We start from the raw sequence: 72,089 nt of genomic DNA, 5'->3' as shown, positions 1-72,089 counted from the left end.
GAGGTTCCAGGAGAAGCACCTGCTCCTGTACCATGGGCATGTGGCTCTGCCGGGGAGGACCCGCTTGGGGCCTCTGGTATTTTGCAGGGATTTTAAGGTTTCTGTAGAGGGAGAGAGACAAAAGACTTGGAGCTGCATAAATATTACAAAGTAAAGCTTTTCATGAGCTTGAGAAAATAAGTGAGTCTCATGCCAGAATATCCTGGGGAAGGCCCAAAGCCTGGGGAATGAGATGAGTGAGGAACCAGTGTGAGAACAGAGGGTGATAATCATAGGAAAACTCAGCTTGGGAAGTACATCAGGTTGTCCCTTGAACAACTGCCTGTGGAAAGCAGTGTCACAGTGGAGTTTGTGTTGCTCAGGACTTTTTCCAGCCAGGTCTTGAGAACCTCCAAGGATGCTGTACACCCCTATGGGTAACCTGCTCCAGTCTGGGAAAAAAGATATCCCTTTATATCTGAAGTGAGCTGTTTTTTTGTTTTCAGACTGTGCTCATTATGTCTTCTGACACCGTGTGCTACTGAAAAAAAATGCTGTACTTGTCAGTGATCTGCCCAAAGGAGGGAGGGTGCTCTCAGGTTCTCCTAAGGCCGGGTTGGATGGGCCCCTGGACAGCCTGATCTTGTGGATGGCAGCCCTGCCCATGGGAGGGGGGTTGGAACAGAATGGGTTTTTAAATCACTGACCCAAACCACTCCATGATTCTACGGACCCAAATCACTCCACGATTCTATTTCAATGTTGTTGCAGACAATATACAACTAAGAGGAGGATGTACCTAACGTCTCTTGACCTTGAATATCTGCAGAGATACCTAGATCTGGTTCAAAGTGATCAAATTTAAGAATATCATAGACATCATCATTAATCTATTTGCAGCCATAGGAGAAAGAAACAGCATTGTGTCAGGGATAATAAAACATCCACCATTACAGTGTGCATTAACCATCCATCCACTAGTTGCAGGGCCTTTAGACAGGACAGGATAACTGTCAATCCCATTTATTCTTTGGAATCTTACTAATAGGATGTTGCCTCACTGATATGACTGGATTCATTTCTGCTATTGCAACAAAGTCACAAAGTACTCCAAATTTATTTAACCTTTTTAAACCTTCAACAGCAATCTAGTGTTTATTTATACATTATTCTCTCATGCTTGGCCTCTCTCTCACATGCTTGCACTCCACCCAAATCCTATGAGGCTATCTTTAGACTTGCAGTTTCTGGAAATCACCAGTTACTGTTGTTTTAATTTTCAAGTCTCAAAAAAGAAAACCACTGAATGCTGAACTTCACCTTATCATTAACAATCCAAAATCTGTAGATGTCAGTGTAGTTTGTAGGCTTTTGTACTTTCATAACAGCTTGAAATATTTAATGTATAAATTTTTCCACTGTGTATCCTGCTAAGCATTAACATAAAATAAATGGATACTACCAAAGCTGGATGAATGTGGGTAAGATTGGAAGACATCACTTATGAGGATAACATGTGAACTCATTTGGACATGGGACACTAGGTCCACACTAGCTACTATATTTAGGAGGGTAGAAGTGCAAGGAGAGAGGCAGAGGTGTAATGCCTGTTGTGACATGGCCTGTCTCCGTTCAGCAATCATACCTAAACTGTTGGGTAGCAAAATTGTTATCAAAGGCTCAGAGCAAAGGAGACATTGAGCTCTGAAAGCAGCCAAAGACTGAGTTAATATTTTCATGTTTACTTAGTTTAAGACAATGTGAATTAGTCTTTCCTTTTTCCTATTCTTTGGTATGGATATTGTATTTGTGTCACGACACAGGTTCTTTAGTCCACACAACTGAGTGTGTATTATTGCATATGATGTGATTTTTCAGGGTGACCTATAATTATATGCTCTGAAATTTTAGTCCACAGTGCTGAAAATTCATCTTTCAAAGACCACAGAGCATCTCCTCATAAGCTTCTCTGGTGTCCTTTCTTAACTGTGGATGTCTTACACTCAGGCTGCTTACAAGGCCCCATGTAGCTTACAAAGAATACCAGCAGCTCACCCGTGGAAACAGATATTTTCTTCATGCGTTTCAACGTGACGTGCCCCTTTGTGACCCTGTAGTTTTAATCATTTTGATGAGAGCTCTGTTTTCCTTCACCATTTATTTTATTTCCCCTTGGGAAATCTATTCATTTCCAACATCTGTCACCTATCAACTCCTTGGGAACAAAGGCTTATGTCATTACAGTTTCCATGCATCAATCTGCAAGTCAACCTGTGCACGTCTCCTCCCATTTTCTTTCAAAAAAGCCATCTGTCCTTCACCTCAGACCACAGGACAAACCTTTCATATGCACCTAATGCACCTTGTGCACTTCTTCCCCAGAAATGTGCTCTCAGATCAGTTTTGCAGAGGAGACCATGGCCCCAACAAATCTCCAGGCAAAGTGAATGTGAAGCATCCTCTGTTTGCTCGTTTAAGTTCACTGCTGATGGCAGACCTGAAGGAAATTGACTGAATAACAAGTCTTGACTTTATATATGAAAAATAAAACTATCTAACTCCATCAGCCACTACAGTTTTGTTTGCAAGTGGAAAACACTTCAAACCTTAATTAAGACACATTTTTCAGTATTTGTGCTTGCTAATGAATAAGATCCATGTATTGAACTCATCTTCATTGCACTGGATGAGCTCATCATCAGAAACTTCATTTCACAAACTCTTGGATTTCCTTCATGCCTTCTTGTTCCTATCATGGGAAGTATAACTGCCTCTTGGATATAATTTAGATATTTTAAATAATTTAGATATAATGATGATAAATGCTATTTAAAAGAGGAAGGCAGCTAGAGTATACAAAATGGGAAAAGAACTAATCCCCCACCAATTATGATAATTTAAAGATTCGTAGAACTTTTTGAAATCCTGTATGTTCTTTCTCCTTTCTTAGCCAAACTTTAAATAGTGAGCATGCTGTCTTTTCAGACAGTAATTTTTTCTCTTCACTTTCTTTTCAATCTTGTTGAGCAAATCCAGTACTTTCTTGGTGCCATCCTGTAGGTGACTAAGTAATGATAACTACTCACACAGAGGTGTAACATTGGAGGTGTTAAGGCCAGGTTGGATTGAGTCCAGGGCTGCCCGACCCAGTGGGTGGCAGCTCTACCCAGGGCAGGGGGGTTGGAACAAGACCCAAGACACTGCTCAGCTCTTCTTTGTAGTAACATGCAAATTTATCACTGGTGCACAACACTCTTCTCATCATATGCTCCTTTTCAGACAAAAAATGCCTGCTTCTCTCTCGAGCTGTCCTGATGTGCATATATGTAAACAGATTTTGCAAGGGGATGATTATTTACTATTTCTTCCACCGGGCTCATGTTCCCAGGAATGTCCTAAGTCCTCATTGGCAAGGTGAGGCTTGACAGCTTAATGACTATATTAAATAGTCATTGAGGTGGGAACTGAAAAATCTTTCTATTGCTTAGATGATGTTGCAGTCTGAATGATGCTGACCCTGTCAAAAGCTAATTGTAGTTCTCAGAAATATGCAAAGGAAATAGAGCTAAAAGAAAAAAAAGGATGGTATGTAAAAGCCACTGGAATAGCAGTATGCATTTCCCTCTATTATGGTAGCGTGAATACAAAAAATGAAAGTTTGACATGCTTCCACCAGTATCTCAATGTTTCATATTTTTATCTGCTTTTGTTTACGAGTGCTCAAAGATGTCTCCACAATGACGTTTTTCCATTTCATTTTGGAGTTTCCTACTTTTCCTATCATTTTTCTCCTGGTATTATTCTTCCTGTTTTTTCTCAAGGCATTTTGTTATCTACTCACTGCTTCATATTATTTCCTCTCTGTTCAACCTTATGCTTAACTTAGCTGTTTTTTCCTTCCTTTATCTTACTTTTTCTGTCAATTTCCTATTAATTCCTATGTCTTCCTTACTTCCCTCCATATTTTAGCCCGGTGTCTTCTCAAAAACTTCAAATATTTGAGAACATGATGTGAGCATGGTTCATCAAAAACATCTAGAAATAAAAAGTTTCACCCTCTCATCAGTGCCCTCATCTAATTATGACAAAAACACCTGTCTACAAATTACTGCATTTTATTTGCCTGAAATAGAAATTGACTCTGGATAGAAATGCTTGTGTTGACCATAGTTTCTCTCTTTGTCTCTGTCATGGTTCTAAACATAGAACCATGACAGTCTCTCAGCACAGCATCCTTGGCTACTTCCTCCCTCCGTGGGCTCTCTCTCTCTCAGGAGATCATGGGACTGTGCACTGAGCCAGGGAAGAGACAACAAAAGCAAAGATTGATTTTCACCCAGATCAGTTCCCTGACTGGATGCAGCACAGCCACGAAAATTTGCACATCAGCACAAGGAAAGCAGTGGGGCATAAAGAAGGAGAGCCACCCACCAGGGGAGGGGTGGTTGCAGGGGTGGCCGATGTCATTTGAAACTGATGATGACACCAAGGCATTACCCAAGCTGACTTCCTTGTGCCTTGTCACCATCAGAGGTACATGAGAAAACAGAGCTCAGGCCCAGGACCTTCACTTTTCACCTGAGAGCTATGAGCATTCATCACACAATTTCTATTGTTTGTCCAAATCAAGGCTTTCTTCTGTCTGGAGTTAGAGACATGAACTTCTCTATGCTACCAGCAGACCACATGTAGTCTGATCACTTGTAGTGACTTACATCAATCTCTCCATGTTTTCTGCATTTCATCTTTGCTATCTCTCTGAATTACCTTCTGCCTATTTTCTGTATTCTATATTTACTGATTGTGAACACCAGAAATGCAGAGAGATTAGAATGAAACAAATGGAAGAACACCGTGCAAATAAAGCAATTCAGAGTGTTAATAACTGCTCTAGCAAGCTGTCTTGACTTGGACAGGTATACTCTTGGCTGGGTAAGGAAATGGCTGGAGGGCTGGGCCCAGAGAGTGGTGGTGAATGGAGTTAAATCCAGCTGGAGATCGGAGTGGTGTTTGCCAGGGGACAGTGCTGGGGCCAGTCTTCTTCAGTATCTTTATTGATGACCTGGATGAGGGCATTGAGTGCACCCTCAGTAAGTTTGCAGATGACACCAAGTTGGCTGGAAGTGTCGATCTGCCTGGGGGTAGCGACGCCCTACAGGAGGGTCTGGACAGGCTGGAGAGCTGGGCTGAAGCCAGTGGGATGAGGTTCAACAAGGCCAAATGCACACTTTGGCCACAACAACCCCAGGCAACGTTACAGGCTTGGGGCAGACTGTCCAGAAGTCTGTGTAGAGGAAATGGACTTGGGGGTATTGACTGATGCTCAGCTGAACATGAGCCAGCAGTGTGCGCAGGTGGCCAAGAAGGCCAATGGCATCCTGGCCTGCATCAGGAACGGTGTTGCCAGCAGGAGCAGGGCAGTGATTGTCCCCCTGTACTCAGCTCTGGTGAGGCCGCACCTCGAGTGCTGTGTCCAGTTTTGGGCCCCGCACTGCATGAAGGACATTGAGGCCCTGGAGTGGGTTCAAAGAAGGACAACACAGCTGGTGAGGGGTCTGGAGCACAGGGCTTATGAGGAGTGGCTGAAGGAGCTGGGGTTGTTCAGTCTGGAGAAGAGGACGCTCAGGGGAGACCTTATTGCTCTCTAACTTGTCTCTAATTGTAACTACCTGAAGGGAGGTTTAGTGAGGGACATGGTTTATTAAGAACCATTGGTTAATGAGAACCATTGGTGATGGATGGATGGTTGGAATGGGTGATCTTGTGGGTCTTTTCCCTTGCTGATTCTGTGATTCCATTCTTGTATTCTGTATATTTATTGCATTGCACTAGAATTCAAAATAAACTCTTCACTTTTCTACAGTTTGAATTCACACTGCAGAATTTCACTGTCCTTTATTCCTGCTTCTTTTCTTTCTACTTCACTGGGAATACAAAAAGAGAAACCTTTGTTAAATCCCAAAGATTTTAAGAAAAATTATATACAAGCATACAGTTTGCAAATAGAAGAGAGTGTGCAAGATATTTTTATAGTGTACAGCTGATCACATTGCACCTGGACACCCTGATACAGTAACTGAGAAAACATATCTTGCCCATTTTGCAGATCAAGCAATAATGTACTGTTTATCTTAACTGTATCTAATAGGATTCAGCACTTGTAAACAACAGCTGTTTGTATATCTTCCTGTAAAATCCTAGGGATTTTTGAGGGAATACAAAGCTTTAACAAGATCCTTAAAATAGCCTGGTCAAAAGGATATTAAGATCCTTAAAAATTAATGAGAAACTGTAGATGTCCCTTCTATTCTGTTTGTACATCCTTACACCTTGTAACTGCATGGACATAATTGAAACAGGAAAGCAGAATGGGGAAGCAGATGTAAAATAAACTCATATGAGCTCAAACTGTAACTCTTAATCATGGCAGATGCTTCCTGTGAAATTCAAATTTAGCAAGATTTTTAACTTTATTGACTTCATTCCTAGTCTTTTTTTTTTTTTTTAAACAGTGTTTTATTGGAAATCAAGGGTCTGACCCGATCTTGTTCTGCCATCAACCAGATTCCCACTGAGATCATTTGGGTTTGGAATCCTTGTTCAGCTTAATTGCAGAAACATGGACAACTACAAGCAATTAGGCTTTACTTGGTAGACCTACTGAGAGTGTCTGTAAGAGTACAACTCATCCCAGTGTGACAGTATCCTAGGGCTTTGAAATGTTGTGTTATTACATTGGCAGCCTAATCTCTAAGATATTTTTGCAGCTGCCACATTGGCTGTACAGCAGCCAATGTACAAATACTATCTGAACTCTTGTGCATCCCAGTAAGTCTAGCAACATGGTATGGCACTCAATGGAGTTTTAGGCAACCAAGACATGAGCAGAATTCTTAGTTTCCTTCAAAAAGGAAAGCAGCAATAGTTATGCCTATATATCCTTAGCAGTCAGCAGATATCCAACAGACAACAGGCCAAAGCAAGACAAGTCTGAAAAAAGGATCACCCTTAATCTACTGCTTTGTAAATGCAAATTGTCAGAGACAGAAGAACTCTTTATTTTATGAATAAAGGATACATAATTTTCGACCCATTGTCTGTGGAGTGTGCACTGAATTGTGAGTGCACATGTGCCTTAAGGGTTCTTCAAATAACAACAAATATGTTTTATATATATGTGTGTGTGTGCAAAATTTCTAAGAGTTCTGTTTCTCTTCAAGGAAAAAAAAAACAAAACACAACATCATAAGAGTCTGCGCAGTGAAAACAACTGAAATAAAGGGACTGGCTGAGTTCCCATTAACGGAAGGGTCATGAGCTGGAAAGGATTTCAAGTGCCATTCAATGTGCAAGGATTTGCAGCAATGCAGCCTTGCTGATCTGTAGCTAGGATTACAACCAGAACACTCCAATATCTGGTGTTTTAGCTCCATCCCAGCAGAACTCGGTGTGTAGAGTAGGGCCAGTGAGTGAAAGTGGAATTATTTTGCTTTCTTGTATTTTGTGTCTTAAACGCAAATCCTCCAAAAGGATGAGTTTATACTGAAGAAGCTGTCGCCTTTATAGGCAGCTCAGTACTGAGCAAGTTCAAAGAGAGGGCTGTGAAATGGTTGTACCAGATTAAGAATCAACAACTTTATTAAAAATACTCAAACACATCCCTACCACTAAGGACACGTTATTTCTCCTTTTGGTATCTGTAGAACTTCAGAAGCCGGTTGCTCTGGATGCACCACATCCCATGAAGTAGACGAAGTTGCTCGATGTTGTTTCAATCAGTGGTTTAAAGGCAGAGTTCAAGTGTGTACTGTTTTAAGTCAGAACTTCTGTAGTAATTTAATCTACGTGGTATGTCTTCATACCATCAATTTAACTGAAAAAGAATTGGCATGTTTTCAGACATGACACTCCAAAATAACTGGTTCTCAGGTGTTATCCAGCACTTTTAAAAATTCATTCATTCCCTTTCCCCAAAGCTTTGATCTGAGCATGCATTCATACAATTGGATGAATGTTTAAAGAATGCGTTTGATAGATCTGCCAAGCATCCTCTTTACAGAAACATTTCTTCAGAATTCTTGGGAGGAACAAGCATGAAGCTTTTTAAATGTTGTTGTGGTAATTAGCCAATATTTAGCAGCTCAGAAGTAGTTTACCATAATAAAATAAGTTTTTCAAAGGACAGCAGAAAGTCTATGTAAAGTATTGCAGCATGGCCTCCTTTAGCTAGCACCTGCATGAAACATCTGTGGCTTCAGAATATAGTATATTGTTTCGTACAAAAGAGAACCATCCAGAACCATAGCACTCTAAAAGACAAAAATTATAATAATAGTTTTGTATGCTTTCCTGCATTTCTGAAAAGAAAATGAGTGTTAACTGAACAGACAAATTCTAAAGACTTTCTGAGTCACCAACCAAGGACAGACTGACTTGTGTAGGCCAAAATTTCTCTTTTCCACTTTGGACCTTCTGTTGGTCCGCTTTACAATGACCCAAAGAATTCCTCTTCCCCTTTTGACTGATGGAGTTGTGGAGAGTTCTAACACTCAGCACACTGATTGAAATTGGATTTACTTTACTTTTTATTTATTAGGGTTACTGCCCTCGTGCTTCTCATTTGTATAACTGGAAGCAAATAATGCATATGTCAAGAAATATTAATCAAAAAAGATATCACCACAGTAATTTTAACCAAGATATTAACCAAAACAACTATGCAGAAAGTTTGGACAACACTGCTTTCAAAATAAATGAGGACAACAAATATTTCTGTGGCAGGAAGCTAGAACTAAACAGCTATATGTGATAAACAAGGAACTTTTGTTTTCCAGCATTCTGAGTGGTAAACATTCAGAGGAAATTGTCAGGAATGGTGGTCTAATCAGATGAAATGATGTGCCCTACTATTTGAGAGCTCAGGTTCCTCACAGTATAGATAGGAACTCTTACTGATTGCTTTTACCTTCTACTGAATTTTCTAGATCTTCCTTGTTCCTGAACCTGATGGCACATAGGCAGCCTGTGTCCTTGTGCTAAGTCAAGGACATAAGTGTCTCCCAGCATTGGTTTCTTCATAGGACAGAGGCCACAGCATTTGATCCCACATCTTCCTATGTGGATGAGAACCAAGAATCAGGTGTTCTTGAAGGCAAATGACCATATAGGACAAGGATATCCTGGAAGGGCCTGCAAGCAGGAATAGAAGGTAGGCTTTGCAGCCTAGGACACAGCTAGATTGCACTGCATTGTGCAGGGGTGTGTAGCAGTTCTGTGCAGTGCTGGCCTCACTATTTTCCAGCTTCACTTTCTCCCATTGCAGGGAACATAGCTGAACACTCAAATGAGTTCTGGGTGAGACTCCAGTGTGAAATCAATGTGAGCTGCCAATTTCTCAGGAGGTCACTGTAGACTTTCCTTTATCTGAACAGAAGAGCTTCCTAGCTGCTCAGCATCTGAAATAAACATGACTGTTACTGCATTAAAAATAGCAGATGCCAGTTTCAGATATGTTGTATGTAAAGTAAAATCCAGGAAGATGCACTGATTAGTGTACAATGAGAACCAGATTTCCTTTCAGAGATTATATCATTGCATAGTCTGGACTCTTAAGGTCATCTCCATCTGGGAAGTGGTATAATTCAATTAGAAAATTCACTTTGGCCTAAGACCTCATTTATCTCTTGGAATTAGTGCAATAAATCACAGATTTGTGAGCAACAGTACAAGACAGTTTTTCTGTCCTCCACCTTTCTCACTGATCAGCCTGACAAGGGTGCATCTGTCTCCAAGATCTGGCACTGATCTTTGTTCTCCTAGAGATCTGGCTGCAAGAGTGGGAGTAAGAGCCAAGTAGATGATGTAGAAATAACACCAAGTAGGAAACAACTAATTTCCATGCAATTGGAAATGCATGTGCAGAGAGCAACCGTGTGTAATGTGAAAATGTGTTTGTGAATATTTCAGTCACCCTTCTTAATCTCAGTTTCTTACTGGCAGTGGGCCTCTGCTGAGCAGTAGTGTCATGGAAGCTGAGCTTAGTATTCAAGATCAGTTGAAAAAGTACAGTTATGCAAGTTTTCTGCCAGTTTTAATAAGAGCTTAGCAGTTAAGCATTGAATTCTCTACACACATTACATTTTGGCAGTGAAGCAATTGTTTTGTAGAGAAATTCAGGAAAGTGGAATTATCCAGCAAAGCACCTCTATAGCAAGCACATTTTCCCCTTCAGGGTCTCCACAAGAAGCAACTCAGTTGGATTTTGGTTTGGGGGTATCCTTATGGCCACATTCTCTTGTTATGGCTAAGATTACCTGCTTTGAGGGTGGCATTCAACATCCATCTAGGCATATATAAAATACCAGCTCACAGATAGAGTCCTGAATAGAGTCAGGTGAGTGAAAATAGCATAGAAAGGAAATAAGACTGAAATTAGCAAGAAGCAAGTCAGAAGATATATTGTAAGTATTGGTAAACTCATAAGGACCATGAAGAGATCTGTAGTTAGACTGCTCTCTCTTATATATTGTATATTATTTGTGGATTTCTTCACAATAAGATCTTATATGTGCAGAAATATGTAGATATATTTAAGGAGTGACTGAACAAATTCACAGAGGAGAAAAGCATCACAGGTTATGTTTGAATAATTCTTTGTCTCTGGATATCCACAGATTTTTGGGCCCCAGGGGAAAACGTTATATATGCATCCTTTCTTGATTTACCTTTTCAGTAGTCATTCAATATGGGCCACCAGTGGACACAAAATAATGCCATAGATGGACCTCTGTGCCAATATGATGCATATTACATATCTCTGTTCTTAAACTGCAGTTACATTGGTCTGCTGGAATTATCCTACCCTTCACAGATGAGCATATCATAAGTGCACTCACTGTTGAAGAGTGCATCTTAATAAATCGGTGCTAATTTGGAAGAAATTGGAAGAATTTTTTATGCTGTCACTGGGAACAACGCTCTCAAGTGTTTTAAAACTGTCACCCAAGTGAGAATCTTCCCATTAGCACTGACTGCCATATATGAGACATTTTTTTTAATAAATGAGGCTGTTTACTCAGAAGGAAACATGTCTAGACTAAGAAAAGCCTTGTGAATCTTTGCAATAAATGTAATGGCTGGGCATACTTATGTTCAAATTGCACTTCTTGCTTTGTCAATTTGTGTACTGCTTGGAAATCAATATGCCACTCTGTCTAGATAAAAGCTAAGTGCAGATAATGGATTAATCAGATTATTGAGCTGTAATGACAATGTCCCAAGAGAGCACAGACGCATAAAGATGCATGTAAGATTTTGGACTGCCCAGCAACAACTGAAAATACTTTTATCTTTAATATGCAGTCTGTGATATTTTTTAACGCATTAATTCAGAATATGGTTTAAAGTGGTGTTTGCAGTGAGTGAACACTCTTGGTTTGGTCTAGTTTTGTTTTTTTTGAACACTGAGGAAGATAAATAACATCCCTCTATATCATTCAGTGTATGAAAATCCCAGCCTTCCCGAATTAGCACTTTGTTTTCACAGTTATATGACAATATGCATTCTTTTCCTTATTTTAAGTAATTCAGATATTGTATTCTGCAAATGAGCAAGTGTGTTCTGCAGGTGAAACCACAGACATCATTTAAAAGCATGTTCCAATACTGTTGTCTTGTTTATCATTTTTAATTTATGATCAGTGGACTCTTCTGTGAGATTCACAAACAGAAAAGCAAGCCAATAGGCAGCAGGCTTAGATTCTCTCTAAATGAGCTGCAAGTCCGCTTGGAAAGATGGGAGGTCTGCAAATCAGAAAATCTAGTAGGATCAAATTGTACTATCTCAGATATAACTTAGTAAATGCTTTATTTGCTCCAAAAGCAGAGTCAGTTTTGTACAAGGCACCAAGGAAGTGACTTACTCGCTATTTCAATACTACTGCAACTACAGAGTAGCAGGAAGTGTTGCACTGTGCTTTTGTTAAACATTGCTCAATATAGAAAGCTGCATATGGAAATTGATTCCTTCCTCATGTTTTAGCTGTTAATACATAAAACAGTGCAAACATTAATGACCTAACGTCTGGACAAGGAAATTTCATGCTCTCTCACTTCTTTCTTTCAGTTTGGAACTCATGGGTTTTCTTGTCATACTGCCTTGAAATATCACAACAAGTAGAAGAAAGAAAAATAAATTCAGGCAGCCAGTATAACATATAGCATCTTCTGTTTACAGCCTCTGACATACCCGATATGTGCACAGCCAAAATCTAAGCCTTGATAAATGTGAAAGCACATTGAATAATAATTAATTTTTTTTAAAAAAAATTATGAATAATTCATAAGGAGAGGAATTCCCATATTGGTCAGATGAATTATGCACAATGAATAATTCATCCAACTCCATTAAATAATTCTACATCATTGAATCCCCTATTCCTGGCTGCCCAGACGTCTCCTTTAAAATCATGGTCATTGTGGAATAATGTGTGGTATTAGCTTTGCATATTTAAACCATATTTTTAAACTTCTACGTTTAATGACTAAGGACAGAATAGGCCAGTATGGGACCAGGAACTGCATGTATGTTGGCCAGGCTATTTCCACTGAAGTGAAATAATATTAATTCCCCAGGATGTGGAGAATTGTCTGATGTTCTTCATTTTCAAGCATAGGTGCTCATTTCTATTACCAGAACTATTAGATCATACTACAGATGTATCTGATCAATCAGTTCAGTTCTAGTCAAGTAAAAGACAAACATCTTTGTTTCTACAGGAAACTATCTGTTTTTTTCTGCCTGCATACAATTACACTGGAAGTAGTGCCAGAGTAATGCTTTTCTTTTTGTTTTGGTGGTGATGATGGTGGTGTGGGGAGAGCAGCTTAATGAGCACCTTGCTAGGAAAATGAATTTAGTGCAAACAGCCTCAGCCGCACTTGCAGTATGTGGCAACTGATAGGATTTGACGTGTATACTGTCAGATGAACAACTGACCCCAAGGATTATGAGATTTCATTTAAAAATATATCAGACCAAAGCAAGTAGGTTAGTAAGCAGTTCCTGTTTGCAAGCACAGGAGTCTTTTCAACCTTACTCAGCAATCCGTGTCAGACACTGGATGTCTGTGGTCATAATATCAAATTCCTGTTTATTTTCAGTGACTCAGCTGTTTCACTTTTTTTTTCTACTCTAAGAAAACAAATCATTTCACAGGACTCATTTTCTTTAGATATTGTATTTGTCATGAGATACAGAGCACAAGTCAATTCTTGTGTTCCTCGCTCCTCAGGTCATGATAACCCCTGATTCTTTTCTATCTCTTTCACTCTTTAGAATATACCTGAAATTGGGCTTAATTCTCAAATGTAAAAAAGTGCAAAAGCCATTTCTTTTTTGTATAATGCAAGAACTGCATGTGAGAAGTAAGCATTTAGTTCAACGTCTTCTAAAGGGAGTCTAAACAGTACATGGGAACATATGTATTTTTTGTAGGATTGGCTAACACAGCACATTTTAGTAAGATATGTATAACTGCAAAGCCACTGGGATTATATATTCTCTTCCTCTGTCACTTGCAGCCCTGTTCAAGCACTTTCTTAGTGTCTTTTGCAATGTGAAGTCTTTTTTTTCTCTCTCTCTCTTTTTTTTTTTTTTTCCAATAAATGGAGTCATGGCCTAGTTTTATAAGAGGACATGTCCCTGGGGAATTTATACACCAGACGGAGATGAGGCTATTGTTTGCTGGGCGTTGGCAATACCAAACAAGTAGATGATACAGCTTTGAGCCACAGGGCTCTGCTGTTTCTGTGTCATCCAGAGTAGATCTCCACTGCAGAGGAGAAAAACACTTTTCAGAGAGGCTTAAGAAATTGCAGCTTACATTCTTACTTGAATACTAAGTCAAGGAACTTAGGTTTGTTGAAAAAGTTATGTGAAGGGGTTTTGTCTCCTGTTATGCTGTGTACTGCAGCCTAATACTGCACTGAAACACAAGGCAAACATTTTGCTAATTAGGACAGTGCCATAGGTTGTTCTTTGCCACTGGCACTCAGTGTTTTTAGATCATCAGAATCGTCCTCAGTAAGGTTTTGGTTCAGGACAACAAGCTGACTCCCTGTAATTCCTAGACAGTTTTCCTTGTCAGTTTCCTAGGCTAACAACCTTTCCCAGAGAAGTGAGTGACCCAACTGTGGGCATCGTACTTGGGAAGGCAGGAGAGGTTAATAAGCACATGGGCTCTCCTATGAGATTTGGCTCCTGTGCCAAGTAAAGATCTCTGCCACATTTGATTTACTTGCACAGGTGCAACTACTAAGCTGAGCTCTTACTTGATTTCTATAATTGTGATCTTCAGATTTTGACTATATCAAAATAGTGACTATGGTGTCACTGTGGTGAATGATGACTATCAATGATATATTATGGCTTTTAAATCTACTCCAGAGATTTGCAGTACAGCCAGTTAGACCCAATCACTGTACTACCTTGATGTCTACACATCTCCTGACCTAAAATTGGGTCAAATTTGACTTTTCCATCTTTCATCTGAAGCTGACACAAATGATGTGAGACCTTCTTTCTTTCTTTCTTTCTCCACCTGAACCAATAACAGCATATGCTGATCTCAAGAGCTTCAGCACACAGCTTTCTGGGCAGCTAGCACAGGAAAATGGAACTTGCCTTTGGAAAAAAATAAATAGAAGCATTGTCGTGTGCTTGTACTTTTGGAATGAAAAGTAAAACTCATTTTTGCTGCATGGGAAGAGAGAACAAATGCAGTAAACAGCAGCATAAACCAATGAAGCCAATTCTGATGATTTTTTATGAGTGGCCTGCATGTACAAATGAATCATTCTTACTAAAACTGGCAGGTTAGTTACTGGTTTTTCAAATTTTGCTGTTCAGCTCTTCAGGCACAATTGTGGCAAATGTTTTTTTAACAACCTGCTTTTGTCAGAACACAGCAAAGAGGTGCAGGTTTTAGAAACAGGGAATGACATGACAATAGGCCTTTTTGGTCATTATCTCTTTGACCAACAAGGGTCCTCTAAATACAAATAAGCTTTAACATTTTAAAAACAGAAAAGGAATACCTCACCCTTTAGGGGTTATTTAAGCAGCTGGGAAAATTTCTTGTCACAATCATTTCCAGTCTCATTTCTTTCCCCTCTGTGTTTCCCTTACGTTCTTTAACCCCACTTCCAGTAATGGAAAAATAAAACTGAGAAGAAGAGGTGCCTGTGGAACAACCAGGAAAGCAAAACACCATGTGGGTGGAAGATGGAGGGAATCCATGACAGTGGATTCATCTGTGCAGTCTGTAGCCTGCTCTTTTCAGACTGCTCAGCAAGAGGCCACATTGCCCAACCTAGCTCATTTCAATGCAAGAAAAACCATGACTATCGCAAGCAGGAAATGTTGACATCATAGAATTATTAAGAAAACCTGAACGTTAGTCATTCTCCAGACCAACCACATCAGAGGCAAGGTCACACAAGCATTATTCAGGCAAATACCAACTGCTCTTTTGTCTTGGCAAGACTGACAATCAGACACTGACTTTCTGTTGATATATTAAATTAAACAACATTTTCCTTGAATGCATTGGAAGGAAGCGTGTTGAGCCCATAGTGTGGTTGTATGTTGTGATTAGAGAACAGATTTACTGCAAGGAAAGTGGCACTGCAGAGAATTGTGAGGACAGATTAAGACAAGTGTGGGTATCTTCTTCCTCCAGTTGCTTTCATTTATATACGTCTAATTGAATTTAAAAGCCCAGGATGAAACATTAATCCTGCGATCAAGAATTCTTTCTTAATATAAAAAAATCAAACAATAAAGTGTCTTTAATCCTATTCTACACTTCTGTAAATAAAATCCATCACAGAGATAGCAGTAACAGGATGCATGGAGGACTGAATAAATGAGGATTTTGTGGCATGAACCAAGGAGAGCAAAGGAAGAGTGAGTTGCTTGTTATGGGGAGGATAAACAATGCAAGAAGAGAAAAGAAAAAAGGCATTAGCAGATGTGCAGACTTACAGGGCTTTGGTGTCATGAGTGGGCCCTTCCATTTGTGGTGGGAAAGGAGAGGGAGAGCGCTGCCACAGGCTGTGGGACCACCCGTGTGTGGCACAGTGGTGTGCTCCTGAGCAGAGCTGCAAAGGCCAAGCAGCTCAGCCTCCAGCTCTGCCTTTCCTCCAGTCCTTGCAAAACATCCTGCAGGGACCTCTGCTTTCTGATCATTTTCATTCTCACTCATATGTAACCCTATTAAGAACAACTCATTTTCCATCATCTCCACTTTCTCAAGACAGGAATATGGCTGATTTTCATCACATTATACAAAATAAAGATCTCTAAGAGCCTTTTAAGGAAGTTAACCCACAATGCTTCTGACAGTTTAGTGGAGGTGAAGTTGAAGATTCTTGCTCAGAGATGAAAAAAATGGAGGCAAAGAGAAGATAAGTGTTTATTTAGTCACTATTTTTTTGGCATCTTCATTTCTTAGGCTGATTGGTTTTTGATACATTCATATTTAGGTCTTGATGCAAGTAAATGGTCCCTCCACCAGTACACCTTATCTAAAGACATGGATGAAATCAGTAACTGTTAGAAGTCAGAATTTCTAACATGTAGATCTTCTATCTAACTTGCACTTATTACCTATTTCCTACATTTCAGAGCAAGTGTTCACATAGGAACCAACGAGCCAGATATTCCAGCTGTTGTATTTAAACTAAGAAAATGTTTGGCTTTTATGCTGAACTAAAATGTGAGGAGTATACCATCAAAATCTGAGTTTCTTCCCTTTTGTTCCTGCATGCTGCTAAGCTTGAGTCCTTGAATAAAAATATTCCTTTTATTTAATAAAGGACATTAGTACATGAACTTCATCTGAAATAAGTGTGAATGAAATAAAAGCTTATGTTTTTCTGTAAAAACAAGTCACCAGTATTTTCTAGGTAACTAAAGGGGTATTTGTCATGATGCAGAGATCACAGACAGGACTAGCCACAAGCGTGTCATTCAGTATTAGCTGTGATGTTGAGAGAGGAAAGTCAATCTGCCTTTCACATTTTAAAGCTGAAGGTCAGATTTGAAACATTTTCAGTTATTAGTAAAGTTAAGGTTCTTGGCCTCAAAATATAAACACTCTGCTCTGAATATATATGCCAAAGTATACGGTTCTGTGCAATCCAAGCTCTTCAGTATGTTGAAAAATAGCCCAGTTGGGGTTGCTTATCTTTATAATTGAACAGCAAACAGGTTCCTTCTGGATAGTATTATTATCAAATGACTCTGAAAAGCAAAGACTACTGAATTACTGAATCTAATTTAAATTCTACTCTTAGAAAATGTAGAAAACTCACTACAAATCTGTTCCTGCTAAATATATTTTTTGCTCTTAATTTGTGATTTAAGCTTTAAAATAATTATCTCATTGTTTTCACCCTGACAGTTCAGCTATCACAGTTAAAAATAGCAGTGAATAGGAATACTTGAACTTTTTTAAAAAATTCTGTTTTCCTTTTATTTTGTCTCTTTTAATATGAAAGTGCATTTATTTCCAGGCAAGGAATCTTAGAACAGGCACACAGCACCTGTTATGTGAGGCTCAATATTAGAAATACAGCAATACCAAAAAGATTAGGGACACTCAAGTCACTTCTGTTTGCAAACAAAATAAATCAAACAGAAATCCTCCATAGTTTAATGGTCTAAAAAAAATTAAATTAACCCCTTTCATTATGGAAAGGTTACTAAGACTGCATGTGCCTCAGAGATTATGGCCTTTTTACCAATTACTCTGGTAATTGTCAATGATACGGACACCTGTTCTCCGGACACACAGCTCAGACCACCATGTTCATTTCATCTGGGACACTAAACAGCAACCAGATGGCTGCTGATTTAAGTCTTCTAGGACTTTGAACCTGAAATGGGAAACAACATGTACTGTTCTCAGTTTCCCAAAAAAATGAGCTGCATACATATGGTGAAAATCCAGAACAAAAGAGCTACGTTTTCCTCCTGATATTTCCTTGCTTCACTCTCTAAGGTAACATAGTAACGACATCAACATCAGTCCTACTAACAATAAATAAACTCTTTCCAGAATAAATGCAAATGTTCTTATGAAAAGGAGCATAAATTTCTTCTGTATATGTGTACTGAAACAACTGAAGTGCATCCACACGGGGCAGAAGGAGAAGTATGTCATGTTGGACTTCGGCGCAATGCATAGGCTGCACTTGACAGTGCAAGTATAAGTTAACAAAAGGCTAGCTAGTATTAGGCAACCCTTCCCTTTCTGCTTTTTCCTTCTACACTTTTAATCGTCAAATTAAAGCCTTACTTGATGGAAAAAAACTTCTGGGATTACAATGACTGGATGCACTGTGGCTGATATTTAAAATCTAAGGCAACTCCGATAGGCACCAAAATCTCGAGAAGAATATGTATATAACTGCTAAATTCAAAGATGTAATGAGCATACTGCTCCTTCAATGACTTCAGGGGAACTTCAGGCAAGAGTTAGCCTGTCAGAGCAAAATGTGAGTTAGGCCAGAGCCCAATGAAAAGCTGCACTTTTGACCTATTGCTTCAGATACACTTCACCAATACATTCAGATAGGCAGGTCCCATCATCCCTGGACATAGAGGCTGAAGATCATCAGGATGGACGAAAGTGCAGGGTCAGGAAGGAGAGATGTGTTTGGGCATTAGACATGCCAACTTTTTAACTTCCCCTTCCTAAGACAGATGAGGTAGGCACAATGTCTTTGCTGGATTGCTGGTATACTTTTTCTACCTTACCACAAGGGTATTTTCGTTCTGATTCCCATTATTTCTACTCTTAATTTCTTCAATCAACTCCAAATTTTACTGGGGGTTTATTTATTTATTTTTGGTAGCATAGCCTGCGGTCACAAATCTCTTCTCCAGAATTGTAACCAATTCTCGGCCATCACCAAGGCAGACCTCAGACATCTTTTCCTGTGAAAAAATAAAACCAAAAATTAATAGTCTTCTCTTCAGAGATATAGGTTTGATTTTCTCAAGTATATCCTCCCACCAAATCACTTCCGTTTAGGTTTCTTTTCTACTTATATTGCTTTTCCAAACATGCATATCAGCAGTAGGAAAACTGCTCCTTTTTGCCCCCCTTGATGCATCATTGGGATAACACTTCATCCTTAAGCCACTTGGATGTTCTTCTGCTCATAAGACCAACAGTTATCCTTGTCCTTGATCTAATGAGTAGCGTTTCAGACCAGGTTTTCTGCTGTCATCTGCAGTCATTTGCACTTTCTGATCTATGTCACTGCTTTCCAGAAAGCAAACTTTACTCTGATTTACAGTCCTCCTTCATATACCATTGTGGTTATAGGTTATTCAGAAATGTAGTCTCTCATTACTGCTGAAGTGCAGCAAAGGATGCCAAAAGAAAAGGAGTAGAAAACAAAATCAGCAAACAAAAACATCCTAAAAGTATATATATATATATATCATAAAGAGGATGGTGAGGAGGAACTGCAAAAGCATGCTAACAGAGTTTATTTTTGACAATCACAAAACACATTTTAAAGCTTTATTCCTTACTCTTTAGCTACCTTTTAAACATAATTTTAGCAGATTGTTTCCATGTAGCTGAGTTACACAACTCAATCTTTCAACATACACAACACTTGAAAACTTCTTTGTATTCCCAAATTGTTCTTTCCTTTTAGCCTGGTTGTGTAAGGGAACAACCCCTGTGCAACTGTACCATCTGCTTGCCTTCTACCCCAAAGTCAGCGATACAGCCAACTACTACATCCAACTTCATAAGGGATGCAAGGTCTATTAGACTTGACATTCTTACAAGTTCTGTGAAAGCCGGCAGCTGGAAAGAGGAAAGAAGCCCAATTCAGTGTCTCCTGATGAGGGAAAGACAGTCGCAATCCTGCATCTTCTCTGTTTGAAGAAAGAGCAGCTATCTGAGCAGTGCATACACATTTTTTTGGCTGTTTTGTTAAGGCACACAGTGATGAAACTGCGTAAGATATGTATGAAGGAGCTGAAGGTGAACCTGAGGAAGAAGGGGCTAAAACACAGTTCCATAGGAAATTAGGTCTCATCTGTCATGCTGATAATCTTATTTCAGTGATTCCCTTTAAGGATAAGACTACCTTTTTCACAAAGACAAGGAAAGGAACATACTGATATTCTTAGCCACAGTGTCAGATCGCCAGTGGTTTTAGCTAGATAACAAACAATAAAAAGGCATATCAACACAGGTGAGAAAATGGAAAACCCCTTGAGATTCCACAAAACTCAATGAAGAGGTGTCGGCATTATAATGATACTGTCACGGTTTTGTGATTTTCGGTTATCCCACATCATAACATCATGTAATGCACTGGGGGTTTGACTGCTGATGCTCAAGTTCTGGGTGCCTGCCCAGAGGAGAAGAAGAACTACATTCCCCAGGGGGCTTTGTGGTCAGCGAGGAGATACAACTCCCAGCAAGGTCACTTGATGTTCTCTTCTTCGCCTGCGCTTCTTCACCTGCTCTTCTCCATCTGCTCTTCTCTTTCTCTTCATTGGCTCAACTGGACTGCACTTCTCACCTCAGCGTTGTGGTGAAGCCTATCCACCTTTCGGACATTCTCTCTCTCATTATATTTTGATTTATTAGCTTCAATTCCATTATATCACATTATTTTGCTGATACTATATTTAGTAAATTAGTTTGTTTCACTCATATCGTTGCCGCTGTTCTCAATTATTTTGGGGTCCCCTGTTCCCTTTTCTGGAGGCACGGATCTGCAGATCCCTCCGCCCCGCTAGTCACGAACTGGGTCGAACCAGCCCGTGAACTGTTGACAGACACACTTTTTGTGCCACTTTGTCACATCTCACACAACTGTTACCATACACAAAACTGGCTATGTATTGCACATAAAATATTTGAGCCAATGCAATTTCATGCCAGCTTCCTGTTAAATACTGTTCTCAGTATGCTTGAAAAGGGGCCTTTCTTTCTGTCTCTGTCCTTAGCAGTGTTGTTTTCCGTTCATTTGTAGCTTAGATATACAGCTGTTTCTATCACTTTCAGATTAATAAACAGGTTCTGAAATACTGTGACATAAGAAAACTGACAATGAGTCATTAAGGGTATTGAAGATAAACCTAGCACCCTTTTAATATTACTTCTGCACTCAGAAAAACAGTTTCTATTAAGATAGAATTGCAGCAGTGCCATGCAGTGTCTGAGAAGGCTGTCTCTTCCATTTTTTAAAAACAGGCCAAAATACACTCATATTTTCTTTTAAGGTGGGCCCAGGGCAGCTCAAAACCAGCATGGATTATACAAAACAGTGTGGTTTTGCATTGTACACATCTGAGAATCTGCTCGGGTAGATTCACATCTGCTGCCAGCTGAGCAATTTTACTGGGTGTTAGAATAACATTAGGAGCTAGTGCAGCAATGGGAAAACAACATGTCAAGAAAGAAGCAAGCATAGCTGAATGTAACTCATTAAAACTGGAAAACAAAGTAAGCATTGTCACAAAAGCAATGGGAAAACATGTCTGTTGAGTAGCTGCTGGGTAACAGCAAAACGTCAGAAGAATGGCTTTACTTGAGACTGTCATGATATGATTTCTGTGAGACTGTTTATCTGAAAACAGAAAACAAAAACATCAAAAGCTGTAAAACAATGGGTAAAAAAGCCCCTGTCGTTAACATCTAAGGGCAGTTCTCTGGAGAGGAAAATTTATGCACAGCCTTTGTCAGAGCAGATTTGAATGCTCAGACACCAGCACTCTGAGAGTCAGTAGCAGTATATAATGTATTAAAAATAAAATCTGCTAGCTAGTCGGTTTGCAGGAGGTGGGGGTCACACCTTTCCCAGTCAGAGAGGAAGGCAATTTAAACTCACATTTCCCTAATGATATATGAGTGCCCCACACAATAAACGTATGGAAAATCATCCTTACCTGGCAGAGCTTTGCAAATACAGTGGCAACTTGGGTTTTTTTTAACCCTGCCAATGTGCTGGCTGGAGCAGAGGTCCAAGATTTTGCTTTCTCTTCAGCTGCTGCATTTATATTGCCACTGGCAGAAATAGGGTTGTTAACAGATTTGGGAATGTGTTATTGTTGCCTAGTCCCATTGTCACTGCTGCACTGGTGGTTAAACTTGGCAGAATTATGCGAAACTCAGGTCACTTTCTATGCTGAATTGCCAGTCCTGGCCCCAGCCCAAGGCATGTCCAAGGGCCAGCAGTGTGAGGATGGCCTCCAGCCATCTGGATGTGGCCCACCTGTGTGCAGCGCTGAGGTCTTCATGTGGGTCACTCTCTGTAGGATGACAACTAGGCAGGTGTACTGACACCCAAGTCCTTCTTTCTGATTTACCTCCATATGAAAGCACTTGCTAGATGTTCCTCCTCTCTGTTTCTGTCTGTGGCTAACAGGAAGCAGGTGCCAGTAGCACTCACACCTCACACCCGCTACCTCTGTGACAGATCTCTCTGAGCTGAGAACCCAGCGAGGTTACTTCCAGCCAGTCAGTCCCAGCTGGCTGTGTAGCTGTGTACCTTTTATATACTCGTGTCATCTCCAAAGCACTCAAGAGTCCTGTGGTTTTGCCCTGAACATGTCAGGGCAAATATAAATTACCTTCATGAGGTACTTGCTAGATCCACCTTTGGCATTTCTTAGGCTTGTCTTTTCAGTGTATCCAGCTGGATGGCAGTGTGGACACCAAAGCCCATTTCCAGCCCCAGCTGGCCTTGATTCCTAGGGCAGTCAGTCACAGCAGAATTGGCTTTTTGGAAAACACACATACACACACACAAACAAAAAAAAAGCCCAAGAGGAAGTTAAATGTCTCACAGGAACTGGGTAAGTCTGCGTTTCACAGAGAACTGCCCTCTGGTCACAGCTGTCAGCCTGAGAATTCCCCAGCAGGGTGAAAGTGGTGGTCTACAAAACCAGAGCAAAGGAGCTCTGCACTATGGCCCATCCAGAACCTCCACAGAAGAGGGCTGCTCCCAGGGCTGAAGAGAGGCAGAGAGGTCTCCAGGAAGGCTTGACATAGAGCTATTAAATGTCTGAGGTGTGCCAGGAGCTAGGTGTGCTGCGGCCATGCTGGGGTTGGGGAAGCACTGCTTCCTGGCAGTGGCAATACAACAGGAACATCCTCAACCCACCATTTTATATTTCGAGCATCCTGGGGAACCACAGAAATGGACATAGGGTATAGTGTGTCTCTAAATGTAACTTGTAGATTCGGACTAGAGTAGGCCACAGCTCAGGACAGTGGTGACCAGTAGTTACCAACCCACAAATCTCGTGAGGCATGGACAGAAGCACAGGGCTGAGGCCAGATCCTGTATTCGAAAGTGAGGACCAACAAGCAGACCTCCCAGAATCCCAGGAATCAGAATGAAGGGGAAGGACTAAATGATCCCAAAGTCTACAACCAGGGGAAAGGTGATTTAGAATGAGAAAACACTGATACTTAAGTTGCAGCATTCCTAACAGAGTATAGGGCCTTGGTTGCATATTCCTGACTGACTAAGAGGTGCTATGAAGCAAGTAACTCATCTTCCAGCTGATTTATACCACTTCTGCTTACTTTGCCCCTGATCTTAGTTCTAGCACTGATTTTTAATTGTTTTATGAAGCCATGTGTAAATGAGAATGTTCCTCAACCTACTTCCATTGTTTTTCAGAGGCTAAGCTCAGGTCCATCTTTATTTGTGTTAGTTGTATGCTCTGAGGCAGAACCATGTCACCATTCTTTCACATACCTTTAAGCATTTGCAACTAACTAGAGTTACCATTAATCATTAATTGTGATTACAGTCAGAACCTCAGGCAAGTTCACAGAATCACAGAATGGCCAGGGTTGGAAGGGACCTCAAGGTTCATGAATCTCCAACCCCCCTGCCACAGGAAGGGCCACCAACCTCCCCATTTAATTCCAGACCAGGCTGCCCAGGGCCCCATCCAATCTGGCCTTGAACACCTCCAGGGATGGGGCATCCACAACCTCTCTGGGCAGCCTGTTCCAGCACCTCACCACTCTCTCTGTAAAGAATTTTCCCCTGATATCCAACCTAAATCTTCCGTCCCTCAACTTAAAACCATTTCCCCTTATCCTGCCCCTTCACCCTGCTCCCTTCTGCAGTTTGACCAAGAGAGTAAGAACATGGTAGCTCTGTTTTTTAAGGCAATATTCATGCCAGCAGGCTTTAACATCTCTGTTATTTCCTGGCTAAATCTGCTCAGCAAGACTGGGCAATGGTTATATAACGAAGAATCTTTGTGATTTGATCTGATTTATCCCCACCGCTGGACTTCTTGACAGCCAGCCATCTTCTAAGTCTACATTCAGTATGTTCATGCCATAGCAAGTTTAATTCTACTGAATCTCCTACCAGCTGTGAAGAAATGCACAAAAAAAAAAAGCCAATTGAACTTCTCTCCTTGTATGGCAAGAGAACTTGTCATCTCACTTCTTGTTCTTCTGGCAGAGAGGAGACTTCTTTAAACCATGTGGCATGTCATAATCATGTGGCACTTCCACATCACTTCTGCCTTTCAAAGAAGCAAGTTTGCTTCTAAATGACCTTGTGTGGTTTTCATGTATTTCTGTCTACCCCAGTGAACGTGTCTCCGTCCTGTCCTCCTGGCTCCCCCCACATTAACCAACATCTTCCCCAGTACTTCCTGATAGCAGAGCAGCTCTCCTGGAGACTTTGCATATCTGAAATCAACTTTGTACATTTCTCTGACCTACTTATTTAACGTCACTTATACATATTTGAACCTGTATATGATATGTGCACTTTTGATATCTCTGATTATCTTAAAATTCTGTCTAGAATCTCATTCAGACACATTTTCCTGTACTATACACGAAAATTGCTATGTAACGAGTTTGATAAGTCACATGCTATAAACTACACCACTGACTTATTCTGAGCTGTTTGCTTGTGCTCTTTCAGAAAGTTCTGACGCTCAGTCATATGCCATAACAATGCTCAGTTTTGATTTTCCCCCAGTGTTGGAGATCTGATGCTCTTCCCTCTGCGTGGCCTTGAAAACATGATGCAGCTAAAACTTCAGTCTGCAAACAACTTCATGTTTAGGCAGTGGTTACCAGCATGTACAAAGCATTACTGCAAAAATAACCAAGAAGCAAAACTGGAAATGAGGAATTGAGCATGCAAAGCAAGTATTTCACCATACCACGTTTCCCTACAAACAGATGTGAAACTATAGATTGCAATGTAAGAACATTCTGGTCCAGGACTGGATTTGGGGTAGGCAGGCTCCGGCAGAAACGATTGTTTGAAACAAGTGAAGATAAACAGTTTCTGTTGAGTATGCCAGAACAATTATTTTTAGCATCTCTAATAATATTCACAGAAAGTATTTCACTATAACATCAAAAGGGTAGGCTTGAAAAAAAAAATGGTGCAGACAGGATGTATGCCTGTAGCTTAGCACACTGCAGTAATTCACTGCTGGATTTGGTCTAGCAGGTCTTAATAGGCTGCTGCAATGAAAGTTGTAGCTGGGGCTGACGGGTTTCTGTGTCAAGATGCTGTGTCATGGCCCAGGGGAAGCTGCTCCCTTGCTGCCACCAGAATTTCTGACATTTCAAGCTACAGAAACAACAACAGACCATCCCAGTTCTGATTAAAGACAGATCAAAATCCGGTTAAAGAAATCATTTAGTGCAATACGGGGTAATATTATCTTAATTTATTATCCTGAAATTGGGAAGCAGTTTTAGCATGCAGTTTAAAATTCTATCGATCTAAATCACTTGATTGTTAGAATCATAGAATAGAATGGCTTGGGTTGAAAAGGACCACAATGATCATGTAGTTTCAAACCCCTTCTATGTGCAGGATCACCAACCACCAGACCAGGCTGCCCAGAGCCACATCCAGCCTCGCCCCTGAATGCTTCCAGGGATGGGGCATCCACAGCCTCCTTGGGCAACCTGTTCCAGTGCTTCACCACCCTTTGTGAGAAGAACTTCCTAATATCTAATCTAAACCTCCCCTGTCTCAGTTTAAAACCATTCCCCCTTGTCCTATCACTATCCACCCTTGTAAACAGCTGTTCTCCTTCCTGTTCACACGCTCCCTTTAAGTACTGGAAGGCCACAATGAGGTCTCCCTGCAGCCTTCTCTTCTCCAAGCTAAACAGGCCCAGTTCCCTCAACCTTTCCTCGTAGTAGAGGTGCTCCAGCCCTCTGATCATCTTAGTGGCCCTTCCCTGGACCCGCTGCAAGAGCTCCACATCCTTCCTGTACTGTGGGCCCCAGGCCTGGATGCAGTTCTGCAGATGGGGCCTCACAAGAGCTGAGTAGAGGGGGACGATCACCTCCCTCTCCCTGCTGGCCACCCCTTTTTTAATGCAGCCCAGAACACAGTTGGCCTTCAGGCTGCAAGCGCGCACAAATAATGTGTTCAATTAATCTTTTTTGCTCCAGTTTAACAATTCTGCTTCAGTAGAGCCAGAATAGAAGGGTTATTTATTTCTGTAATCAGGAATATATGGATCAATTTTCAAGTGAGATCAGCATTTCTGAACATTTGAAGAATGATTTATAATCAGCTCCAGTCCTGGTCTAGGTGTCCCAGAGTGCCAGCTCACATGCTCAAATCTTCCTCACAGAGCCAGCCAAATGCACACTGCCTTATTCTCTAAGGCAAGCACAAGGTGCTTACATTTTTACCGTATCTGGGGCACACAATTAATACTAAAACAGCTCTGTAATTCAGCATGACTGTTGCACATGGCTGACAGGTATCAAGGCTTGTTCTACTGCCTTTTGGAACAGAGACAAAACAGCACCAATATATTAACATTTAAGAAACTGGTACTTCAAGATATTCTAAGCATGTGTAGTGAAATGACATAAAACTTCTTTAAATACACCCATTGCAGTGCTGTTTCAGAAAACTCAAATCGCAGAATCACAGAGGTTGGAGAGGAGCTCAAGAGATCAGAGTCCGATCCCCCTGCAATAGCTGGTCCCCTACAGCATGTCACACAGGCAGGCGTCCAGATGGGTCTTGAATCATCTCCATAGAATGAAACTGCACAAACTCTCTGGGAAACCTGTTCTAGTGTTCCATCACCCTTATGATAAATTTCTTCTGCATGGTAGTATGGAACTTCCTATGTCCAAGTTTTAGGTCATTACTCCTTGTCCTATCGCTACACATCTCCAAGAAGAACCTGGTCTCACCCATTTGCTTCCCACCTCCCTTTAGATATTTATAAACATTGATCAGATTCCCTTTCAGTCTTCTTATCTCCAAGCTGAACAGACCCAGGTTGCTCAGCCTGTACTCACACAAGAAATGCTCCAGGCCCTCTATCATCTTTGAGGTCCTCTACTGGACTCCTTCTGGGATATCCATCTTTTCTGAACTGGGAAGCCCAGACATGGACAAGGTACTCCAGATGTGTCCTCCCCAAGGCAGAGCAGAGTGAGAGGTTCACTTCCCTTAACTTGTTAGCCACTCTTTTTAATGTACCTCAGGATATCTTCTTGGCCACCAGGACACACTGCTGGATCATGGCCAACCTGTTGTCCATCTGGAAACCCAGGTTCTCCTCTGCAGAGCTCCTCTCCAGCAGCTCAGCCCCTGCCCTTTACTGATGTGGTTATTCCTTCCCAGGTGCAAGACTCTACACTTGCTCTGATAAATCTCATCAGGTTCCAATCTGCCCAACTCTTCAGTATGTGCAGGTCTTGTTGAATGGTAGCACTGTCTGCCAGAGTGTCAGTCATTCCTCCCAGCTTTGTATCATCAGCAAACTTGCTGAAGGTGGACTCTACTCATCTCTTCATCCAGGTCACTGGTGAAGATCAGACTCAGCAATGACTGCTGGGGAACACCACTACTTACAGGCCTCCAAACAGACTCTGTACCTCTGATGACCACACTCTGAGCTCTGTCAGTCAGCCAGTTCTCAATCCACCTCACCATACATACATCTATCCCACACTTTCTAAGTTTCATAATAAGAATGCTGTGGGAGACGGTGTCCACACTTTGATGAAGTCAAGATACACAACATCCACTGCTCATCCTCACCTTCTCAGCTGCTGAGGACATCACAGAATGTTTTCTCACAGCATGATTTCTCCTTGGTGTATCTATGTTGACTACTCCTGATAATCTTCTTGTCTTCTAATTGCTTGGCAATGGAATCCAGAACAAGCTGTCCCATTGCCTTATAGGAATGGAGGCTGACTGGCCTGAAATGAATCAATTTTAATGTTATGTTCATGCCCATGTTGAACACAGCCAAGAGGACACGTGATGAGGTAAGATAAGATAAACCACTCTCTGACAGAGACTATTCTGCCTTGTCCAATGGAAAAGCTTACATTACATTAAGGCACTCTTTATTTTTAATAGGACTCTGGTTATGATACTAAAGTAAAATCCACATGTAATTATCAATTATAATATTAAAGAGAGCATTTTATACAAAACCCAGCAATAAGTGATACAATATACTTCTCCACAGAGAGTTCTCATCCAAAAGTTCAATAGTATGGCAAGTATTATGGCACGGTTGTGTAACAGCAGCACTGGAAGAGCAAACTAAATGCTGGTATACATCACAATCAGGCCTTTAGGTTTTTACTAAAGAAAAAATTAACACTTTAGAAACAGCCCTGTTCTTAAAACACAGCTCATAGTGCTCGTTCTACTTGAAGTAAACTTTTGTTGTCAGGCAAAAGCAATTCTGAAAGAAAAAGAAAGTTCAGAAAAAGAAAAAAAAGAGTTTAGTTCATTATGCTTACACAAAAACTCAGCAATCTCCTCTGTATTTTTCTATTATTTCTTGCTCAGAGAATACAAATACAGATATGCAAAGGGTCCATCCAGTTTTCAAGTTCTAATTGCATTACTGTTTTTTTATTCACTTGATAATATGTTGTGGCTTCATTTTTTACCATTACCACCACTGCAGTAGCCCTACCTTCCATCTCTATGGCACAACAAGCACAGCCACCTCCTTACCTGTCTTTACAATGATACATAGTTTAAAAAGTCTCTTAGGCACATATTTCATCTCTTTTTTTTTTTTCGGCTTGTCTACAATGTGGACTCCAGTAAAAGCATATAACTACATTCCATGGTAGGTGTAACTTCATTCTAGAGTATGACACTTTTTCTGTTGACAGGAAGGTCTCAACCATAGGGAAATGTGAGACATGCTTCTTTAAGTGTCATGGAACTACTGGATTATAACTCTTAATTATTGCTTTTTATTATTGGAGTGGAGCCTTGGAGTAGATACAAAGGAATTGAGTTCCTGCTACTGGCTAAATGGCACTGGAGGAAGGGTATTGCAAGTGCTCTGCTGACAGCTGGAATCTGGAAGAAGTTGCTGTTTGCTTGGTGGTAGCAAATAAGGTCTCAGGAAGTGGCAGGAGACTACAACTGCACCTCCACAAAGATGCTAGGGTGTCCCTGCAATGGCTGACAGCACCACCTCTCTTGCTGAGAGTTTCTAAAATAGTAGCAAAGGTTTTTTGTTTTTGTTTTTAACTAGAAAGGCCTATACTGCATGCTTGTAAAGTCCATCTGGGACATCTCAAATCCCAGGCTTTTACACTGATGGTAGAAGGTGACCTCAAGCCTGCTCACAGTGGCATCAAGGAAAAATGGCAAATTTTCCTTGATGGCAAGTATTGGCAAGTAAAGACAAAAGATGGCAAGTAAAACAAAAACTGCATAATATGCTTCAAATACATTTTAGTTTGAGCATATGAAGGATTCATATCTCTCCACTAACTGAAACAGTTGAAAATGTTGCCTGCATATTTTCCACTGACACTGACCTGGCAGCAGGCTCCAAACAGTGTACTGCTTTAAAATGTTTCTAACTGGGCATGCTGCTCAAGTATTTAGCTCCTGGGACATAGCAGTAACAGAGATTTAGTCTGGCCCTTCTCACTGGTAAACATTTCCCTCAACTGAAATATGTAAATGCCAGAAACGCAATTAATCAACAGCAGAAAAAGACAACCAAAATGAAGAACTGTGAAATTAATAGCACCAAGGACCTATACATCCATGCTATAAAAGCAAAAACAGCAGTAATTTGGATAAAACAAAAATATTATTCCAGTGTTAATAATAATAATGCAGCAGTGAGACATTTACAGACAGTGTTTTTACAGAGAAGCTACCTAAAAGTTCATACAAAAATATAAGAGAAGTTTATTGGTGACTTTGTCCTCTGAAGTCAATAAGAATTTAGCTGTTGTTTTCAGTGGGAGAAAGAATGGACCTTAACAGGAGACCGCACACCACTATTCATTTTCATAAATGAAAAAACATTAATCACAAAAACATTATCCTTACAGAGAAATAACTGCACATTTTGCTATGACTAAGTATGTACTATGAATAAGATAATTAAGAGTACATAGTACCTGTCAGAGAGCATAAGGCACAAAATACTTGCATTCTGGGAGATGAATGGTAATTTGTGAACCTTCAGAAGGGAGTATGTTTTTAGTCACAGTATTCAGTCAGTAGCTCCACCACACAAAGTAGTTTGCAGCAAAGGATTTGATGATGCCATCATTTGCTTGGACTCACAAATCACAAAGAGAGCTGCTCTTGCTTAACTGAAGGCAGAACTTAGCCCTTAGTAAGAAACAGGAAATTTGATACTTTTTTCCAGACATAAACTAAGCCTGAACATAATTCGGCAGGCAGGTTGACTGGCAGAGGCACAATTTTTGCCATGTGGATTAGAGGCCGTGGATACATTTTACCAGTCTGCAGATATTGAGGCTAGACTCCAGCAACAAATTAGGAAAACACAAAACAAACAATAAAAAAAAAGCCACCTCACAGTAAGCATTTTATCGGAACCTTTACTTACTGCTGCTGTCATAGAATTACTGCTGAAATGAATGCTAGATTTCAAGCTCACTGATCCAGATGAATACCTGGCAAAATAATTACAGCCTTGTTTCTTTATTATTGGCCTTTGAACAGCCTTTGGGTCAAAATGACATTATCAAGATTAGCACCTTGATATCTACTTGTAAAAACAGTTTCAAGTTCTTAAAATAGAAGTACCAGTTCAGGAAAGAACACAGGATTTTACCGCAAACTTAGTTCTTAAAAAAATAATAATGTTAAAATAGATATAATCCATGACAGTACATTTTAGTTTACCACTGTCATGGAAAATAAAAAATACTGCACACACAGACTGCACTAAAAATCTATGAGGACAAGTTCTGCATCTGATCAGGTGGGAAAACTCAATTCATGGCCACTGTAATCAGTAAGACTATTTCACAGCTGTGTGGGTTTCACCGAACAAACAATGCACCATTTGACCTATTATAAATTATCATAATAAAGAATTGTGTGTCAGTAAGGTACACTCTCCTTCCAAATTACATCAGTTGGCATGACCAAAGCTGGCCATGAACTACACCCAGTACTGACTGCGCTTCAAAGTTGGGTTTGTTTTTCGACAATACTGGATCATTTCAGGATCTAGGTTTAACCAGCTATTTTGCAAAGGCTGTTCTGCAGTCAGAGGAAACATGGTAGGAAGCAGCTGTTCATGCCTTACTGCCATCAGTGCAGAGGATGTATTTCCCTCAGCTCCCTTCAGGAGAGGGGTCACTGTAACGGTGGGTACAGTCAGACTCCGTTCCAGACAATGACCTGGACTGCTGAGGACTACATCTGTTTGATTTTTGACAAGGGGTTTTGCCTTCTCTTTCTTCTGACACATTAGCAAAATGCACACAGAAATAACAGCAATAATGAGTAACACAGACACCAGGACCAGGGGTATAATGATGTACAAATGATTGCTGCTTTCACCAGCTTGCTCTCTGGAGCTCATGGCATTAACCTGATCTGTGGTCTCAGTCCCTGCAGATCCCCTTGTTCCCACTGCAAGATTTAGCAATGGACCTTCCTCCAGTTGATTTCCCCAGCGTTTCCGACCTACCCACATGTCTGGGACAGTCTTCTTTGGTGCTACAGTAGGTACTTCATCATGGGAGTAAACTAGCACCCTGTCATTAGAGGTAGTTGGAATCTTTAAAGTGGTCATACCGGTTATGAAAGGCACTTCAGCTGTGAAATTTTGCACAAGAGGAGGACTGTATGGCACTATGGAATACTGAAAATGGCCAACAGCAGGCTGCACATCATCTGCTCTGAGCACAAATGTGAATGAATCATTTAACAGATCAATGCCTGTCATATTTGTATCTATGTTGAGAAGCACAACACCTCCATCAATATCAGTTTGGGTGAATGTCTGAATATCTTCAAACACTGCATCATTCACAAACCTTTTTTTTACAATCCTCCCATGAGCTGGGGGCACTATAACTTCAAATCTAGGATTACTGTTTGTTAAATTGGCTAGCTCAGAAGCATCCAGGTCATTGCTTTTGAGTTTATAAACTGCTTGATTTGAAATTTGCATGTCAGACACAACTTGCACTAAAGGCTTCATTGTGATGTTCAGCACTTGTTCTGTTAGATTACTTTCTGCAGTGAATATCATAAACATCAGTACTTCTCTAAACACAGTGAAATTTGACAAGTGGTAAGAAAGTCTTCCCGAGTTCAAATCTGTCTGCTCAAATTTAGTAACCTGCTCATTTTCAATCATCAGGTGCCCATACTTGAGGGGTTGAGTTAATTCATACATGACATTTGTGCTTTTTCCATTTGTGACAGCTGAAAGCTGTGTGTTAGTAATAGTGACAGATGTCTGACCCTGTGGAAGTGCAACATCCGTAAGGTTGACCAGAGCAAGAGTAATTGGTACAACTTCAAGACTGAAAAGTTTGTATAAAGGACGATGTTTACCATCAGTCACACTGAAATAAAACACCCCAGAAGAAGAACTCCCATCCTGCACAAACCAAACCCCACCACTGTCAATATCAGCTTGTGTGAAATCCTGTATAGAGATACTCAGATTGCTCTTCATTGCTAAATAACCATTATTGGGGTTGCTAACAATGGAATATTTGAGCTCTGCTGGCGTGTTGTCTAAGTCTTCAACTTTCAGATTCTCCGACCCCAGCATTGACACATCTCCCTGCAGGACTTTCAGGTGCAGCCTTTTAGTCTTCAGTTCTGGTGGTTGATCATTCACTGGAATAATAGTGATATTAAACATCTCTTCTAAAACTTCACCATGGGGCTTTGTTGCAGACTTGGTCTTTAGATTTAACCAAACAGCAAAAGTGAAATTGTCCATAAGTGATTCAGAATTATCATGCACATACACAATTCCAAATTTGTTCAGTATGTATTGTGAGAAATTAGGTTTTTCTTTTGTAACATTTCTTTCTCCAACAATTATTATACCATGGTGGGGTAAAGACACAACTTGGTACCAGACTTCATACATGGAGCGTTGTACTTCAGGTAACTTAATCAGTAGATTTGAAGCATCTAAATGTGTTTTGTTGATTAATATTCTACCTCCTTCCTGGACTACAGTACCTAGCAGAAAGGAAAAGAGAGTCTTAGAAACTCGGTATTCTGAAGTTGTGGTGTTTCTGAAATTAGATTTGTGTTTCAAAAATTGATAATGCTCAAAAAAGAGAACATGGAAACAAATATTTTTCTTTCATGGCATCCTTGATTTCCATATGCCATAGCTAGATATATATTATAACTAATCTTAAAAGAGATCTATCCATAACTAACAGAGTTTTCTATAGAGCATCATTAAAGAAATATTAGTATCTCAAAGTTCTAGGTATTGCTTTCCTTATCTCTACCAAAATAGAAAATATCCACTATAGAAGCAGGAAGAACTGAACAAAGGTGGTTAATCACATTTTTAAAGATGCAGAGATGCACCTATTTTCTAGACTATCCCCTGTGATTAAAATATTCTGGTCATTTGATACTGAAGAAAAATTTCCCTTTGATTTTTCATATGTGTTCATTGGAAGCCTAACAAATCTTACTCCATTACTGTGGAGAGCCAAACAGTATGTTATTTTTACCTGTATTTGAAAGAAGACGACTGTTCCAATCATGCCTGGGAATTTCATATGAAATGACAATATGGAATATCTGAGGGTCTAAAGCTGATGGTGGAGAAGAGACAGTAAATGTAAAGAAATCTTCTGCACTCCAGTCAGCTGACTCTGCCTTTGAGTGCTCATACATGATCACACCTTCATTCACCTGTTTTTGGGGTAAAGAGAGCCAAAGATAAAAAAGGAGAATGATTTTAAATACGGAGTAAATAAAGAGTAAAGACAAAGCACACAAAAATGATATTAAAATGATAGGTTACTTCAAAACAATTTTTCAAAGCTTGGCGGTATGACTTCAAGATAAAGAAAGCAAATTCATGTAGCAAGAATAGGCACAATATGCTTCTGATTAATTCAGTGGTGTTTATCAACTGTTAATCTTCCTAGGGCTACATATTTTTAAATCCAAAACCATGCTAATATCTGCACTACTAAGAAAATGAAACTGGTGAGCATTGCCTTGTTTACCTCTGCAATGACTTCAATTATAATAAAGAAATTATGGACTTCTGCAAAATGAAAATACTTGCAAACTATCATAGACAGTACTGATAGAGGAAAAAAAATGCTTCCATTCAAAACTACTGTGCTATTCTAGTGTGTTTAATGCAGTAGAATTTTTAATTTTAATTTTTTGTTTAATTTTCTTATTTTCTTTCTGCAAAACAACTGTCCTTGAAAAATTCCACTGGAAATGCAATTTTTTTTTTCTTTTTCTTTTTTTGGCAAAGAGACAGTAAGCCACAGGGAACATAGCAGAGTTCAGCACCACAACAAAAGTGCTAACTTCTTTTTATAATCTACCTATAATTTTTAGAAGCAAAATTCTAAGTTCCACAAGAAAGAGTTACGTAAATGAAAATGCAAACAAAGAAACTACATCAAAATGCTTTTCATTTCAAATCAGATTAACAAGCTTTGAAACAAGAAACTGGAATTCTTATGCTCTGTGCAATGAAAAATGTATAATGCCTGCAGCGTCAATGTCATTTTTTCACTGACATTATGGCTATAGCTTGCTAGACAGTAAGTTTATTTTGGATCTCTTTTCTTCCCCTAATAGCAGGATACCGCAGTCTCTGCCAGAATAAATAGCGATCCCTTTAAGATACCTTCATTTTACCTGCAATGAATCACTTAGCTCTACTTGTTTGAAGTGAAAACTGCAATACAAAGACCCCCAGCAGAAAATAGGGAGAATAGAAGAACACAAATTATTAAGCTCAAATCCTTACACATCTTACAAAGTTCAAGGCAAAGACATGCTTAACTGTTTCACTTAATGCTCATAAGTATCATCCGCTTTAGGAACTGAAGAGAATGGTATCATTAGCCAGCTCACCTCTCTCATAATTTAAGAAAAAACTCAGCTCAGTAGTTATTGCAGTAAGAACAATAATGATGAGATTAGAACACAGTTTTAAGAGAAAATATCTTCAATTTGATTTATACAGTTCAGGCGGAGATACATTCCACCACAGTCCTTGGTTAGGTTGTTCCAAAGTTTATTTTATTGAATAAAAGTGCCAGTCTTTTTTCTGTTTTGTTGGTCATGCTTCACTTTCCAACCAATAGATTTTCTCAATCCTTCATTTCATTCTTTTAAAATCTGTGAATGTAGATTAAGACCAAATTGCTTCTTAATTTTTCCCACAGTAAAGACATACATTGAGGTCCTTTTACCTCCCCAATAAGATTTTCTGAGAAAATCTTACTGTGTGCAGAGCACACAGTTAGACTCTGCAAACAGACATAACGAATTTCTTTTTCAGCTGCAGAATGTTTTCCATCAAGTTACATGAGCTGCCACGTTTTTAAGCATTCGAGTATGAGACCCTGTATCACAGTTAACATTCTCTAAACACTTAATATCACAGCCAATCAAGTCAATAAAAGTCTTCTTGGGGACACCCATGAGAACTGTGCACAGCTGAAATGAATCTGATACTTGGAGTTTTCATACAGCACAAGGCTACTCCTGCTGCCAAAAACTAAAGGATTCCAACCTCTCGCTGCTGGTTAATGGCACCAGAACAGCTCTTCTTGAAAAATATTGTTACAAGCAAAACAGTGGAAATTGCCAAGACTTTGCTAGTATTCAACGAGAGGGAGGAAAAGGCTCCTCTTGCATTCATTACTACATGCCAGATATTTAATGACACAGCAAATGTGGGCAATCACATTGATGGGTCACATATGTCTGGTTACTAAACAAAAATAAATCTACCAGACAAAGAAAAAACAACTGGGATGCCCTTCGAAATAACAATCTACTGCTGAAATACCCATTATAACGTAAATGCTTACCATAGACTGTGTAAAACTGAGGATTTCCTGAGTGGTATTATCAGAATTTGTTCTGATCAGCCTTCCAAGTTTGGGGGAGACTAGAATCATAAAAGTTATAGTTCTGTTTCCTGCACTGGTCACATCACTGGTTACAGCTTTCAGATCATGTTGTGAAATAGGTTTCCTGGAGCCTAAAAACCATCAATTAAAAGTTACTTAGATTTGCAACAGCAGTTTTTCAGAAAGGGTACAAACCACTCTCTCATCTGCTTACTCTGCTTAGCATTTTAATAGTGCTTTGTAAGATCAGCAAGTTTACCCCATTTTTGATTACTTCCAGATAACGCAACTCTTCCATGACATTTTCAATAAAAGCACATCAGTATGAAGTACCTTTGTTTTACAGAAATGAAAGAAAGTACATTTCTCTTCAGCATATGCAATTGCTAAATACTAACTTCTGTAAAAGCAATATGAACAAAGGAGTAGAACTTGTATAAGAAGTGCTGTCCTTGTATTACACATCTAGAAATAAATTCAAACTATAGCTGAAGTCAGTATTGGCAATGTATTTGGTAATTGCAGGTGCCCACAAAAGGGCCAGTAATTTGGCTGAGAAGTCTTAACACAGTGAATCTTCTAGTGAGCACAGATAACCAAAACTGTGAAGATTGAACCACGTTTTAAGAATGTGAAACATGATTTTTATTAGATGAAACTGAAAAATAAATACTGAATGAAACAAATTAGGAAAGAAATAATGGTCTAAACTGAAATAAACTATTATTCATATGGATGGACAACTGAGGAGTCCTTTCAGTACACAGAACTGCACTAACCAGTTCCTTCTGGCTTAAAGATTATAGAGAGCTTCCTGGAATCTAATCAAATCAGGACAATTTCTGACAGATGTGACAAAGCGAAGCCTAAAAAAAGAAAAGCCAAACCTTCTAAAAGAAAAGAAAAAAGCCTGTTTCAGCATTTATTTTTTTTTATTTAATGATACAGTTTCCTGATGGTATACACTCAGCAAACTGCATCTTCCCCTATATTCAGCACTCGTCAGGCCGCACCTCGAGTACTGTGTCCAGTTTTGGGCCCCTCACTGCAAGAAAGATATTGAGGCCCTGGAGCGTGTTCAAAGAAGGGCAACGAAGCTGGTGAGGGGTCTGGAGCACAGGCCATATGAGGAGAGGCTGAAGGAGCTGGGAATGTTCAGCCTGGAGAAGAGGAGGCTCAGGGGAGACCTTATTGCTCTCTATAACTTCCTGAAGGGAGGTTGTAGTGAGCTGGGGGTCGGCCTCTTCTCTCGTGTCATTAGTGATAGGACCAGGGGGAATGGTTTCAAGCTACGCCAGGGGAAATTCAGGCTGGACATGAGGAAGTATTACTTTTCAGAAAGGGTGGTCAGGCACTGGAATGGACTGCCCAGGGAGGTGGTGGAATCACCGACCCTGGGGGTGTTCAAGGAAAGACTGGATGTTGCGTTGAGGGACATGGTTTAGTAGGAGCTATTGGGAATAGGTGAACGGTTGGACTGGGTGATCTTCTAGGTCTTTTCCAACCTTAGTGATTCTATGATTCTATGATTCTATGATGTTTAGTGATACTTTGGGAAGAGCAATAGATTTTCATAATCCTGCTCCTCCTGCTCCCACTTCTGCCTTTCTTTTTATGTCTTGTTTTTTCTTGAGCATCATGCTCCAAGTAGCAATGCAGCATTTCAAAAGTAGCAACAGAAATCCTTCAGGTTTGCATTAACAATCCATCCCCACCATAAATTTACCTTCCGTTTACAGAGGAATAACACAAAATCTTTATCCTATTATATTCAGATGGAAAAACATAGTAATCAAACCAAAGAATGGGAATCTTTTGCAAGCTGTTCATAACATCGGGATTCTACTTGTTTACGCATAGCTGTGCTGTGGTTCAAAATCACATCTACTTTGGAATACAGTTGTTATAACAAAATGAACAAAAAGAGCTTCTGGCTCTTTTGCCCTTTTTACCTTCTCATTTCTCTGTGTACCAGTGTTGCTTAGAAAAGTGAAGCAGTCTCTCAGAACTAGAAAAATTCTCTCACTGTCTAATTGAAGAAAACTCCCTTCTTCTCTCTACTATCCTTCTTCCTCTTTTGCAAAGCAGACTTACAGGGAAGCAGAAGCATGTGTTGAATCTATGGCAGATGTGATCATGAATGTAGAACAGAGAATAAAAGTTCATCAGACCACGTGTATCTATAAAGAGTTATTTCTCAACAACCTCATTAATGTAAATCAGGCCCTGGCACCATAAAAAATTAAGACAGACTAACTTCCAAACATGATTACACTGTGATGTGTTGTGATTATTTCTGTTTTTCACAAAATCTGTGTTCCTTCCCAAAAGACCTGACCTCACTCAGGAGCCAGGACTTCATCACAAGGAGCTTCTTTGCACGGCAGAGGCTGAAATACCATTCAGGGCCACAGACTCTGAGTCTCTCGCACTCTCCTGTGAAATGAGATCCTGCTCAAACACAACCTTCTGAGTGTGGTCAACACACATAATGAAAGTGGATGAATGCTTTTCTTTTGACTTTTTCTGGCAGTTGCGGCAGTTCTGCTGGGGCCCAACCCCTTGACAGGGAGAAGACTGGTTATTTGCCAGCCAACAAACTGGGTAAAGGATAGGGAAGTGCAATCACAGCTTGCCTGCTTCCAGCACAAAGGCATGCAGTTTGCAGAATGACCACCACCCAAACTATGCAGAAAGGAGAGGCTGGATGCACGATTCAGAGTAGGGCCAAGCTAATCCATACAAGCAGAACATAACAGCATAAAACTGTTGTCACTATCTAGTGATTTTGGTGTCTGTTTTTAATGCCAGTATTTTGAATCAGGAAACTACTCTGTATGATCATTTTCCAGTCACTGCTGAACAGTTATGGATCATTTTGTCTACTGGTTGGCTTATACAGCTATGTTTACAAATACCTACAATACTTCTTCTCTAAAAGCAACTCATCTAATTCCATCTTCAATTAGTTGCTTCCTTGAAGAGAGCAAACATTCATGTTCTAGATACCTAGCACACATAAGAAAAGCTCATGTATCCATCACACCATGTGTTAAGCACACTGAACAAAATGAGCTGCTGTTGGACACAAAAAAATCTATAAACTCAACAAACAATTTTGCTATATTCAATGCAAAAGAAAACAGCGTACACGTTTTTATGAAACTGCAGAACAATATGCTTGAAAGAATACTTCATACCTAGTCGTTCAGACATGGCAAATTCTTCACAATATATTCCAGATTTAATTTCCTAGAGGGAAGATTCTTCAAGTTGTCTCAACAGTAACACTTCCCTCACTGCTATAAAACATAATAAAGCACCGGCTATTGTTTTTGTGTGTGTGGGTTAAATGTCTGGCACTATCACTGATTTAACTATTGTACCACAATGAACAAGTACAACTGAAACCTGTAAAATTCCGGAATGTTTTAAAAACATATCATGGAGAGAACAGGCAAAAAAGCTAGCAATACTTTTAAGCACCAAACAAGAATCTTTGCTAACTCAAAGCAAGCAACAATTCAGTAGAGGTTGGAAGGTTAGATGAATACAGCTTGCAGTACTGAAAGAAATATTCTACTTTCCAAGGTGCAGAACTGATAGGAAGTCTAGAAACTATTCTACAGAAGTATCAGACATACTTTTGTTATAATTATCTATGCTTAAGACAGAATTCCTGTTAAGCCCTGTGCTTAAGGCAACCTTACATCTCAAAATCACAGATTAATAAACCTTTTAAGTGGGTTTATTTGAATTCCATTTATATTGATTGAAGAAGATCATGCTGCTACAATCTCATTTTTGTTGCCCATGTTTAAGCAGCTTTCTTTTCAAGTGTTTGTTTATACAGCTTACATTTATGAAGTCTTAGAAACTGAAGTGATTCTCTTCTGTAGTGAATTAATAAAACAAAAAGATACAGATAAATATCTACAGTGCTTTCCTAGCTCCCTGTCTCTCTCTGGCCATGTTCAGAGGAAAAAAAAAAAGGTAGTGCAAACAAGAAGCAGGATGCAACAAAACTCAACAAGTGATTACCCTTCCTAGTGCAAAGGAGGAAATGGCACTGGTGAGACCTTTTTAACTCCTGCACCAGTATACTTTAATTAAAAATAGTCCTCTCCTCAGCTGCTGACCCAGTTAACTGCAAATGCACAAATACAAATCAAAGTTGTTCAGTCCTTCTTATCCATCCTTTATTCTGTGCCGTCCTCCATAACTCTGTTAAAACAGTAAGAAAGTGAACTAGCAGTATGATGAGATTAAGCATCCAATGGATACGTACTTCATTGCTTACTTGCCATGCAAAAATCACTATTGTGACCAATGGTTCTATGTCTGGGTGGAGGCTAGTCACAAGTCATGTCCCCCCAGGGTCAGTCTTTGCACCGGTGCTCTTCAGCTTCGTCATCAATGACAAAGAAAATGGAATTGCATGCACCCTCAGCAAGTTTGCAGACGATACCAAGCTGAGCTGTGCAGTCAGTACACTGGAGGGAAGGGAAGCCATCCAGAGGGACCTGAACAGGCGGAGAAGTGGGCCCATGAAAACCTGATGAGGTTCGAGGCCAAGTGCAAAGTACTGCACTTAGGCCAGAGCAATCCTATGTACTTATACAGACTGTGGTGAGATCTCCTTGAGAGCAGCCCTGTGGAGAAGGACTTGGGGGTTCTGGTGGACAAAAAGCTGGACATGAGCCAGCAGTGTGCTTGCAGCCCAGAAGGCCAACTGTGTTCTGGACTGCATCAAAAAAGGGGTGGCCAGCGGGGAGAGGGAGGTGATTGTTCCCTTCTACTCGGCTCTTGTGAGGCCCCATCTGCAGAACTGCATCCAGGCCTGGGGCCCACAGTACAGGAAGGACGTGGAGCTCTTGGAGCGGGTCCAGAGCAGGTCCACTAAGATGATCAGAGGGCTGGAGCACCTCTCCTGTGAAGAAAGGTTGAGGGAACTGGACCTGTTTAGCTTGGAGAAGGCACCAGGGAGACCTCATTGTGGCCTTCCAGTACTTGAATGGAGTGTATAACAGGAAGGGGAACAACCGTTTACATGGGTAAGACATGGAGAAATAGTTTTAAACTAAAACAAGGGAGATTTAGGGTAGCTATTAGGAAGAAGCTTTTCACTCACAGGGTGGTGATGCATTGGAACAGATTGCCCAAATAGGCTGTGAGTGCCCCACCCGGGATACATTCAGGGTGAGGCTGGATGTGGATCTGGGCAGCCTGGTCTATTGGTTCGTGACCCTGCCCACAGCATGAGGTTGAAACTAGATGATCTTAGAGGTCCTTTTCAACCCAGGCCATTCTATGATGATTCTATGATGATGATGATGAATATTAGTTAAGAAAGCCTGAATGCTCTAATCAGCATGCTGCACCTCCAACTCTTTGAATATATTATAGTGCTTTTAAACTGAACTACTCTCAATGAGGAATGTTCAGAGCTTAGGCTGACAGTGTTATTGTCACCTAGTGCCTTATGCATTTTACTGCCAAATTACATCACCCCAAGCACTACTCACATCAAAAATTTAAAGACCATACAAACAATAAATGCTGTTGAGACAATGTAGCTGTTCTTTTAAAAAGCAGACAGATGCATGTTTCCAAGTATAGATATCTATATTTTAGTCAGCAGGCAATCTGGCAAAAAACAGCATACATTGCTACCTGTGCTTTTTTAAGTGCACAAAATAATGATAAGCTGTTAAAAACAGACCTGGAAAAACTCTGAGTCCTTTGTTCACTTCAAGACTAATGACCAGAGACCGAGCTGTGATGCTAAAAATCTGTCGTGGTGAAAAGTTCAAGCCATCTGTTACCTGAAAGTTGAAGCCTCCAGACATTGCCCCTGTAGATAACAAAAACATAAATTTATAATATTTTTCTGTTTTTTTGTTAAACATACAAATATATACACTGGACACCTTTCACGGTACTGTATGTATTTCAATGTCACCTACAAAGACATTCTGAAGAAGTTTTTGATTAGTACTTTTGTATCTAAACTAGAATTTTATTAGTTCATAATGCAGAGAAGAAAGAGCATCCCTATGAGGACTACAGGCTAAATATCTCAGAACTGTAAAATGGAGTTCACCTTTCCCTCTAACTTCACTGAATTCAGCAGATTTGAAACCCAGTCAAGTCTGGAGAGACACTGGCTCCCAAATTTTCTATTTCGTCTTAGGAGGTACCAGGGCATTTAAGAAGCCATTTTGTCACAAAAGTAATTTTAAGAGAAAAGCTACTAGAACATTCTTTCGTTTTTTATTTATATTTAAAGGACTGGACCAAATCACAGATTGCTTTTTTTCTTTGCTCTCCTTCAGTTTTGCTGAAGAGGATATCTTGCCACAGCTTAAATTATTTCAGATTATATGTGTACTCATAATAAATGCACATCTTTTTCTTTAATCTTAGGACCCAGGTGTAGTTTGGCCACAAAGCAAAAATACATCCAGGAGACCAAGTGGATTCATGAAGAAACACAGTTTTCAAAACTGCCTTATTAAGGTATACAGTGCTTCCTGAGGCTGGCTTTGACAGTGTCTAGATTGTTTAATTAGGTACAAAAAAGAGAATGAAAAATGAAAACATTAATTGTTCAAAACAGTTAAAATTGCTCTTTTACTTTGCCTAATTTTGCTGTGAGACTGCTACATGAATATATATTGTGAAAGCAGGATGTTGTCATGTACTTCACTTAAAGACCAGTGCTCCTTGCCTAGCAATAAATTAACATATCAAAAGAATCGAATGTGGGTTCTAAGATTATAGCTAACAGTTCTTTTAGGCAATGCTCCCACACCTGGACAGGCACAGAAGCAGCTCTGGAGGTTAACCAGGTTAACCAGGTTATATTGCTTCTTATTTTAAAAGCTTTTATGCTCTGACATTTCCTTACAATAAATACATACAAGCAGTTGCACGTTTTCAGAGGCACTGAAGAACCTGCCACTTGCTTCAAGTTAGGAGAAAAAGGCTTACTTAGCTTCACTTGATTTTTTGGACAATGCAGAGCAACTCTGTGATTGATATGATCTGACACTTTGACAGCGTCAAGAACAGAACTAAATCCTGAAGTGCTGCTTAGGTATTATTTTATCACAATTTTTAAAGAGATAACTGATCAGAGGTGATAAAAAGGATATCAGAAAGAGAGTTGTAAAAATTGCGCTGAGGAGACACAAAGGCTGACAAAAGGTCACTTCAGTTCTTTCTTAAAGAATAATTAACTGCGGATCCATACTGCAAAAGCTGGGAAGGGTGCACCCTGGAATGAAAAGAGGGCAGAAAAGGGAAGGAATTCTTATGCTGAAGGAGGAGTACAGAAAAGGAAAGATCTCATCTGGTTCTGCATTTATAAAACAGACAAAATTTAAAGGGTGGATATAAGAGCAAAGTGGCAGACTTGCAACTCACAGCACAGAATAAGCAGCTTAATGTAATTCACAGGACTGAACAAAGATGAAGGAAAAGCTTTATGAAGATTGATGTTAGAGACATAAAAACAATGCATGGTAGTACTTCATTTGTACTACAAAACACTTCAAGAACAAAGCACTATGTGCAGATGCAAAAGCCCAGTGACAGCTGGAGCAGTATGTCTCACTGGGTAGAAGAACTGCCTCAGCCAAGAAGATGCTGCTCTTCCTTCCCCCTGGGAAGGTTCACAGTGAGTGGGAAAAACAGAAGACAGTATTTGGAGAACATGAAATGAGGTATTTGCCAGGAGGAGCCAAAGCTAGTACGCAGCAGAAAACTGAAGAGAAAGGACAAAGCAGCTGAAGAGGAGAGTAAGAGACATTGTGACAGCAAGAGATGAGAAGGTCCAAGGCAAGGCTGGGAGAAAGATGAGCACGGCAAGGACATTTCCAGCAACAGTCCAAGATGAAGGAAGAAAATTATTTTCTTCCTAGATGAAGGAGGAAAGCCTGAAGAAATAAAAAAACTGAAATGTCAAGAGTACTTTCTGAAACACTGGAGGTAATGATATAGCCAGAGCAAGATCTGTGCAAGAGCTGATGCATGACCTGGGCAAATTTGCATTTCAAATCTACTGCACATCCCACATTCCCATCACTAAAAAAAAAATTGAATTTGCTATTCTTTTTGCTTTTATTAATCAAGATAACTTCCAAAGGCTACAGATGTGCATTTGCCACTTCAGGAACAGAATGAATTAATTTCCTCACGTTCAGACTACCATCTTCCTACCACCATCAGGGTTTTTACATATCAAGTCTCCCTTGGAACAACTTAAACAGCTGGGCTCATAGCTGGGCTATGTTCTTGACCTTTCACCTCCTGCCTAAATTATTTGAGTAGGATACCAACAGCTCAACAACAGCTGCTTGTAAAGCAACTTCAGCAACATTTATGTACTCTGCAAGATACTTCTCTGAAAGTCAGAGCGCTTTAACCTGCACCAAGCCTCGAGGAGTCACAGCACAGATCTGGAGTGACTGATGAAAACATGCAAGCCCTGGAAGGAATTCCAGCTCACTCCAGGGGGTGGTGAGATAGTCCTGTACCTCCTCTATCTCCTTCCCCATCATTCAACTGGTTTACCCTTCTTAAGCATCTCCTTTCTTCTCTTTTCAGCTAATGCAATATGATAACAGAGGTGGAGCAGGAACACAGCAGCTTCTGTCCTATAAAAGCCCCACCCCTTCTTCAGAACCTCACAGAGATGTTCACTCCCAGAGCTTCTTGGTGCTGCTAATTAAGGACCCTGGAGATTGCCGTGACTCCCTGTTTTACTGTCTACACAATACTTTTTTCTGTAGAAGCAGCAAAAATCTGTGTTTCTCACTACTAGTCAAAAGAGTCAATGGTTATAGCAGAATTTCTTCACAGCCATGTTCATCTCACCCATGTAAGTCACAACTTCATTGCCCAGAGCTTTTTAGGAGCATGACCATACTGTGACAGGTATCTGAGAGACTGCTAGTACATGAATAACCCAGCACTGTCAAAAGGTTTTTAAAAGACTCTCAATGACAATGGTCAAAAACATCAACTACATATCTCTGAAAGCTGCATGGCATTATTACCCTTCTGCAAACCATGCATTCAGTAAGACAGCTGCTAATAGTCTTCTCACAGAACACCAAGCTTTCATGATGACCACTCATTTAAGTGGTCATAAGGATGGTTTCCTGTCTAGATAGTTAAGACCATTTATCACATAACCAGCACTCTGAGATTTTTGTGACATTACAAAGAGATCCTCATACAGTTACCAATGCAAATACACTGAACACGAGCAATATATTGGTAACAGGTGGTATGGTAACATACCATTGTGTACAAATACCAGCTGCCCTTCAATTATATGAGCCTGAGTAAAACTGAGGATGCTCTTGTTTGGAGAAGACTTCAGAGCCAAGTACCCATTGCTGGGCGATGTAATTGAATAAATCAGGTCTGATGGTGAGGAGTCCTTATCTTCTGCACAGAGGTCATCATCAGTTATTTCTGTGACTGAACCCACCCAAACCTAGAAAAACAAACATAAAATTAAAAAAAATTAAAAAGAAAGAAAATACATGCAAATAAACCTCATAAAAAAGAAAGACAAAAAAAAAAAAAAAAAAGGGAAAAAGAGATTTCTGCTGTATTGCACTAGCAGCTAAAACAGGTTTCCCATCTGTCTAAATTTCTTATCATGGACTCTAATGGTTAAAGCCGGCACATGGTTTTCAAGAAACAAGACCATGAAATAACACAAACAAAACACACCCAACATGGGTTTGAATTTTAGAGAGCTAAAGTGTAAGATCTCTATTTGTCAGGCCCTACCCAAACTCCTACCAACAGAGCAAACTTGTATTTTGATAACTGAGTCAAGGAGCTCCCTTCCAACACATACACATGAATATTATTGTCATGTAATTCAAAGCAGGCACAGCATTCAATATGCTCTACTTTCAACTAGCACAAAAGAAAAAAAGAAAATGGCCTGAGGACTGCACAGTCTCTAATATAAATGGAAGACTTGTCGCTGCATTATTTCATTTTAACAAACTCCATTAAAGCCCCTTTTTCAGTGTACCCAACAACCCACAGAGATGCTCAGAGCAGAGACAGAGGAGGGAAACATGCCCTCAGCAGCTGCCTAGCACTTTGCAAGTCACATACAAACAAAATAAACAATGTATTTGATGCTACAAAAGCTACTACTTCTTTCTGAAAAATCTTTTGTTTTTTGTTTTTTTTTTTTTAGCTTAATATCTGCACATTCTGCCAGATCCTTTTTTGATTAGAAAGAACTGTTATCTTGGCTTCATTCACATCTTGGTAGGTAATTTCTTGATTAAGAATTACAGACTTTACTCTTCACCTTTTCTGTAGTCAGAACTACAGACAAAAGTACTAACAAAGAATAATACAAATTTATCTCAACATTAAGAAAAATCTCCAAATATTCAATATATCAATGTCAGTTCTTTCCATGTAGTCTGTATCACAGAATATAACCTAAAAGCTGTAGACATCAAAAGACTTATCTTGAGATTCAAAACATTTTCTGCACCATTCCTTTCTGTCTTCCCAGGGACCCAGCACACATAAGAAGTGTCTGGTAGCAGCATTATATCAAATGGTTTAAGAGAAAACGTGATCCCTGAAAAAAAGGCATTTTACTTCTGCCAGAAACAAAAAGCATCAATCAGATTTTTCCTTAACTATCACTATCAGAAATTTCAAATGTTTTTTTAAAGCCACTGGGAATTTTACCATGACACTTAAATAACAGAAAGACTGCAGCCTAGGCTTTGTCACAAAATCCATGCCACAGAAAAAAGAGATAAAATTGAATGATATGTGTTTTCTAATGAGGAAAATGAGTTTGAAGTTGTGTTACATTTTGTAATAAAAATTTGCAAATAGGAAATTGCTATTTTCTCTGTTGAAATGTGTATTTCTTTGCATTAGTATCTAAGTTTGATAAAAGATATCACCTATGAACACAAGATGATAACTAAGCAAAGGCTGACCTATGAAGCACCACAAAGTGAGTACATCAGTGCCACTGGTTTCATATCAAAATACTTAATTCCCATCAGTAACACTGTTTCAGATTATTCTGCACAGTAAATAAGAAGTCACATAGAGAATACACAAACACATTAGAAAGAACTGTGCGAAAACTATCATGTGTGACTCAGGCTAAATGTCTGTAAGTTTAAAAAAAAATCTCTTAATAAAAGAAAAATTCAGCTTCTTTTTCTATAAAAAGGCAGTATTTATTTCTGTTGTTCCTGTACACTGTCACACAATGCTTTTTAAAGTACTGTAAATGCCGAGTCCCCCGTGACCTGTAATATGATCCTCAGGGAATGAAAGGAGATACAAAGCTAAACAGGGCTGTAGGGAAGTGGACACTCAGAGCACTGCAAATACTATGCAGGTACAGCTTATTTTCCACATCTGGAATCAAGTCTTCCCCAAGGAACACCATGAAAACTGTATCCAAATTTCCAGGAGGTACACAAATTTTGCACTTGCCCAACACATTCCAAAAGCATGGTCCAAAAAAAAAGTCCAAGACTTTGTCTATTCTGCTCCGCTTAAAAGCATTTAGCTGATCACCTCTTCTTTGTGTGTTGTGTATTCATGTATAAATTCAAAGATATTTTAATACTCTGGTAAATTAATGCTTTAGAGAAAAAAAATATGAGTGTTTTAATTTTGTTTAAATAAAATTAACTGGCCCTCTTGTGGCAATAAGGACGCACTCATTTCAAAGCAACTGATAAACACTCCTAAAGATATATAAAACAAACAAACATACAACCTCCCAAAATTTTAGAAAATTATGTACTACAGTACAGTTTCCAAGTACATTAATCTCTTCAGCATTTACTGTTCTAATAAAAAAAGTTATAAAGTGCAAGGATCACTAGCATGCATTACTAAAGCTCTCACTGTAATAAAATTTCCCAATCTCATTCGTTATGTTAATGTAAATATCTCAGCAGGTAATAAATTCTCAGTCAAGGGGGAAAAAAAAAAAAAAAAAAAAAAAAAAACCTTCCATTACTTTAGCTTCCTGAAGAAAATCGTAAAGCAACCCCAAAAATATTTGGTTGTTCATCTTCCTGAAGCTCCTCCGACTGTGTTCAGAACTTCGATATAAGAAACAGACACTGCTGTTTGAATAAGGGATATGGGAAGGATGCTCCAGAAATAAGGGAACTGGTGCTGAAAGATTCATTCAGCTTGTATAAACATGCTCTTTTCATGCATTTAGACAAGTCCCATCACAAAGGCCAAAACTAGGTAACATCACTGACCATGTCACTCAGCTCTTCACAGAAGCTACCTTCGATAGCAGGTGCTATATGGAAACCTACTTTTTACACTGTTCGATTGTTCTTTCCAGCTCCCTTTATACTATGATCTTCAAAATTTCTGAGATGCTAAACTTCAATTCAAATGGTCCTGCTAGATTTTAGTTTTCACAATACTGGTCGCAGATCTTATACTTCTGTACATTTTCAACCTTTCGAAATATATACAGTAAAAGAGCTATTGCCTTTTCAAAAGCAACACACAGTTTATTCTTCAACATTCATCACTAGCAATGTCCTTGACGAGCACAGACTGCTTGGCTCAATTGAACGTCAGGCCAGCTATACTACATAGGAATGCCTAGCTCATCTCAATATTTAGGCAGCTTATGATAAAGCCATTTTCTCCTACTTATTTGGGATGTGCTAAGTTCCTTTAAAGAAGAATCATGTTAGTGTATTTCTCCCAGTGTGTAACTTGACTGTCACCACACTGTATGTGTGTATTCATGACAAAATCAAAGCTTAGTTGTCAGCAGCAGTTTAGACATGGTGAGCAGAACCACAGGATACAAAGGCAATATCGTGGCTGTCAGCTTGCAAACTGCCTGCACCGCAAAAAAAAGATCAACTCTGGCTAGGTTCAGCTGCATTATCATTGTTCTTGGGAAGCCAGGACTTAACAGCCATTTTTAGAAAAAAGCCATTTGCTGCACTGCAGTGCACTGTGCTGGTTCATTTCTCAGAGCAGAATGCAGCTGTAAGCCTGTACTGCACACAGAGAGCTATCAAACTGGGCACACATCTCTTGTATGCTACTAGCAAACATCACCATACGCTGTGCTGATGTCTGTAGAGTACCTCTGTGATTAATTTAACCATGTAAGGTTTTACTCTATTACTTGAATGCTTGTGAAGACAGTTTGTCCTTCTATTGACAATATTTGGAAGTGACAGGGTGCTCTGTGTTATGCATATCTGCAGATTATCACAAACAAGTTGCAACCACTGGGAAGATGCTCAGCATCACTACTATCACTGCTTTAAAAAAACATCTTTTCTTGTGTGAAAAGGCAATATGCACAACCTAAGGCTGTGGTCATCTCCAAGTAATTTATTCTCCCTTGGCAGCACAAATCAGATACATAAAATTAAATTGTTTTTTAGATGCCACCAACTTGTAAAGTACATTACACAGCACCAGAAACAACACCCATTATCTACTTTCAAATCTATTCTGAAATGTGTTTTCCGTTGTAACGGCCTCTCCGCAGGTCTACTCTAACCACAAGTTGTTAGCTAAACTTTATTCATTAAATTCTGTTTCTTGTAGCCGTATTTGCCGGGTCCCACAGAGGAAGCCTTTAAACACTGAGGGCTTTTTGTGTATACTGGGACATGCAAACTGGTTTTGTTACTGGGTGCAACAATAACACAAATAAATAATAGAAGGAAAAAGAAGGGAAGGACAGACAGGACAGAAGGAAGTGAGAAAGGGAAAAAGGGAGAGAGAGAAAAAGATCTGAAAAAGTTCTGAAGTGACAGAAGTGACTTTTTTCAAGAGTGAAATGTTAAAAAGCCAACCATTAAGACAAAAAAAAGGAAGCATCACTCAGCAATTTTAAACTTTCCTTTAGGAATTGACAAGGTGGGAGGGACTACATTTTTTTCATCACAGTAACACAGAGTAATAACTTCAGTGTCTGCAGCAATATCTTGGTGACCTACCAGCCTAGATTTTCACAAACTGTGTTATATTATTCTGTTAGGAACTTTAAAATGCCCGAGAAAGCTTTAGAAGGGGAACATTCTGCTTTTGTATCAGAAATGACCGAAAATGTAGTGATGCACAAGTGAGAATGCTGCTCTTTTCTGTCCTGTCCCAGTGTGGGATCAAGATAAGAATAAGAAGTAGCTTACACATTAGCAGGTCTGACCTCAGTATATTTAATAGCAAGAACCAAGGCTGTACGAAGGCAACAGTAAGACATTTGCACTCTTATCATCACTACTCTTGGTATTTTTCTGAGCCATGTTTACTAACAGCCCTGAAGACATCCTAGTGAAGAACACTATGATACAGCAGTGTTACGAGTATGAGCTGTCTACCCCAATCAATCTGTTAATGAAAATATAATAAATGATATCAGGTTAGAAATCAACATTTTAAAATTACGACAAACATACCTGGAGAATTCTGTTAACTTTTATAACAGGAGCTTCATCATTTACTGCGGTAACTGTTACAAACATTGTTTGGGGCAAGCTTTGTTTCTGTAATTCAGTGTTATTTACTATAAAAGTAAAATTGTCCATTAGTTCCTCACTGCCATCGTGAACATAGTAGATTAATTCTTGTTCCACCTGAAAAATATAACAACCTAAAAAACTAAATATGCTGAAAGAAAATGAATGTGACATTAAAAAACATGTAAACCTAGTGAAATCCTCTGGATTACCTTAACTTTTTATGACTCCAAAAGAATTAATTTATGGTCATATCTAATCTGTATCTCTACCTTTGTTCTACCCACAACAGCAAATTTTACAGCTCTATACCTCTAGCCAGCCACGTTGCCAGTCTTGGCATTCTCCCTTCAGCCTAAAGAGAAAATAGTGGGATTCACTCCCACTGTACTTACAATATTTCCTGGGAGCTACAAATGGAAAAAAAATGAGTATTAGTAGATGGTGACTTAACATACAATTTTCCTTTTTAGAACAAACAAACTGAAAATTAGCTTTTCACACATAAATTTACTCTCTATGAGCAAACACATAATCTAAAAAAAAAAAAAAAAAAAAAAAGTTTCCACATCTTTCCTTGTTCAATTTACACATTATTTCAGCTGGTCACCTCTTCTCAAGATATCCCTAAGAGTGCAAGGGGCTCGTCAGTCACTTGTGACTATAATACACTGCTTTGTTTGACCAGTGGCACTCAAGAAGTGATGTGGTTGACCATAAAAAGCAGCCACCCTTTTCTGAACACCAAATGACCAGCAGCAATATCTCTGTTACAAAGCCCAAAGCTCAAACTCCTGCATCTCAACTTCTCTCACTAAATCCTCTCACTCCAGACAAAAATTAGCATTTAACAACACGGATAAAGAATTAATCATGATAATGAATCTAAATGCATTACCTGTTTTTTGGTAAATCTGTTTAACTTTATTCCAGGAGCATTAGAATCTTCAAAATATCCATGCTTTGGCTGGTCAACTAAAATAATCTCACAGCTGAGTCCTGCAAAGTGTCTACTAGAAATTTTTAGATCGTCTTCCACGAGGGCTATTGAGCTACCTTCAACTACTGTGAAGTTCTTTACTTCCAAGGGAATCATTTTGGGAATAATGTCAACTGAGATTTCTATTCCATTCACGGTTTGGACACCATTGGTCACATCCAGAGAAAAATAGTCACTTAATTGGTCAGAAACTGTCTGCACATACTGAACTTTGCCCTCATCAACATCTTGCTGTGTGAAGGTCAGAACTGGCTTTTGTTCAGCACCAAGATAACTCTCTTCTGATGAAAACGTCCGAATGTATCCATGTAATGGAAGCTGCCTTACTGTGAACACAATCTCATATGGAGAACTGTTTTCATGGGCAACCTTAAATTGAAAAACACACCGCAGAATTATTAAACAGAAATATGAGAAATTATTTAATTCTCTTGTTCTGAATTTGTCAGTTTTAACCAGAGGATCATCAACCTAGTTAATTGGCATTCCTTGTCTGGGGTACAGGTATATCTGTAGATTTTTAGTACACAATAGTTCTTGAAATAGGCATGCATTAGATTGCATGGGATTGTATTGTAACTGTGAATATTCTCTGTAAATTTTGAAAGAACACACTCTGGAATTAACTAATTGAGCAAGAGCTGTAGAGTCCTGCTTGAAACAAGGACTTACAGTCAACACAGCAGCGTGCTGCAGCAGCCCCCTCGTGGTGGTTATCGTAAGGCTACAAGTAGACAATAGGGAGCGTAAATTAGTGTTAACAAATGAGATAACACTCACGTTTGTGACTTGATGCTTTTAAAATATTTGATCAGTATTACCTGAACTAGCTCCCAATTGAATGAAAAGAAATCTTTTCTTCCCTGGGATATTCCACTAGCTTAAATCAGGATGATGCATGAAAATAAATACAAAAAAGTCTCACAACTAAAACAAATACACAAGTGAAGATATTAACCTTTTCAAGCACCAATACCTAACAGTGCCAAAGACTACAGTCAGTCCTTCTGTTTCTTTAACATAACTGGTTTTCTTTCCTAGCAGTGGTAGCTTGCTAGTGTCAGACTCTCTCCAGAATGTGAAAACCAAAAAGAGCTAAAGAAGAGAAAAAAATTTGGTGAAAGAAACTGCAGGTTCTGCAATATCTGAAAAAGCAGAGAAGAAAACTTGCTACTAGAGTGGAGAAACGGCCAATACAGTTTACTAGCAATTCAGTTAACTCACTTGCAGTTTTCCTTTACTGATCTTAACTGTTTTTCCTTCTTCAACTAAGAGACTGTTACTGTTCACAATCCTTGGTGGCCACTGATGACCTTCCAAATACATGCGAACATGCACAGCAGAATCAAGATGGATGCTTTTAGCATAGACTGTAAAGTTAAACGTGTCAATAAGGTTGTTGCTGTCATCATGCCTGTAGGTCACGTACCCCCTTATCAGATCAAGCTGTGTGAAGGAGTCCATCACTAAACTATTTACATATATTTTTCCATATTTTGGGAAAGTGGTTATCTCAAATGTAATCTCATGATCATTTCTGATGTCTTGGTTTGTACTAGCACTTAGGTTAGCTGTTGTAACAATTTCCTCTTTTCCTTTTTGAACCAACAGGCCTGTGTTATTTGCCAAGCTAAGATAAGGATCAGTGGCATTAACTTCTAGAAGGAAAGATGTATAATGTTTGCCATCTGTCACAAAGAGCACGAAACGCCCAAAATCTGCACCATGGTGTATAAACAAGACTTGCTTTTGCTCCAGGTCTGCTTGCTTGAATTGATAGAGTCTGTGCAGTGAATCATTTGTTAGCACCAAATCCCCATTCGAAATGCCACGTCTTGTGTATAGCAGCTGCCCATCTTCAAAATCAGAATCAGGATCGTGATAACAAAGATCTGACAAAGTCAGTAATCGCTGTCCATTTCTCACAATGTTGAATACTTTATCAACAACACGTACTGGTTTTTCATCATTCTTCAGCTGGACAGAAATGTTGAATCTAATTTCTACTGAGGAAGGTCCTACTTCAGGATCAAAGATTGCACTCTCCCTTGATTCTTCATTGGAAACTCTCACAAGAAATTCATCAAACACTGTTTCAGAATCATCATGAACGTACATAAGACGCTTATCAGTTATATCTTTATTAGTGAAAGTGGTGAGATTGCCATTACTCTCAAATGAATCTGAAGAATTAATGAGTTTTAATTTCCCATGTTTAGGAAACTTTAAAACTGTATATTGCAAAGTTTTATTATCCAGTGTTTGCACAAACAATTTTGAGTTTGTTATTAATTCTCCTTCACCTTCAGTAACAGTTAAGCCATTGTTAATTAAAATTATGTTTCTAAAATCTGATTTGATGTAGATTTCAAAGTCAAAGATATTTGATTCCAGATACTTCGTAGAGATGAGGAATTTAAATGAATCATGATTGTCTTCACAATAGTTGCTCATTAACTGATATGCCACTTTTTGATCAGCAATATCTTTCTGGCTAAAGACTGAATATTCTTTCAAAGACTGGTCATTAAGCAGTATATCTCCACTCTTTGGTAAGGACAGCAATTTAAAGTGAAGCTCATCTTCAGGTACTTCTTGATCCATAAGCACAGCAAAAAGATTATCTGAATTCAAGTATTTCTTTTTTGATTTTTCAATTTCTAGAGGAGCATATTTCAATAAACTGTACCTTAACCATTTCACTTGGACTGGAAACACATACTCTTCACTGATTCTGTTTCCTATGCTAACTTTGAATTTAAATTGGTCAGTAATATTTTCCCGCTGAACGTCCTTAAAAGTGCTACAGTATCGCACACGGCTGCGCTGAATGGAGCGCTGAGAGAAAGAGCTGACTTGCTTCCATTCCCCCCTTGAACGCTGCCTTTGAACTTCCCCATACTGGGGTGCAACTGTGATCTCATATTGAATCTCCAGCTCTTGTAGGTCGGCATTTGTTTCAACTGTCAGATGCTTGGATGTGATTAGAGCTGTAGCACCCTGGACAAGTTTTATTCCTGAGCTGCTAACAACTCTGTATTCCAAAGGAATTGCCATGACGCGTAACACAACAGTATTGCTCACTTTCTCACCATCATTTGCTCTCAGAACAATTCTTGAGTTCCTGACACCTGTGTGGACAAAGAAAACATAGCCTTTTCGTAAGTCCTCATTAGAAAAAGTAGTAATAGCCTTTCCAGGATGCTTTGAATTTTCTAAATATCCTGCATTTACATTAAGATTTCCAAGAACTGAAAGACTGAGGTCCAGAGGATCTGTATCATTATCTAATACTTTTATCAAGTCACTAGTCAAACGTTTCTTTGAGTTTTCTATCAAAAGCAGTAAGTTTCCCTCAGCAAGTGTGATCTCAGGAGCATCATTTACTGGAGTGATGATAATGCTAAACATATACTCATCATTTCTTTGCAAATATGGAGGCACAGTCTTTCTGTTGTTTGCAGAAATTGAGAAATTAAAATAATCATAAGTATCTTCAGAGCCACCATGGATGTACAGAATCTTCCCTTGCCACACATCCTGCAAAGTAAACATATTTACCTCCAGCACTGGTTCAACATCTAGTTTCAAGTTACCACGTGATGGCGGTTCCTTTATTTCGAAAAGAATTTGTGACAAATTAATTCCTAATTTCTGAAAGTCTAAATTAACTTGAATATGTTTAGATTCAAGTGAGGCTTTTCCACCTTCTTGAACAAGCAGGTTACTCAGAACTAAAAAGTGGTTTTCATCTTCCTTTCCCAGAGAGACAAAGTCTTCAGGGGAAAGGGCAAGTGTTGGGGCTGCTTTTACAGTAGGATATTTTACATCCATCTCCAAAGACAGATTTGTATTAAAAGCATTTTCCGTTTCACATCCAGCTGAAATATCCTTTGTTACTTGAACATTCTTCAGCGATTTCTTTTCTGAATTGACTTTCAGGTCTCTCAAGCAACCTTTGAAGGACCTTCCTCTGCCATGCTTCCCAGATGCACCAGACATACCAGACATAGAGGTTAGCCCTAACTTAATCACTTCCGATCGTTTACTGTCATCTACACCACCTACAAAGAGAGACCCATTCAGAAGCAGCAGCTCGTTTTGAGGAGGGAATGATTTTTTAACAGTTTCTTTATCCAATGTCAGTTGTAAATATTCTGCAGTAAATTTCAGCTTAATATAATGCCAATGACTGTCATTGACTGACCTAAGAGAGGAAAGGTGGGTTCTACTTTTATGCTTTTCAATATAGGCTTTAATCAGTCCATCTTCCACTTCCATTGCAATGAAATCTCCTTCTTGTCCGGGATGATAAAGCAACAAGCCACGTGCAGCTGATGTTTGCAATGCAAATTCCAAGATTCCCTCACCACCAACATTCCATAATGGGAAAGAAACATAGGATCTGGAACTAAAAAAACTGATGGGTTCATCTTCACCTGCAAAGAATTCATCGCTGCATCCCATTGAAACTTCATGGACTTTTTTAAAGCTGGAAGATCTCAGGGGCATCAGAATGTCTAGCTGATTAAATAACACATCATCAATACATCCTCGAAAGCTGGGCAGTCCCCCAGCAAGGTAAGGAACATCAAGTTCTGTAGCACCACCGAGGTAGAATCCATGATCAATATTTAATTCATAGAGAAATCCAGGCATTTTTGCAGTAGTCCTATCATTTTTATCAATTAACAATGTGACATTATCACGTTCATGATGCAGTTCAATCAAGTGCCAAGCTAAATCATTCAAATGAGATTTTTGCCAAGATCGCAATATTCGTTCTCCCATGCCAAAGTTAATTCTCAACTGCAAGAAAAAATTAAAAATACATCAAAATCCAAAGTAATCTTTTTTACAATCATATATTCATAGAGACTTGCTAGATTCATTTTCATTAATTTTCATATTAAGCATACCATTCATAAAATATAATTTAAAAAAAAGAAGTCTCATTAAATATTTGTGTAGGTTCACTTGACATCACAAATCTGACTTGTCTAATTGAAGAAATGGGAATGGACTGCTCTCTAATTTTGCTACAACCAACAACTGAGAATCCAGGTGACAGCGTTGTTTGAAGAACACGCCTTGCAGAAAAGTTATTATTTGGACCCCAACATTTTTTAAGATGTTAATATCATTAAATCCGAAATTTTACCTCATTGAACCTCATGCCTTGAACAGAGTGATTTTGATTTTACGACTTTCTAGAGATCTAGGAGGCTTCTAAATAAGTAGCTTCTTAATAACTATCATTGTAAGAAACATATAATTTAATTGAAAATTTCAAAAAAATGTTATGTGTCATTTCCATTTTTTAAACATAAACTTTGAGAACTGTTACTTAAAGAATAATAGCTTAATATAATAATATAATAATATAATATAATAATATAATAGCTAATAGCTTAAAGAAAAACTCAACAGCAGAGGCTATAGTTACAAATCATACCTGCAGATTTCCTGACTGCAACTCTATCAAACAATAACCTTTCTTCCCAGCTGCAAGAAAGAGCAATCCATGTGGCTTGCTTGTTAGAAACCGTAACTGTAAGGTTGTCTGACAGGACGCTTCTGCCATCTTCAATGCCACAAAACTATCACCATAAAATGACACTAAAAGAAAGAAAACAAGCATGAAACTTAGTTACACACATAAATTCTCTTTTTCTCATTTGTATCTAAACATATATTAAAAAAACATATATAAATGAGAGTTAATACTTGTCTTGGTTTAAGATGACAGTTTCCTTACAGTATCTGGTATGTAGTGTTTTGGCTTTAAGAGAGAAACAGTGTTGACAGATTTTAGCTTTTGCTGAGCAGCGCTGCACAGCGCCAAAAGTTTCAGATTCTCATACTGTCCTGACAGCAAGGGGTCTGTGGGTGAACAGTGAGTTTGAAGAGGACAGAACTAGGAGAGATGACCTACACTGGCAAAAGGGATATTCCACACTATATGGTGCCATGCTGAACTATAAAAGTGAGGGGAGTTAGCTAGGGTGAGAAATCTCCACTTGAGGACTGTCTGGGCGCTGGTCAGTGGGTGGTGAGCAAATAGAGAAAATACACTGTGCCTCACTTGTTCTGTATATTCTTTATTATTATTATCATCTCTTCTAATTCAGTCTTAATAAACTGTCTCTATCTCAACCCATGGGTTCTACTTCTTTTTTTTCTGATTCTCTTCTGCATCCCAGTTGGAGGGAGGGAAGAGAGCAGACACTGCTGCCAACTGGCTAAATCACAACATGAACAGAAATATATCTTAGATATCAAATTCATCCTGTCATTGGATAAGAGCTCAATGGCCATATCAGTTTGGACAAGAAATGAACATAGCCCATTGGCTATCTCCAATTGTAGTCAAACAATATCATAAGAATGCACAAGTATATTTAACAACTTCCTTCAAATACACTCCTACTCTGCAATTCTTTTTGATTTCAGTCTTCTCTGGAGCTTACCACAGTTGGGCTGTTTTTGAATTGTCAAAGTATTTCTCTCTGAAGTACTTATCTAGTTTCTCTTTGGGTACATGTAAGCATATTCATCTATAATAAGTTCTCCTACATCTCTGCCAGAGACCTCCTCTGTCATCTTGGGTAAGAAGACTTGCAGGTCTCTGGCACCCTGCAGAAACATATTCATTCACATTTTCTTGTCTCTTACTTTTCCAGGCTCAAGAGTCCTACCTATTCTGTTGGTTCCTTTATGCAACCATCAACCAACCCTGATGCCCTGTAGCCCAATAGCTCAGTTTTGTACACATCTCCTTCAGTTCTTCACTCTCTGAAGGAGAAAACAACTGTAACAACAGCAAACTTCTTCATTCAACTGCTCTCTGCCTTTACCACCTTCTCTATTACTATACTGAGCAGCACAAATTGCAAGACAAACTCTGTAGAACTCTTCTGCTAACAATCTCTCTTTCCTCACAAAAATAAAAAGGGATTTCAGCTTGAGAATCTTCCTAGTTAACAGTAAACATCATACTGTTTAGCTTCTCTGCCACAGTCATGCACTTTCCGAGTGCTTTTTATTAACCACCTCTTATTTATTAACCACTTAACTTAATTAAGTGGATACGTAGATCCTATACAGGATTTTTGGTCTTGATATATACACAAAAATATCTCTATAGATATACTATATCTAGTAATAACTTTGATAGCTGCCCCTTGACCTGATTTTTTTCAGGCCTGCCTATTTACACATTAGATCTGTGAGGGCCTATGATGTCTTCAGCAGCACTAGGACACAATCACTTTAAAATGCCAGTAGTTATATATTTAGTTTGCATCTTTCAGCTTCATGTAAGACAGCTTTCTTGTTTTAACACAGATCTTTTTAAATTTAAGCATAACTGCAGAGAACATCTTAGCTGAAATCGTTTCTGTTTCCACATTAACTCCCATCCCGCTGAATTTGATAACACTTTAGTGACTCTTAGAAAAAACATGCAACTTCAACTCAGATTCCAGACTCAGTTCTGCAAGTTTCAGACTATCAAATCAGAGGCCTCGTTAACCAGTTGTTGGATGAAAGAATTGCTAACATTAGTATTCTAAAATTTTGCTACAGAAGAAGATTTTAGTGGCTTTCTTAAGAACAAGATTTCTGCAAACCCCAGAGCCAAAAACAAAGTAATAGTATGTTATATTCAGTACCCATAGAAACAGAGGGATTTTTACATTATTGAGGTACACACACTTCTTGCAAAGGAAGAGTCACTACTGTGTGTAAAAAAAATGGTTTTAAATTAAAAAAAAAAAAAAAAAAAAAAAAAAAGCTTTCATCAAATAGCTCTAGTAAACCTAGCAGGTATTCCACAAAATCCATACAGCAATAAAACAAAGGCCGGTTTTTTATATAGAAATGTTGCTATTTTGAGGTTAATAAAGAAAATAGATTAAAAAATAGTACTAGGATACAGAACCACATACAGTATAAATGAGAACCTTTCACTGATGAGACAGAAAATAGCTTAAGTGTTCATAAGTGTTACATTACAGAGAACACATATTGTAGTAATGGCTAGGTATGTTACTCTTGCTACAGACGAAATGTAGGTCACCGATGGTATCCTGCTGTGCTTTGGAGTCAGTGACACAGGTAAGGGAGAGAAGTCCTCAGATGTCTATCTCAGCAAATGAAGCATTCAGATACTGTCTTCCTGAATGTCATAGGACGTATACCCTAGCTTTCTGAAACAATTTGTGTTAATCAAAAATTGATTAATTTCCTTCAGCTACTGCAGTAACATTAGAACGGAAATATAATAGAATGAGTACAAGAAGGATCCACCCTGAGATGCTGCCACTCACCCTACTGAGGTTCACTTTGTTGCTACTTATATTTTAGCACTCCTATGGATGGGGAAAGAAAAAGATTCACTACAATTTTATCAGTGAGGTTCATCAGAAATTAACAAGTAAAATCCAAAGCTTTTGTGGACTTTATCATCATGAAAGTTTCATTATGATTACTCTAATACAGCCCACAGATTTCATCTAGGAATTTCTGTATCAAAACTAATGACCATGGTTGGAACTTGAAATTAACTTCTCAAGACATCAAATTTTCATTAGACTCAAGTATGCTGGATGAAAAAAACACTGGGTGTCAGGAGAAGAAATTGAGCAGAAAGACAAACTTATCCATTACTAAGTGCAATTTAAAATAACCAGAAATGAAGTTGCAGAGAGACAATATTTTTCAGTGTGCCACTGGGAAACGGTTTGGTGTTTTAAGTGGTTTTCCTATAAAACAAAAAACAAACATAAGTTAACATAAGTTTTTGCCTCCCACAGAACACATCAGAGTCACAATCCACCACTGAAGGTAGGATAGGAAACTCAATATCAGGCAGTGATCCAGTACTAAATGAGATCTTGTGCCAAAACCACCTACTGCGCTTTGGCATGCTTTCTGCTTCAGTACTCATCAAAATAAGCAGCATGTTATTACAACACAGGAATCAAGTTCCTCTAAAGCTGACTCTTTCAGGATGATTTTAGAATGATTTCTGGCTGAAACCAAATTTTAACTGTCATGCCACCATGTTAGAAAAGGGGACATTTGCTCCCTTGATAATGGAATATGTGAGTTTAACATATCACAGAGTGTACAATTCCTTTGGATTTCCCGAGTAGACGATCAATTTTACAATGTCAATCTATGCCCCAAAGGAAAAAGATGGGTGGAAGGAGACAAGAATAAGATCTAGGTCAATTATAATTTTGTCTTTGTGCACATTTATACGTAGAGTAGAAATGAACAGAACAGGTTGGGGCTACAAAGTTCATCACGTCCAACTGCCTGACAACTCCAAGGCTAACCAGAAGTTAAAGCACATTGTTATCCAAATCTTATTTCCCAAGAGGCATTACCCAAATGCCTCATAAACAATGACAGGCATAGGCCAACCTTCTCCCCAGGAAGCCTACTGCTGTGTTTGACCACCCTTCCTACAAAACATTTCTCCCAATGTCCAGGTCTGAACCTCCTCCACTGTAGCCTTGTGCAGCATTATGCTGTTCCTGCAGTCTTGCCAGGAAATGCTGGCTTCTATCAACATAAATACATAAAGCCAGAAAACGTGGACATCCATTTAAAGATCTGATTTACCAGTTAATTTGCATTCCTTATCTCTTTTTTTTCTCCACTAGAGCCCACTTCCAACACTGATTAGAAACACCACACTCAGGCCATAAGTCCTTTCTAGTATTTTCATTATAACAAATTGCACTTACATGTAAAGTTCAAGTTTTGAAAAGTTTGAAGTAATTTTTCTAAATATTCCTGATCACGTCTGCCCACAACAGCTTTCTTAGAAGTAAACACAAGAAACCAGGTGAGAAAGAAGTAGCCTTCAGAATAACAGAGTAAAGAAATTGCTCTGTTATCTAGTGGAAGCATTAGGTTAGCATTTTAACTTTTCATCCAGCATCCTTTTCCTTTGCTGTTAAAAAAAAAACCGAATTCAACAAGTTGTCACACTTTCAACTGTTCACCTCTTAGCTTCTCTACTCAATATGCAAAAAACAAACAAACAAAAAAAAAACCAACCAGAAATGTATGAAAAAAGAAACCAGCCTCAAACTTGCTACACAGCTATCATAAGCTACACATGTAAATCCAAGAACAAAATCAAGATTAAAAATGTAATTGAAAAAAAGCATTATTTTTCCACATTTTTGCCAATATTTTTCATTTCAGACTAGAGCACGTTTTCTCAGCATTGCATAAGGAAGAACTGATACTGGAATGGCAATTCCGTTCACTGTAATTAACTGAAGTAGTTTGATGCAAACATCGTATCTGATCAACTTCTTTTAGTCACCTGTGTTGACAGGAAACAGCCAAAGCTCTGCAAATCTCAACAACCCTTCAAGAAAATGAAATTATGTATCTTTCTCTGTGAAAAACAGAAAGCCAAAACAGAGTGCATTTGTCCAAGCAGGAGACTCAAGACAAAGCACAATAGGAATATTCATTAGCTGTGCCTGGTCAGCTATTGCCTTCAGTGCTTTCAGTAGATCTATGACACCTCTCCAAGTCATGATGAAGGCTTCTTCCTGTCCAGCTGAGATTGCACCTTATAGAAAGACTAGTTCCCTGCAGCTCATTCACAGAAAGGTAAATGAGACAGAAATGGGCCAGCAGAGGTGGCTCAGATAAATATTGATCTTTCAGAATGGCAGTATTTTCCTTTGTCTCTTTTGTTTCAGTGACCTTTCCATATTAAAGGCAGACTATGAAGCACATTCCACAAGAGTTCACTTAGGAGCTGCTGAGACAATGAAGCAGTGTAACTGCATCCTTCCTGCCTTCAACCCTCCATTCGAAAAGCAAACAAACACTTCTCCATACCAACACACTTCTTCTGAACTTCCACATACTTTAGGGCGCTTCACTGAGAGACAGAGAAGATGTGGTATTTCAAGATAAAGGTTTCTACAAGGTAATTATAATTTCAGCATTCATGAAAGTAAAGCTAGTAGCCCCTTTACCCCATCAGTGGCCCCCAATTATGCAAATGTGGTAAATAATGAAAGATCCCTTTAGAATCCAAAGTGCTTCTGTTGTAACTAAGATGAAACTACTGGAACAACCCAGGGAATTAGCAAAGGAGAGCAACAATGTGGACAGCTGCAGCATGCACCCAACAGAGCACAGGAGTGCATGAGGTGTATGTCTTACAGCTCTTTTTCTTTTCCTTCCTCCTGGTATGGAATAGCAAATTTTAACAAGAGGTGATAAATTCCTAATCATCTAGAAACAGTTTGAACTGTTAGTTGTACAATGTGTAGGTTCCAACTCTTTTCTCATAAGCTACAGGAAAAACAGCATGCAACTTCAGATGTGAACATAATAGGTGGACTCTCCCCTGGGACCTGAGGATCTGAGTGATGGAAACAAGTGTTCACAGCCTTTTAATACCAAATACAAATAAATCATCATGATATTAACAACTTTTAAAAGTCTTGTTCATTTTGATTGCACAAAAAAAGTGGAGACATTAACAAGTTCTGAGGAATCCAGAGAAATTAAATGTACCTCACACAAGAAGCTTTTTACAGCTGCTCACCCTGAAAAAAAAAAGAAAAAAAAAAGAAGAAAAAAAAAAAGACAGAATGAGGGACTAAAGAATATTTCTGCAACTACTGCACATGCTCTGTGCTATAAACATGCCTAAAGCTGACCCAGAAACAAGCAACTTCTGTAGATGCTTTGAGATAACAGAGCTTTTCATCCACATCCAAGACTTTAATAAAGGTACAAGAAAAGATATCAGTCTTCTCTGAAGTGAATTCTTTAATGTCCACAAATACAGACTTTCACTTTTTTTTTTTTTTTTTTTTTTTTTTTTTAGCTTGACCATATTTTCCTTGAAGCTAGAACCAGAACTGAGCCAAACTGACTCCTTCACATGCTGCAATTATCTGTTCCAGCTGTTTCCTTTCAATCCAAGGCTGCCACGCATGCATTTAAACCACTGTGACTACAGGAGAATCCTAATATAGAAGTATATACAAACAGGTCAGAGAAAGAGATACTGGTCTCTATCGGTATTTTATAATTATTTGAAAGTGAATCATTTAAACAAAAGCCCCTGAAGTAAACATCTGAGTGGTGGGAGATAGATGCTGTGGAAATATGATGAAATGAAATGTTTGTTATATAAAAGTGTCCTAACTGAAAAGTAATTTTTTTCAGGCAGAATATTTTTATATGAGTAACATGTCTTTTTGAACTTTTGGAAAGATCATTAACAACACTCTATAGTATACCAGTGATTAAAACTACAGTTTTTTAAGACATAATACAAATAGTAAAAGACCTGATCCTGGTGAGGCCATATCTGGAGCTTTATGCACAGTTCTGGGCTCCTCAGTTCAAAGAAGACAGGGAACTTCTAGAGAGGGTCAAGTGCAAAGCTGTAAAGATGATAAATGGCCTGGAGCATCTCTCTTATGAGGAAAGACTGAGTGACCTGGGTCTGTTCAGCCTTGAGAAAAGAAGACTCAGAAGGGATCTAATCAATGTCTATGAATACCTAAGGTGCAGGAGGTAAAGAGAAAAGGCCAGCCTCTTTTCAGCAGCGCCTGGTGAAAGGACAAGGGAAAATGGCCACAAACTGAAGCATAGGAAGTGCTGCACAAATGTGCAAAAGAACTTCTTCACAGTGAGGACGACAGAGCACTGGAACAGGCTGTCCACGGTGGACTGTGGAGCCTCCTTCTCTGGAGATATTCAAAACCCAACAGGACACTTTTCTGTGTGCAACTTATTATAGTGAATCTGCTTAAGCAGGGTGTTGGACTAGATGATCTCCAGAGATCTCGTTCCAATCCCTATGATTCTGTGATTCTGTGAAATTGCCATTATAACAAGACATAGGTTTCATGAGTTCTCATGAGCAATATATTCTAGAAATACAAACAATCAGCTCAAGTTATTCAAAACTTGTTTAAGCGAGAAGTTGGAAAAAAGCAATATCTGACAGCAATTACTTTCTTAAAGTAGTCTCACATTAGCTTTTTCCTTCTGAATAGCAGTGAAGAAGAACCAGTTTGGTAGCTGATTTTTCTGATATTCCGGATTGAAACCTGACTTCACTTTAAAAAACTCTGGGTTCTGGTCCATTAGGATAGACTGAACTGGTGGACTTAAAAGAACTAACCAGAAGGTCAAGGGCTTGATGAAACGAGCAATACTTTTGTGCAGGTGTAACCTCATGCTGATAACAGCCCTGTTTTCTACAGTGAATCTCAGTGCCTCTCCTCTAGCAGGGAGATGAAAAAGTGCAATTGCCAATAATAATCTGGAAAGAAAAAATAATAATAATAAACAGCAGAAAATGTATTTTCACAATTTAAAATACATTAATGTTTTCTTCATTTTATCTTGCAGCTGGATGGAACCATATTTTAATATTGTACTTTTAATTTAGTTCTAGCTGCATCATAGATAACATTTAACTGGTGAGATTGATAAACACCACAAGCAGCAAAATGACAAGGAGTAAACACAACCAAAACTTTACTTCCATTTCTAATTCTTATTGAAGCCAGTAGCAGATGCCATCAACAGCACACAAAGGAGTACAGGAAGAATGGACACATTAAACAACTGCCAGATTTGCTAGGCATGCCATTTACAGGTAAGATAGCCCTCATTTGGAAGTGAATTCTCACTGTTGGTTCATGCTTTCTCACTGCTAGATTTACAGTGAGATTATGTGGGCAAATCAAAAGCTAAGTATCTGTAAGTCTCTAACAGATTACAATGCACACAGTGATACGCATTCTTGTGCTACATCCACATATGCTTTACACACCAGATTTCCAGATAACGATAGTCCTATAGTTAAAGCACTGGGTATCAAAAACCATAGGTAATGTTCAGTTTTGGTTCCATCATCAAATACATCAAAGAGTTGTGCAAACTACTTAACACCTAATTTCAGTTCACCATTTAAAAGAAGTTGTTAGTGCTGGTTTTTTGTTTCAGACTTCTGCAGGTTTTCCACTCCAATCTAAGACGTGTGGGACAGGGATCTGTCTCTCATGGCTATAAACAGCAACTACAATAGGAGACAAGTGCTGGGTTTTAACATGCTGATCGGGTACAGATGCCAAACTACATTGGCTGTCAGAACTCAGCATGAAGAGAGCTTAGCTGAAGCATTCCATAATGCTGCACCTAGATTAGCACAAGCAGCAGGCTGCGTTTGACGCCCTACCCTGCAATTTAGAAATGCCTCTTCCAGCTGTGGCTGTGCCTTGCAAAGCCTGGAATTCAAGACACTACTGTAGCAGCAGGCATGAAGTGGTCTGTCAACTTCCATAGCATTGTTTGCAAAACATTACTGCCAGCACAGTAAATGACAAAACTCTTAGATCATGACATTTCTGACAATGCTACATCACTACAGAAATTCCTGTGACAATGAGATCTCCTGGATACTCATGACATTTAAGAGACATTCCTATAAGCAATATTCCCCCTACCATGTGCGTGCAGACCTTTTACCCAGAAGAGCTCATGTCATGTGGGATTAGAGAGCACGCTAAAAAGGACACTTCAATGCTTACTAGCCAATTATTGAGCACAGATATTTAAATAAAAAAACTGGATGACCAGTCCTCAATGCTGTACTCACAGCTCACATGAAGATATCGACAAACATCAGAAGTAAGCATCTGGCTATCCCGGTGCCAGCTCCAGCAGAGCAGCACACGCACCAGCAACAGGGCAGCAGCCCCTGGCAGGTTTGGAAGCTAGACGTCATAAGCTCAGATGGCTGCCAAAACCAGGTGCCCGAGCTACCGACCACGGGGACTGCTCGTTGGCACGTAAACCAAGACGAGAAGGAATCACAGGACATACTTTTGCACGTGCCTTGGGGCTCTGTTCATGCCATATAATTACAGTCACGCTCACAACTGTTTTAAAAAAATAATAATTTTTTTTTCACGTTCTTGTTCCAGGCCTCCCAGAGCAGCGCTGGGGGCACACGCACAGTTCAGCCGCAGCTCCGAGCTCACACTCCGCTTCCCGACCCCGGCGGGGCAACCGCGCGAGGGCCGCCCTCCCCCATCCGCCCGCCCGGAGCCCCGCGGCGCCCGCCATGGTGGCAGCCCTACCTGCGAGAGCCGCCCGGTCGGCGGCCAGCAGCAGCGCCAGCACTGCTAACAGCGGGGCGCGGAGCCCGCCCGCCATGCCGCGGCCCAAGAGGGGGGCGAGGCCTTGGGGAGCCAGGATCCCGCCGCGGAGCTCCCCGCCCTCCCCTCAGCGATCGCCGCTTCCCCCCGTCCCGCCTCCCCGCTCGCAGCGCCGTGAGGGGGGCGGCTCCGCACCGGCACAGCCCGGCCCGGCCTTCTCGGTGGCTGTGGCCGGGGCCGGAGCTGCCGAGTCGGAGAAGTGGGCCGTACCCCGCGTGTTCCGAAATGGGCCGTGTTTCGGAGCTAGCGGCGCCCTGACATTTATTTCGGTAGTTTTCTTCCCCAGCTCGTGCCTGGGACACATCGCAAGCCTTCCCGTCCTTCGTGCCCGGCCCTCGGCTGGGCCTGGGCTGCCCCGGCTGAGCGCGCACAGAGGCACCACGCAGGTCTTCCCGCCTTCGGCAGCTGCTCACCGTTTTCACAGCCTGCTGTATCGCCGTGTCACTCCAGCTGGAAGAAGCCACAGGGCGATCTGCACTCCAGAATGCGATGTTGTCTGCAGACGTAAATGACAGAATAGTTAAGGTTGGAAAAGACCTCTAAGATCAAGTCAACCCGTCACCATCATGCCCACTAACCGTGTCCCTCAGTGTCACATCTACACGTTCCCTGAACATCTCCAGGGACGGTGACTCCTCCGCTTCCCTGGGCAGCTTGCTCCAATGTGTTACCACTCTTTCCGAAAAGAGATTTTTCCTAATATCCAACCAGAACCACCGCTGGTGCAGCTTCAGACTGTTACCTGTAGTCCTATCACAAGTTATCTGTGAAAAAAGGCCAATCCCCAGGTTGCCAAACCTCGTTTCAGGTAGTTGTAGAGAGCAATATGGTTTTCCATGAGTCCCCTTCAAGCTAAACAATACCAGTTCCCTCAGCTGCTGCTCATAAGATTGGTGCTCCAGTCCCCTCCATCAGTTTCTTCGCCCAATAGGATTCTGGAATGGACATACAACAGAGAGTAAGCAGCACATCGTAGTGCCTTTAAATTCTCTTTAGAGAGTAGAAAGAGGTTTCAGTACTCTACATATGTTCTACTTCTGACTTTTAAATGCCATTGCTGTTTATAGTTGTAAAATAAAATGTCTTTTTATCTATTACTTTCTTGATTATTTTTTTAACCAAATACAGTCTGTATCTATAGTGATAATTCTTGCACAAAAAGTACTTTGCATGAGGATGTAAAACATGTTTTCTTTTAGAATAAATATGTAGTAGATAGAGGAAATATTAGGAGCACACAGTGAGGTGGTGTATAACCTGTACAGAACCTAAACTAAACAAAGGGATTTCTGCTTTTTTGTCTTATCAGTCTCCGTACTTGAAAGCACAAGGTTTCTGGGTTTTTTTGTGTTTTTTTTTAAGAGCATGCTTAAACTACTCATGCATGAACCACTCATCATAGTTCAAGTATGCAGACATACCCTCAGTCACATACATTATCCATGCCAAGATTTGCCTTGCAGTCATAAAATTTTCTCTGATATGATCAACTTGCAGACGCTTCTTAATGTGTCTCAACAGGTCAGTTATTTTTTTAACTTATTACTTCCCTTACACATGGAACTGGAATTCTAGAGCTGTAAACTTACACTAAATAAGCAGAATAAGTAACATGGATAATATTTGATAGCAGCAGAAATAAAAAAAAATTGTGATGGAATAAAAATCTTTTCTGGGTCAGCTGTCTGGTTCTTCTCTTCCTTTGAGGCTTGTAACCATCATTTAGCCTATTTAGAAAATCATTTAGATTTTCCTTAGCAACTTTTGGCAAGCTTTGCTGTCTTCATAGTTTTGAAATAATGTGCACAGTGTGGAGAGCCATGTCTAGCGCTGAATCACAGGGAGTGATCTTCACTCAGATACTGCTGAACAGCTTTATTCAGGATCTCAAAGGCAGAGACCTGATAAACTTCATTCTCTTCAGGTCAGCACTCTAAGGAGGCTTGTGCAAACGTAGAGAAGGAGTTGTAGAAAAGTATCAGGAGCATCTAGGATGTGAACAAGAGGGGCAAAGAAATGACTCAGTGTGAAATAACTTGCCATATAAATCTGAGACTGAAAAAGCAGACCTTCAGGTGGCAGTGAAACTTTGCTGCTGAGGGAAAGCGTTGGGAAAAAATTGCCTTTGCACTGACCGTATGTTGCACAAGTACAACTCAACATATCCTCAATTAGGAATATTTTCTTTCTCTAACCATGTTAGAAGAAAGGTAGAGTTGAGAAAGATATCTGGTTGAAAGACAGGAGGCAGGCAAATGGGAGTATCTCGTATATACGGAAGTGTAGAACAAGACATTATTTTTAAACACTTTGTGATTCATGTTGTAGGATGCAGTATGTTATCTTACATTTATTTTAAGGTATGTAAATCTTAAAATCTATTCTACCTGGCAGCTACACTCATATAGCCAAAAAGATGTAATCAGTCAATATTTTATTTGTAATTATAGTGAGTAACTCAGCAGTCACTGAGTGTTTTCCTTAAGTAAAATATTTGTACTATGCACATTTTGAAATTGCTTCTCGGTCAAAGAAAGGCAGTCTACTGTGACATGTGAGAAGTGACTGTCAAAGCTGTGTTATTCAGCCTGGGGAAGAGAGGGCTCAGAGGGAATCTCATCGATGAGTATAAACAAATAATGGGAGTGTCTGCGGAAGAGAGAGCCAATATCCAGAGAAAGGATGAGGCATTGTGAACAAACCAAAATACTGGGAATTCCATTTAAACACAGAAAACTTTCTCACACTGAGGGTGGTCAAGTGCTGGAATAGATTGCCCGGAGAGGCTCTGTCCTTGTTGATATTTAAAATTTGACAGGACACAGCCCTGAACAACCTGCTGCAACCCTCAATTAAGAAGAATAATTTGATAAAGTAATCTCCAGAGATGCCTTCCAATTTCCACTCTCCTGTGATGCTGTGATTCAGATAAGTGTCTTTATGGTCATGCAAAACCAATGTGAATAGACTTCTGACAAGAGAAGATAGGTCACATTTTGACAGGAGTCTAAGTAGTCTATATCTTTATGCTACAGTTTCACAATCATCCAGAAATTCCCAAATCTGAGTCCTACTTGCTTTCAGCAAGAGTTAGATTTTTTAAGAAATGTAAAGCTGAATTTTTCTTTGATTTCCAAGGAGATTTGTTTTTTGTTCAGTCTGTTGTGGTTTTTGTTGTTTTTTTGTCATTTATATATTATACATATATACATTTATCAATAAATGTCAATCCTTGTCATTTATTACTCAAGGATTTCTTGTGTCCTCAAAGCGTGGCAGGACTTGTTCCCTAAACAAAAATGCTGGTTATGTGGTCAGACAGACAGAATTCCAGTCTGTAAAATGTTCTGTTTTCTGTTCTTTCTTTATCCTCTGTAGGATTATTCCTCTAAGCCAGTTGAATACCTACCAGTCTTGACCTGTTCTGAGTAATTCAGTGAAAATGTGAAAAATTGTCCAGCTGGTTAACAGACTCTTTCCTATTAATAATGAAGATCTGCTTACTGGCACGTGACAAAGCAAAATGCATGATATTACTGAACTCTGGAATGCTCTATGCATCAGGTTGTTGTTTTTTTTGTTTTGTTTTGTTTTGGGTTTTTTTTTTTTTTCTATTGAATTTGGTTGAATAAAGGTTTTAGAAACAAAAAAAGAATTTCATTCTGTACCAGAAACAACTTAAGAACTTAGTTTCTATTCACTTTTCAGGCAATCCTCTTTAAAAATTGCTGCTGTGACTCTTTAAAAATTGCTGCTGTATATAGGGTTCCTATATACTTTCAACAAATTTCAAAAGCCAGAACTATCCACATGTTTTAAAAAAGCTTATATCAGACTTTTCAGGGTGGGGTTAAGTTTTAGTGAAATCCCTGTAGAGCGTGAGTAACACTCAGAAGAGGTGCATTGATAACTCAGAGGAAAAGACCAAACACTGGCTACAATCAGTCAAGACACTTCATATGCTAATAACATAAAGATCTCCAACTATATAGAAGAAATTGACAGCATTTGGGCAAAGCAGTGGTAAATGAACATTTATTTCATTAAAATGACACATTTCAATTGTAATTTTAAGTTTACGCTGTAGCCGATGACAAAGATTTAGCTTGGATCTTCTGAGTGACTAGTTAACATAGTGAGCACGTTTATGCATCTGAGATGCAAATAAGAAATTGTTGATGTATGCTCTGTAGTCATCAGAAACAAACATGAAACTCTCAACAGTCCATGAACGAGATTCCCACAGAGTCTGTCTGTAAGGACACTAGAGGGAGTCCCGAGTCTGCAAAATAATCTTAATTCTGCAACAATTTTTTTAAGTAAATAGTGCCCTACAGATGAAAATATTGTTAAAGTACAGTTTCTGGGAAAAATCAAGAGGTCATTCAGTTCAAGTGGAATCAAAAGGTATTCAAATTCTAAATTCCAGGTTTCCAGTGATTCATTTAGCAACCCAAGTAAATTTTAAAAATGCTTAATTAATAAGGACTTTATTTTCTTCAAAATATGATATTCAAAAATGATATTTAATGTCACTATTCAAGATAAAGTATAATATATTTTAGATTTCTGTTCTGTCAATTTAAATAACCAGAGCTCCACTCTACAAAATTGGTGCTCTTCTTGTGATTCATCATTGAATACTTCAAGGCTAGATCATGTATGTTTTCAAGCTGGACAACTGAATTCTTATTTACCTTGAAGATCAGGTTAATTATTTGCAATAAAGATTTGTTTTGAAGTGGTGCATAGGTGAGTTGGAATCATAAGTTACTGTGGGGTTCTAGTCCATACATGCTCCTAAACCACTTCAGCAATTTTGAAAATTCTGGTTTTGGTATCTGAAAGAGAAATTTCTGTGTGT

The 72,089-nt window shown here is 39.3% G+C and overlaps 1 protein-coding gene across 1 annotated transcript; it reads right to left on the bottom strand.

Moving 5' to 3' along the window:
* Positions 1-31,489: 31,489 nt before the first annotated feature.
* Positions 31,490-67,386, bottom strand: LOC306957327 (chondroitin sulfate proteoglycan 4-like; the record flags this gene model as incomplete). Its single annotated transcript, XM_079548731.1, has 10 exons — positions 67,148-67,386; positions 57,445-57,608; positions 53,214-56,798; positions 51,888-52,358; positions 50,930-51,106; positions 45,750-45,948; positions 42,163-42,294; positions 36,399-36,571; positions 34,056-34,239; positions 31,490-33,543 (listed from the first exon to the last, which is right to left on the bottom strand). The coding sequence occupies exons 1-10, from the start codon at positions 67,221-67,223 to the stop codon at positions 31,490-31,492; spliced, it is 7,215 nt and encodes a 2,404-aa protein (XP_079404857.1). The 5' UTR covers positions 67,224-67,386.
* Positions 67,387-72,089: the final 4,703 nt, after the last annotated feature.

This window comes from Tetrao urogallus, assembly GCF_951394365.1.
Source record: "Tetrao urogallus genome assembly, chromosome: Z".
NCBI classification, from domain to species: domain Eukaryota; kingdom Metazoa; phylum Chordata; class Aves; order Galliformes; family Phasianidae; genus Tetrao; species Tetrao urogallus.
This window is presented reverse-complemented; position numbering and strand designations above follow the sequence as displayed.